The sequence below is a fragment of the Conger conger genome, chromosome 6, assembly GCF_963514075.1.
Source record: "Conger conger chromosome 6, fConCon1.1, whole genome shotgun sequence".
NCBI classification, from domain to species: Eukaryota; Metazoa; Chordata; class Actinopteri; order Anguilliformes; family Congridae; genus Conger; species Conger conger.
In genome coordinates this window covers 25,797,977-25,869,918 of record NC_083765.1, presented here as the reverse complement: position 1 = coordinate 25,869,918, position 71,942 = coordinate 25,797,977, and the positions used below count along the sequence as shown (strand labels likewise).

The 71,942-nt window shown below is 45.6% G+C and overlaps 3 protein-coding genes and 1 pseudogene across 6 annotated transcripts in view; 1 reads left to right on the top strand and 3 right to left on the bottom strand.

Moving 5' to 3' along the window:
- Positions 1-7,667, bottom strand: part of doc2d (double C2-like domains, delta) — a 28,505-nt gene extending 20,838 nt beyond the window's left edge. For all 4 annotated transcript variants that reach the window (XR_009708972.1, XM_061245846.1, XM_061245848.1 and 1 more), the window contains exons 1-4: positions 7,537-7,667; positions 6,105-6,972; positions 2,452-2,531; positions 2,119-2,193 (exon numbers count right to left, since the gene is read on the bottom strand). Coding sequence is in view for 3 of the 4 variants with exons in the window: in XM_061245846.1 (XP_061101830.1) it covers positions 2,119-2,193; positions 2,452-2,531; positions 6,105-6,483 (534 nt within the window). In the remaining variant the exon portion in view is untranslated. The remainder of the gene's footprint in view (positions 1-2,118; positions 2,194-2,451; positions 2,532-6,104; positions 6,973-7,536) is intronic.
- A 5,909-nt stretch (positions 7,668-13,576) lies between these two features.
- LOC133131518 (calcium-binding protein 2-like) lies at positions 13,577-21,692 on the top strand (annotated as a pseudogene).
- A 1,892-nt stretch (positions 21,693-23,584) lies between these two features.
- Positions 23,585-36,061, bottom strand: lonrf1 (LON peptidase N-terminal domain and ring finger 1). Its single transcript, XM_061245383.1, has 12 exons — positions 35,312-36,061; positions 33,635-33,753; positions 32,069-32,191; positions 30,089-30,223; positions 29,292-29,529; positions 28,866-28,968; positions 28,507-28,621; positions 28,099-28,220; positions 27,495-27,653; positions 26,840-27,002; positions 25,895-26,047; positions 23,585-25,020 (listed from the first exon to the last, which is right to left on the bottom strand). Exons 1-12 carry the CDS (start codon positions 35,922-35,924, stop codon positions 24,859-24,861), a joined length of 2,205 nt encoding a protein of 734 aa, XP_061101367.1. The 5' UTR covers positions 35,925-36,061; the 3' UTR covers positions 23,585-24,858.
- A 6,491-nt stretch (positions 36,062-42,552) lies between these two features.
- LOC133130547 (rho GTPase-activating protein 7-like) lies at positions 42,553-68,814 on the bottom strand. Its single transcript, XM_061245202.1, has 14 exons — positions 68,510-68,814; positions 60,802-60,873; positions 59,416-59,497; positions 58,359-58,422; positions 54,354-55,621; positions 53,000-53,149; positions 52,100-52,259; positions 50,722-50,923; positions 49,691-49,904; positions 47,588-47,702; positions 46,752-46,970; positions 44,823-45,040; positions 44,409-44,582; positions 42,553-44,139 (listed from the first exon to the last, which is right to left on the bottom strand). Exons 1-14 carry the CDS (start codon positions 68,520-68,522, stop codon positions 44,040-44,042), a joined length of 3,051 nt encoding a protein of 1,016 aa, XP_061101186.1. The 5' UTR covers positions 68,523-68,814; the 3' UTR covers positions 42,553-44,039.
- Between the last annotated feature and the right edge of the window lie 3,128 nt (positions 68,815-71,942).

Here is a 71,942-nt window from a genome sequence, read left to right as displayed (position 1 = left end):
TCCTCGCAAGGGCACCGTGATCCTTGTTTCGTTCTGTTCTTCTTGCCTTATTTTGTTTTTGCTCAGTTCTCATGCTGCTTTATTTGTGCTGGGAGCTTTAGTATCTTCAACTTTAGCGGTGTGTTTAGTGGGGTATCATCAACCCCTCACCCCACCACCATTCTGTCCCCCACTTCCTGCACCAAACGTCAAACAAATTGTTGTGTATTTAATCATTTGAAATTACCAAGTTTTCTAGAATGTAGTTCAAAACAGTAATAACTATGTGAAAGGTACATTCTACAATATTCATGGAGTTGACCAAAAAACATGGCAAATGCTTGAATATGTTTTCAGAATTTCTCTGTTGTCGGTGTGTTAGCCTCCCTCCCTGTGCTTGGTTGCCTCTCTGATACAGTATTTTCACTGCTTCTGCATGCGAATGCCTTTGACCTTTGTGCGACAGCTCGCTGCTGTTGGTGGAATGGCACATTCTGCCCTGCAGCTTTTCACAGCGATGAGCAGAAGTCACACCCGAGGCGCGATCTCCACGCCTCCGAGCGCCACCTCCCTGCGCTCACGTTTCTGCTCCTCTGGCGCTAATTGCATCGACCGATCTGCCACTCCGACATCTCCGCGCATCTCCCCCTCTTTCTCCTCCTCTGCCCGACTCCCCCTTTCCTTCCTTCTGTGCCACAGGGCATGTATCCATTTTTCCCCAAAGCTTCACTTCCTCCCATCTCCTTCCACGCTGTCCCTGCTTTCCATAAATATTTCACCCCCCTCCCCATTCCCCGTTGCTCGTCCCCGGGCTCCTCTACCAGCTCAATCCTGTTTCCTTTCACACTTGCTTCCCTTACTCGGAGAGCTAAACACCCAAGTAAGGCTCTGAGTCAGAGATCACACTGCCGTGACGGCGAGCAGACAGGCAACATCCCCCATGACTGCCTGGCCAGAATGCCAATGCATCGTAGCCCTGATGCGCCCCTGGAATTCAGGCAGTAAGAGGTAGCCATTATGGGTAATGACGAGCTCCTTTTCCTGACTGTAGTGAGGAACTCTGCTCTGTCCCTCAGGCTAAATTTAGCGGGGGGTTTAAGGTGGTTGTCTGCGCGTTATGAAAGCTCAAGAGCACTGCTGTGCTGTGGTTTTAGTTTTTTTTTGGGACCCTACATAGGGTGTCAGGAGCAGGTGTTCTTATGTTGTTTTTCATGGCTGGTTACAGGTCAGTGTTTACCATCCCCGGTGGCGATGAGTCAAGGTGATTTAGCACTCCGTCAGACGGTCAGCGTAACCTATTTGTCGATATTTACGCTCCCTATCGCCCTCTCTCTCTCTCCCTCTTTCTTTCTCTCTCTCTTCTCCACTCTGCCGTTGACGTGCTTTGTATAACAATCCTTCCTGTTTCCATGACAACCACCTGCTGCTGTCATCCCCTCGTCTGTCTCCCTCTCTCTTTCTATCCCTCTGTTCCTCTCTCCCCCTCTCTTTCTCTCTCTCCATCCCTACTTCACACCCTCCTCCTTTCTATCTCTACCTCCGCTCAACAGTGTGTGGGTATCTCAAGGTCAATGCAGGTCAGGCAGAGATGGAGAGATAGTGACAGAAGGAGAGGGAGGGAGAGAAACACAGGGAAGAACAATGAGCGTCAGATGGACAAATAGCCTGAGAGGTAACAGACCACCTTGGTCCCAGCTCCATCTACACAGATGATGTCATTGGCCACCCGTGCCAAAGCCACTGGATTCTCTCTCTCTTTCTCTCTCTCTTTCTTTATCCCCCTCACTCTCTCTCTCCTTCTGTTCACAGAGTCTACTTTCTCTCACTCAAACAGCTGTAATACAAAATCTTGTTGGCACCAGCATATTCTGCTATCAGACAGAACAGACAGAGCACTGGGGGGTTCTTTTAGGCACAAAATCCAAGATTATGTGCATCAGACAGTGTACCCTCTGAAAGCGTTACATTGAGGCTGAGTTAAAAATTGGAAGGCAGTATTGGGGGGGGGGGTTCCAAGGCTTCCAGCCAAAAAAGGGTGGAACTATAATGTGTTTTCAGTGACAGTCCGGAACCACTTTGCCAGGTAATCTTAATTACAAAGGAAAATTCAATCTTAAGAAAATGTTATGTTATTATTACCTTGCTAGCCCCTGGGAGGAGATGTAGTTTGACATAGGGGTCGGCAAGACCATTGGAGTCCATGGCCTTCAGGCCCTAAAATTAAAATTGTGACCGCATCAGATAATCAAACCAAATATTGCAAAAAATATTTTTTTTACATTCACATTACTTTCCAAGGACAGAGCTCACTGCGGTTAGATTGATTCTGGGCCTTGGTGCATATAATCAGAACATTACTGTACAATACCATAAATATACTCTTGGTACAGTGCAGGGAAGTAAAAAGCATACATCAGGATGACTTGGGCAAAAAGCTAAAATAGATAGATCAGAGTGTTCTTTATTACCTACCTTTGCTTTGACTATAGTGCAGTGCAGACAGTTACTCTCTTGATCAAACAGCAAGGTGAACTCCAAAGTACCCAAATACGCTGAAACACAAAATGAAGTCAGAAGAATGAGTATTATCTGTTTCAGCCTCAATAACAACTGCAGAGCCCTCATCTCAACTGATTTTTAAAGAAAATATATAGCTAAATATATATTTATCTGATGTAGAATTGCCCTGCCTTTCCATCCTCACCCATGAACTCCCACAAATGGACTCTTCTGATGCGTTAGCCTCCCTTCAACACTCAACAGGAGATTAAGGCCTGTTCCACAAAGCAGGATTACTGAGTTAGCCAGATAACTGCACTGAGTAAAACCCAGAACCCCCAAAATTTTGAAGATGAACTGAATTAAAATGAGCCGCTCTGGGATTTAACTGTGCAGCTATACAGCTAACTCAGCAACACTGCTTTCTGATGAAAGCTCCAGAAGCAGAGGCATGTCTCAGACTGATAGCACTGGGGATCCAGGGCATGCCTGACGTGTCGCTGGGAGGAGCTACCGCACCTGCATCCCTGGCTGACTTAAACCCGTGAGTGCAGGTGATAATTTATCAAGTGCAATAAAAAAAACATTTACACTTTCATAATATAGCTCAAAATGTCCATGTGTGTGGAATATTTAAAGTGTTCTGACACAGGAACACAAAGGACTCGTCTCCTGCCTAAATAAGGTGTGCTGTTGTGTGCTGAGTGAAGTCAGCCTGAGCACAAGATCAGCCAAGACTGTGTGCTGAAGTGAAATCAACCTGAGCACGAGATCAGCCAAGGCTGTGTGCTGAAGTGAAATCAGCCTGAGCATGAGATCAGCCAAGGCTGTGTGCTGAAGTGAAATCAGCCTGGGCACGAGATCAGCCAAGGCTGTGTGCTGAAGTGAAATCAGCCTGAGCACGAGATCAGCCAAGGCTGTGTGCTGAAGTGAAATCAGCCTGAGCATGAGATCAGCCAAGGCTGTGTGCTGAAGTGAAATCAGCCTGGGCACGAGATCAGCCAAGGCTGTGTGCTGAAGTGAAATCAGCCTGAGCACGAGATCAGCCAAGGCTGTGTGCTGAAGTGAAATCAGCCTGGGCGTGAGATCAACCAAGGCTGTGTGCTGAAGTGAAATCAGCCTGAGCATGAGATCAGCCAAGGCTGTGTGCTGAAGTGAAATCAGCCTGGGCACGAGATCAGCCAAGGCTGTGTGCTGAAGTGAAATCAGCCTGGGCACGAGATCAGCCAAGGCTGTGTGCTGAAGTGAAATCAGCCTGAGCACAAGATCAGCCAAGGCTGTGTGCTGAAGTGAAATCAGCCTGGGCACGAGATCAGCCAAGGCTGTGTGCTGAAGTGAAATCAGCCTGGGCACGAGATCAGTCAAGGCTGTGTGCTGAGTGAAATCAGCCTGAGCACGAGATCAGCCAAGGCTGTGTGCTGAGTGAAATCAGCCTGGGCGTGAGATCAACCAAGGCTGTGTGCTGAAGTGAAATCAGCCTGAGCATGAGATCAGCCAAGGCTGTGTGCTGAGTGAAATCAGCCTGAGCAAGAGATCAGCCAAAGCTGTGTGCTGAAGTGAAATCAGCCTGAGCACGAGATCAGCCAAAGCTGTGTGCTGAGTTAAATCAGCCTGAGCACAAGATCAGCCAAGGCTGTGTGCTGAAGTGAAATCAGCCTGGGCACGAGATCAGTCAAGGCTGTGTGCTGAAGTGAAATCAGCCTGGGCACGAGATCAGTCAAGGCTGTGTGCTGAGTGAAATCAGCCTGAGCACGAGATCAGCCAAGGCTGTGTGCTGAGTGAAATCAGCCTGAGCGTGAGATCAACCAAGGCTGTGTGCTGAAGTGAAATCAGCCTGAGCATGAGATCAGCCAAGGCTGTGTGCTGAGTGAAATCAGCCTGAGCAAGAGATCAGCCAAGGCTGTGTGCTGAGTGAAATCAGCCTGAGCACGAGATCAGCCAAAGCTGTGTGCTGAGTGAAATCAGCCTGAGCACGAGATCAGCCAAAGCTGTGTGCTGAGTTAAATCAGCCTGAGCACAAGATCAGCCAAGGCTGTGTGCTGAAGTGAAATCAGCCTGAGCATGAGATCAGCCAAGGCTCTGTGCTGAGTGAAATCAGCCTGGGCACGAGATCAGCCAAGGCTCTGTGCTGAGTGAAATCAGCCTGAACACGAGATCAGCCAAGGCTGTGTGCTGAGTGAAATCAGCCTGAGCATGAGATCAGCCAAAGCTGTGTGCTGAGTGAAATCAGTCTGAGCATGAGATCAGCCAAGGCTGTGTGCTGAGAGAAATCAGCCTCAGTGTGAGATCAGCCAAGTCTGTGTGCTGAAGTGAAATCAGCCTCAGCGTGAAATCAGCCAAGGCTGTATGCTGAATAAGGCCATGCTTCACCTGAGCAGAGCAGGAGATTGAATATCAGCTAATCCTATTCAAGTACAGGTAACACATCAATAGACTCTTCCGCCACTGGAAAATATGATTTCTCATTGTAAACGAACAAAGAAAACATATTAACAAACACTACTGTGCTTATGTATGTGTTAATGCCTGAAATCTACGCCCACATGCAAGAAAATGTAAAATGATAGAAAAGAGGAGCCTTCCTTTCTCCCCCACTCGAGGTCTTCAGCCACATGGAAGTGCTTCACTGAAGTATTGCAGTCAGCATTCAATTCAAAAAGCTTGCGTGCGTAGGCCTTTGAATTAGCCTGACGTAGTGCATTACGTAATCAGCACACAGGAATAATGGATACGGCCCACCTTCCACCCTGTGCCAGTCCTATCTGAGAGTACCGGAGATGACTGTACCTTATTCTTCCCTCTTTGAGCTCATGATTACATACTCAGACAAACAATCAGATGCAGGTGGCCATCTACAGTAATTACTCAGTATTTCTCTAAATACACACAATTGCCTAAATTCATCGAATGTGCTAATTGTGCTAATTATCTAATTATGAGTACAGATGAAACAAAAACCAGAAACATCTATGTCATCCCAGGACCAGGTGCTGGTGAATGGATGCGTGGAATTATGGTTTGTAGGTATGCAGTCCTGGTATCTGTTGCTTCTGTCCCTGTTTGTTGATGGATGGATGTGGCTGAAGTTAGTCTCGTCCTTTGAAACAGAGGGGGCAATGCCAGTGGTCTTGTGGTCAATAACATTTGAACATGTGACAGCCCCTCCAACACTCAGCAGTACAGACCTGAGCATTTGATGCTTATTTCTGTGCAATAAGGCACCAGCATGTTTAGGGTGAAATCATATCAGGGGATACAAACCTCACAAAAAAACTGTTTTTCAAAAATGGAAAAAAGATTCTATTCTGAACAAGCCAAAAAACAATAAAATGTAGCTTACATTTACACCAGCACCAGAAACACATAACACATAGAAACACACACTATATACATACAGTAGCTTCATACAGTATAGAGACCGACAAAGTTACATGTGTCAACACGTGAAGTAACAATGTTCTGATGTATGCCAGCGACAGCGCAAGTACACTGAATGCAACAGATGACAACACGCAAAACCAGTGCGAAATACACACACACACACAACACAACCACAGACAAGTGGACACGCGGAACATAAACACACAGAACCAACGGCCAGCAGCACGAACACGGAACCGACTTACTCTCTTCATCGTCGTCAGAGTCCACAACTTCCTGCGTCTCTCTCTCCTCCACCTCCTCCCTCTCTCTCTCTCCCTCCCTGTCCCTCTCTCCATCCCTCTCTCTCTCCTTCTCCGGCTGCCTCTCTCTCTGCGGCGGGGGGGTGGAGGGGAAGTCTCGGAAGCGGGGGAAGAAGTCGGAGATCTGCGGGATGGGCAGGATGGGACCAGGGCACACGTTGATGGCGAAGTGCTCCTGCATGGAGATCTTGACGGGGGACGGAGAGGGGGACGGGGACAGGGCGGGCTCGGCGGGGGGCAGCGACAGGGCCGAGGAGGGGTTGCCGGGCGGGGAGCGGGGCAGGAAGTGCGTCTGAGGGGGGTGGGGTTTGGACAAACTCATCGCCGGGCCAGAGGTGGACAGAGAGGGAGGACAGTTGGAGAGAGAGAGAGAGAGGCGGATGGGTGGATGAGGAGGGGAGGATAGAAGGGTGAAAAGGGTGGGGAGCAGAGAGGTGTGGACATCTATCTATTTCTCTCTCTCTCTCTCGCTCTCTCTTTCGCTCTCTTTCCCCCCCTCCTCTCTTGCCCTCACGTTTCCTTCAGAGCTCTGTCAGTCACTGTATCCCTACTCCTAACCCTCTCTCAGTGTGTATGTGTATGGTGAGTCACTGAATTTTCTGATGTTTTTTTTGTACCGTTGTGCCCAGTATCTATTAACTGTCTTCCAGTGCACTGCCAACGTACTGTACTGTCCAGCTACTCTGCACTGTACTGTATCGTATTAGCCCTTTCTCTCAGTGCAGTTTTAATGCACTGCTGTGCCCTCTCAGTCGCTATATCTAATATATGTCCTGTAGTATGTACATATTTTGTAAAGGGAAGATGTCACCTGAAATAGAAATAGAATAAATAATAATCATAATAATCATAATCATAATCATCATCATCTTAATGATAATAATAATAACAAAAACAATAACAATAACAATAACAATAACAATAACAATAATAATAATAATAATAATCACAGTAATAATTTAAGCAGTTTATTAATAGCAATATAATGCACTGACACACACACACACACAAATATCCCCAATATGCAAAAACATAAACATAAATAATATATCTACATACCACCTCACACTATACCTCATTGCTCATAGACACACACTTATAATAGACAGACACATACACAACACACACACATGCTCTCACACACACATATACACTAGCACGCACATGCAAAATATTCTCACTTACAAGCACACATATACAGTACACTCAAACACATACTGAAAGGCACAGACACATACTCTTTCACAGACACATTAAAATATGCCTGCTTACAAGAACACAGATACACTCAAACACATACCGTACACCAAGGCACAGACACACACAGACACAGACACACACACATGCACACATGCACACACACACACGCCCCTACCTAAAGACAGTCTTCATCTGCTCCATTGCTCCATCTTTCCTCTCGTCCTCTGTCTCTCCCACTGAAGAACAACTGCTGCTGGATTGAGTCAATATACCACCCCTCTCTCCGTCTCTCTCCCTCTCTCTCGCTCTCTCTCTCCCCCTACTCTCCCTTTTCCCTCCTTCTCTCTCCTCCCCCTCCTACAGTCATGACGTTTTCTTGCTAAATTCTCTCAGCGTGTGAGAGTGGAACTCAGAGCCCTCTTTCCTGTCAGCATAGGGCTCTGTTTCAGCTCTTACACATGGTCTCTCATAGACACCTGAGGTAGTTCTCTTGTGTTTGGTCCCACAAGATCTCTTTCCTGAAATAGCATGTAATAGCAGAGGTCCTCCTGTACAGACCTAGCCTTACTGTTTTTGCATAGTACAGATACTCCAAAATTATTGGAACAGCAAGGTCAATTCCTTTGTTTTCACTATACACTGAAGACAATTGAGTTTGACGTCAAAAGATGTACATGAGATAACAGATGCTAATTCCAGCTTTTATTTCCTGGTATTATTTTATCTATATTTTTTATCTATATTTGTTAGAACATATGACCTCTTGTATCAGACCACCCAATTTCTAGGTGAGCAAAAGTATTGGAACATATGACGGACAGGTGTTCCCCAGATGTGTCCTGTTAGATTGAATGGTTACAAAATAAATAGTTCTGAATGTCTACTCTTGGTTTTAGCCTTGGGTTTTGCCTGTGAAGACTGCATTTGTGTTAGTAAAGATAAACCAACATGAAGATCAGAAAGCTGTCTTTGAAAAAAAGTGGAAATCCATTGCACAAGCATTGGGGATAGCTTGTACAACAACTTGGAATGTCCTTTAAAAAAAAGAAACCACTGGCATACATCAAACAGGTCGACCAAGGAAAACAACAGCAGTTGATAACAGAAACATTGTGAGAGCTGTGAAGAAAACCCGCAAAACATCAGTCAGTGACATCACGAACATTCTCCACAGGGCAGGAGTGAAGGTATCTCCATCAACTGTTCGAAGAAGACTTATAGAGGAGCAATATAATCCAACTGAGCATACATTTCACCTCCTGAAGAGAAGATCGATGGGAAAACCCCCCTGAAACAAACAACAACTGAAAGGGGCTGCAGTAAAAGCCTGGAAAAGCATCACAAAAGAAGAATGCAACAGTTTGTTGATGTCAATGGAGCGTGATGCTGTTATTCCAAGCAAGGAATATGCTACCAAATATTAAGTGTTATTTACTTTCATTTACTTAAATACTCTCTGTTCCAATACTTTTGCTCACCTAAAAACTGGGTGGTCTGATACCAACGGTGCTATGTTCTAAGTAGTTTAACACATCTAGGTATGAATACCAAGAAATAAAAGCTAACTTCTGAACTTGTGTCCATCTTTTTATCTGAACCCCAAATGTATTCAATGTGTTGCAAAAACAAAGGAATTGGCCTTGCTGTTCAAATACTTTTTGAGGGGACTGTATACACCCAATGAGAATTTTATTAGGTATTTATTATACTTTTTATTTATCTTCTGCTGCTGTAGCCTATCCACTTTGAGGTTTCAGTGTTCAGAGATGCTCATCACTGTGGTAACATGTGGTTATTTGCCTTATTGTCACCTTCCTATCAGCTTTGATCATTCTGGCCCTTCTCCTCTGACGTCTGTCATTAACAAGGCATTTTTGCCCACAGAACTGCTCACTGGATGTTTTTTGTTTTGCAAACTCTAGAGACTGTTTCTGAGATACATCCTACAATATTGCAGTGTGATTTAATTTTCATAGTATGAAGAGTCTCTGAATGGAAGTGATACATTCATACAAATGTAACAGGTACAGGTAGCTTTCCACTAGTACCACAGTACAGTGCGCTAACATTCCTTAACTAGAGCAGGAAGTCAGGGTGAAATCAATTCAATTAAATTGTATTATTTGATTGTACGCCATGGTAACGGCTTGAGCTCAAGTATGGTGCTGCTTGATTGACTTGCCTTAGTAGCGCACAAGGGTACTGGATGTAGGCAGTTATTAATGACCATGGGGTGTGTCTCTTCCTCCTCCCTCTTCTTCATCCTCTCGGGCTTCCAGCAGTGGCATGGGCTCAATCAGCAGTCACTTTGCATAGTAGCTGTTCAGTAGGGCCCACTGGACCAATTTGGACCAGGAGGAAACGGGTGGGTTCCAAGAACACCTCTGGAAGTGACAGTGTTTCTCAACTCCAGTCCGCAGGACCCACTTGCCAGAAAGTTTTTGTTGTAACCAGGAACTCACATCAAACAACCAAAACATCCCTTGATTAGATGAATCAGGCCTGTGATTTCCTAGTCGCAACAAAAACCTTCTGGCAAGTGGGTCCCAAGGACTGGAGTTGAGAAACATTGTTCTATAACACCATGGACTGCGGTAGAATTGGTTTGGTTGTATTTGGTAAGGTACAGGGCGTTCTCAGCACTTCTGAGCCATGTAGTGCAGTTTGCTATGGGGTGACAGTTTGAGATCTTTCCTTTTTGCGCTGTGCTGACATTAGATTGTGCCTCCTCATGGACTATATCAAGATAGCATCACGGGAGTGCGTGTGCAGCCCAACCCAGTCCAAGCCACGGCTCAGCACCTTTCAGCAGCTGTTTTCAGCTCTTTTCTGTATGTGACCCAATTAAAGTGCTGCCCTGGCTATTATATTATAGTTACCTAACTCCCAGTTTCCTTCTTTTCTTGCATGTGTTCTAAAATGATAAAACGTATGCATTCTTTCTCGAGACAAATGACGACCCAGTGATGGATTGTGGGAACTTGTTTCCGACCTCCACCCTCCTCCCCGTGCTCCTCTCTCTCTCTCTTCCTTTCTTTCCGTCGCAGCAGTTCTGCCTGTTTCTGCACAAGCCCCTTCAGCTTCTCCCCACATGCTAAAGCCAGCGATGTGGGACAGAGGTGCTGAGCAGGGGGCCCAGCTGGGCCAAAATCTCTCATCCATGCAACTGCACAGAGAGAGAGAGAGAGGTAGAAATAGATTGAGAGAGTGAGAGAGTGTGTGTGTGAGAGAGAGAGAGAGAGAGAGAGAGAGAGAGAGAGAGAGAGGCACAGGGGTTCAGAAATAAAATGAAAGAGTGAAAGAGAGAGGGTGAGAGAGGAATAGGAATAGATTGAGAGAGACTGAAAGAGAGATGGGGCAAGGAGGGATAGAAATGGAGTGAGAGAGTGAAAGAGTGAGAGAGACACAGAGTGATAGAAATGGAGTGAGAGAGTGAAAGGGAGAGAGAGGAGGGGATAGAGAGACAGAGTGAAAGGGAGAGGGAGAGAGAACAAATGTGACTATACTGTGAACAGCACTAATAGAAAGAAACAGATAGGGAGGGAGAATAAGAGAAACAGAGGAACAGAGATGAAGCAAGGGGGAGAGAGGGATGAGAGGTGAGAAGAGAGATTATGAGATGCACTGGAGTTGAGAGGCTGAAAGACCTCCATTAGAGAGAGAGAGGAGAGGAGTAGAGGAGATGGAGGCGGATGGAGTATTTTTGACTTGCTGACGTGCTTCCGATCTTGAGTGGAGTGTCTCAATGTGCATCATCCAATCAATTTTGATTTAATTCAGTTCCCAAAATGAGCATAACCAAAGAAAGATTTGCTCTGATCAACCCGAGGAGCGGACCAGAGTCAGCAGACTGACTGCTGGAGAAATCAGATGATTGGCATGACAATGAATTATGCCTGCAACAGGCACAGAATCTAATTATGCAAAAAAAAACAAAATAAGGGATACTACCTCTGATATAACAGCACTGCATCTAAATTAATATCAATCACTTTAATTAATCTTCACTCTGCAAAAAAACGTTACATACGCTACAGAATCAATGTAGGAATATTTAAATGACACAAATAAATTATTTAAAATGACAGCTCCATTTGTGTGGCATGAAACCAAACAAGTGGAATAAAATCAACTTTGAGAGCACAGTTCCAGAACTAATTGGCATCGGCATAAGGTCGTAATTATTTCTGAGCTCCAGGAATGCTTCAAGGGAACTGATTTCAAGAAGAATATTGTAACTGTCCTCTTCAACTTGCCCTTCTGATCTTTCGAATGGTAAGGCAAGTATGAAAGGGCCCCAGATTAAGACGCAAATGTTCAAAGCACTGTCCCTCCTCTTTCCCATAGCTCAAACCCCCATTCCTCACTAAAAATTCACCAGCAATGCTTCAGCTGATAGGCTGGCACTTGGCTCACACATTTTGCTGCAATCTCTTATGGAATAGGCAGCAACATAGTGATAAGGTCCTTGACTGGATGTTTGGATGCTTGAGTTGCATCCTTGGATATCTGTATATAAAAATAACTCAGGCTATATGGTTACATTTTATAATGTATGCATTGAGCAGAGTTTTTTATTTTATATTATGGTTTCAACTCTGGGCGGCATGGATGGTGCAGTGGGTAGCACTGCCGCCTCACAGCAAGGAGGTCCTGGGTTCGAATCCCCGTCGGCCGGGGCCTCTCTGTGCGGAGTTTGCATGTTCTCCCCATGTCTGCGTGGGTTTCCTCCGGGTACTCCGGTTTCCTCCCACAGTCCAAAGACATGCACGTTAGGCTGATTGGAGAGTCTAAATTGCCCGTAGGTATGAGTGTGTGAGTGAATGGTGTGTGTGCCCTGCGATAGACTGGCGACCTGTCCAGGGTGTATTCCTGCCTTTCGCCCAATGTATGCTGGGATAGGCTCCAGCCCCCCTGCGACCCTGATCAGGATAAGCAGGTTCAGATAATGGATGGATGGATGGGTTTCAACTCTGCTTCTTCAATTAAATGCATAGTTTCTCATTTGAATGGACTGCAGTGTCTCTCCCCCTGAACACATGCTCACAGCTACACATTTAATATCATAATCAGGACATATTTAGTCATATAATCAGCTCTTACAGTCTTATGACGAAGAGAGAGCACATGCAATCATAGCTCTTCATCTAAGAGACGGAAGACAGATGCCAGGTCACAGGACGAGTGATTAAACTTCACCTCTCTGTTTCTCCCACAACCTCCACATACTGAAGGTAAGAAACTAGTTTTATGCGACTTATGAACAGTGTGTGTGTGCGTGTTTGTGAATGCACGTGTGTGTGTGTATGTGTGTGTGTGTGTTTCTGAATGCGTGTGTGTGTGTGTGTTTGTGAATGAATGTGTGTGGGTTTGTGTAGACATGTGTGTGTGTGTTTGTATATGCATGTGTGTCTGTGTGTGTGTGTGTGTGTGTTTGTGAATGCACGTGTGTGTGTGTATGTGTGTGTGTGTTTGTGTATGCGTGTGTGTGTGTGTTCGTGTATGCGTGTGTGTGTGTGTGTATACGTGTGTGTGTTTGTGTATGCGTGTGTGTGTGTGTTCATGTATGCGTGTGTGTGTGTGTGTATACGTGTGTGTGTTTGTGTGTGTGTGTGTGTGCGTGTGTGTTTGTGTGTGTGTGTGTGTGCGTGTGTGTGTGTGTGTAAATACGCGTGTGTATGCGTGTGTGTGTGTATATACGTGTGTGTGTGTGTGTGTGTGTGTATGCGTGTGTGTGTGTATATACGTGTGTGTGTGTGTGTGTGTGTGTATGCGTGTGTGTGTGTGTATACGCGTGTGTGCGTGTGTGTGTGTGTGTGTGTGTGTGTGTGTGTACGCGTGTGTGTGTGTGTGTGTGTGTATACGCGTGTGTGTGTGATTATAGGCCTGGGACTAAATGGCCTGTTCTCATCACTACAGGCGCTCATGTAAAATGCATTTATAACACTTCTGTGTGAATAACCCACTTCTGTGAAAACAGAAGAGAAAGTTGAGATTTTCTGTCAAGATGACTTTACAGAGGAGGGATGGCCCAGAGGAAGTTCCTTTGTGTCGGCGATGTTACCATGAGACACTCAAATCACTGCATCTGATTGTCTGAACATAATTAAGCAGGAGAGAGAAGTCAGTCTCGGTTCCACTGGAAAGATGCAGTCACAGAGTGATTAAGATAGACTTTGATAGAAGTTTGTTATAAAATGTTATATAGCGATAATATGAATGCAAAATTCCATCAGGGTCAGAACCAGTCCAAAATGTATTGTCTATTTACATTATATACAGTCGTATGTACACTGCATCTATAAGATCAATAAAGACTATAGACCAATCAACCAATTATTCTAAAATCAAAATAAATATTCTGAAATGCAGAAAGAAAATGTCCAATGGCATATTAGTGAAAAGCAGGTTATTTGTGAGGTTTGCCATTTCCCATTATAAAACCTCTCACAGGCATCCCATCTATCAGAAATGAACAGTTTGGCATATGGTTCCCCGTGTTTGACAGGTTTCTTGTTCATTTTTCATTATGAGTAAATATTCATTATGGTTTTAAATGAACTAACTGTATTAATGGTTGGCTGTTAACAGCGATGTTATCAGTTATTTGAATCTCCACACTACCTCCCCAAGACCCCCCCTTCCAGCAGACACCAACCCTCCAAGGCTGTACTTGCTACGGGACACTACCCAAGATCCGACCCCTCTGGACCGAGTTCAAAAGCAGCAGGTCTTGCCAGACCTTTGCTGCCATCATGGACATAGTAGGAGCCTCAGTGAAAACTCAGTTTCAACAGTTTATGCTCCCTTCCTCAATTACCTGTTCGGAGAGGTATGACACAACTAAACTCTCTACATACTGACCCTAACCTCTCCACATACTGACCCTAATCTCTCTCCATATGACTCAACTAAACTCTTTACATACTGACCCTAATCTCTCTCCATATGACTCAACTAAACTCTCCACATACTGACCCTAATCTCTCTCCATATGACTCAACTAAACTCTTTACATACTGACCCTAAACTCTCCACATACTGACCCTAATCTCTCTCCATATGACTCAACTAAACTCTTTACATACTGACCCTAAACTCTCTCCATATGACTCAACTAAACTCTCTACATACTGACCCTAAACTCTCTCCATATGACTCAACTAAACTCTCTACATACTGACCCTAAACTCTCTCCATATGACTCAGCTAAACTCTTTACATACTGACCCTAAACTCTCCACATACTGACCCTAATCTCTCTCCATATGACTCAACTAAACTCTTTACATACTGACCCTAAACTCTCTCCATATGACTCAACTAAACTCTACATACTGACCCTAAACTCTCTCCATATGACTCAACTAAACTCTCTACATACTGACCCTAAACTCTCTCCATATGACTCAGCTAAACTCTCTCAATATTACTGAACTAAACTGTCAACATATGGACCCTAAACTCTCTACATACTGACCCTAAACTCCCTACATAAGAGCATTGCAGACCTGGATCAAACACAATACTGTTTTGCAATACAGCTTGTCTGCTGTATTGCAACCATGGAAATACTCTCAACAAGTGCAAACCCCACATTCTGGTTATTTTGGTTGGTGCAATTGCACCAATCAAGATCAATTGAGCAGAGAAAACCATTTGAATTCAGTCCATTTACATATTAGACCCAGGTCTACTTCATAGTGACCCAAAAGTCTCTCCATGCGTTTCTGAGCTCTCTCTCTCTCAAAGTTGACTTTGACTCTGAACTCTCTCTCTCGGCTGGAAACTGCTGTTCCACACTGTGTCTGGCAAAAAAAACCCAGAGGCAAAAGATGATTGACTAATGTAGAGATGCATTTGACTATGTAAAAAAGAGCAGAGGGAGGGAAAACAGACTAAGAGTCTTGTGATGCAACATACTCTGCCCATGGCTTGAGAACCACACTGGATACTGTTCCTGTATAACCACACTCAACAGTTACTCCTGCTAATATAACCACACTCAACACTGTTCCTGCATATATCCACACTCAACACTGTTCCTGCTAATATAACCACACTCAAAACTGTTCTCATACAACCTCACTTAACACTTTTCCTGTCCTACACGGTAAAACGTTCAGTGTTCAATCCACTCTTACAGAATACATATGGTCCCTACTGGACTCATTTGATATGATTTGCGAAAAGCTGAATTAACACTGCACTGTGTGGCACTCCACATCCTCGGATCCTGATCGGATCACTCAGGCCACTAGGCATCTGATCTGGAGTCAGTGAGACCATGGCGCTACTGTAGCCGTGTGTGTCATGATTTCAGGCAGACAAAGGGAAGCAGAGACCCCTGCCCCCCACCCTCTTAATCCCACATTACAGGAGTATTAATAACCCGGGAGTGCAGCACACTGTCACACTTAATTATCAGAGAAGAGACTGAGGGAGGGGGGGAGTGATAGACTGGATGGAGTGGGGTGCAAGTGGGGTGGGGCGGGTTCCAGACAGACAGATTCCAGGTTTGCGTGTACACCCATGCCTGCGTGTAGAAGAGACTGTTTATGGCAGTATGTTGTTCAGAAGTGATTTCTCTGGGATGGTGCAGACACACTTCCTGTAATGGTCTTAGTGTTAAGCTGTGGAAGACTCTGTGCGGCTGTGAGGGCTGAGCCGGTGTCACGCGCGTCAGCATTCAGACGCGCGTGTGCGTGCGTCATGGGGCTGTGAGCGTGGCACAGGAAGGTTGTGTGTGCCAGCGCATGTGAACTTGGGTGTGTTTTGTGTGCACCATCTGCGCGTCTCTGTGTGCTGAGCGAATCTGTGTACACACACGTTTATGTGTACCTTGGTGTACCTTGGTGTATTTTGTGTGTGTGTGTGTGTGTGTGTGTGCCTCCGTATATTTGTGTGTGTATGTTTGCATGTGTGTATAATGCATGTGTATGTGTATATGCGTGTGTGCATGCGTGCGTGTGTGGATATGTGTGTAAGTGTATATGCATGTGTGTCTGTGTGTGTGTGTATGTTTGGATATGTATGTGTGTGTGTGTGTGGATATGTGTGTGTGTGTATGTGTGTGGATATGTGTGTGTGTGTATGTGTATGCCTGCATACAGATGCTTGTGGATGTGGATTTGCGTGTGTGTGCATGTGTGAGCATTAGTGTGTGGATATGTGTGTGGATATGTGTGTGGATGTGTATGTGTATGCCTGCATACAGATGCGTGTGGATGTGGATGTGGGTATGCGCGTGTGTGCGTGTGTGAGCAGTAGTGTGTGGCAGTGCTCATAATGACAGTGGACATGGAGGTGCCTGTGGCTTTGCTCTCCCTGCCTCAGTAAAGCCCCATCTGTAGCAGAGGGTTACAGAGACATGCCTGAGCGATGGAGTCACCTTGGACAAGGACGACAGCCCGGCACAGGCGGGAAAAAAAGTGTCAATCTGCCCCCATGTGAAAGCGCGAATATGGGTGTGTGTGTGTGAGCAGGGAGACAGCAGCCAAATGCTGTGGTGTTATCAAATTAGACAAGTGTATATCCAAATCCTGCATGCAATACAGCTACTGGAAACCTCTGATATGGTTGAATACATTGAATTAAACTTTATCCAAGCCATTACAAAACCATAATGGCGTGTAGAATGTAGTTTTATTTCATATGCTACTTTCTTGATTTTCATTCTTTTTTTTTTCCAGGAGAGAGACTTGGCACCAGCAGAGCTGGAAGGCGAGTTTATTACGATGTAATAAGCTGCACCATTACTTATAACTGCATTATAACTGGCAATTGAATTAACAAAAAATACAGCTGTGATGTGCTGATCTAGCCTCAAGGCACACTGTGGGTCTGGCTACAGGAATAGATCAAACACACTACAGCTCTAAACTCTAGGTGTAGGTATAGATTATTTATCAAGTTCAAGGGGCCCTGTTCTGGTAACACTGTTGGTTTAATCTCTGATCTTCCCTTGTTTAAATATTCAGTCACACATATGATAGAACTTGTAAGGTCTTCACAAAGCATGTATAAGGCATTTATGAATATTCCAGGAACCATATCACCCTGTAAGTCTTTGAAATTCAATTCCCTGAAGGCTGTGTGTGTATGTGCGTGTGCATGCGTGTGTGTTTCTTTGTGTGTATGTGCCAAACTTCCAAATTTCCCACCAGTACAAGAACTGGATGATCCGCCCACCTTCTCTGAGGTCCTTGCAGCAGTAAGAGGCCTCAAAAACAATAAAAGTGCTGGCCCCTATGAGCTCCCTGCCGAGTTCCTAAAGAAAGGTGGCTACTTCCTCACATCTAACCTATACAAACTCATCCGCTTGACCCAGCACATCACAAAAAACATTCTTCCTGAAACCCAATGTGGATTCAGGAAAAGCCGTAGCACTAGTGACATGATCTTCGTCGCTAGGCAGATCCAAGAGAAGGCTAGAGAGCAAAATCAAGACCTGTTCATTGCTTTCCTGGACCTAGCCAAAGCCTTCGACACAGTTGACCGGCAGGCACTCTGGAGCATCCTCACAAAGTTTGGGGTTCCACCCAAATTTTTGAGTATCCTTCAACAGCTACACTCTGGCATGCAAGCCTGTGTGTTCATCGGTGGACAAAAATCCCCACCCTTCCCCGTTCAGGTAGGGGTAAAGCAAGGTTGTGTACTTGCTCCAGTGATTTTCAACCTCTTTCTGGCAGCAGTAACTCTCCTTGAGCATAAGTCTCTCCAAGCCGATGGCGATGGGATCCAGCTTCAGTTCCGCCTTGACGGCAACCTTTTCAACCTCCGCCGTCTACAAGCCTTCACCAAGACTACAACCATCACTATACACGAGCTACAATATGCAGATGACAGTGCCCTCATCGCTCACACCCCTGCCGCAATGCAACATGCACTGGACACAATAACAGAAATTTACTGTGCTGTTGGCCTTCAAATCAACACCTAAGACGGAAATTATTGTCCAGTCTGCAGCTCCTGTACCCACCCCCCCAGTGTTCAATATCCACGGTTCACCACTAAAAGTGGTCCACCAATTCTGCTACCTCGGCAGCATCCTTGCATCAAACTGCCAAATTGACAATGACATCCAAGCACGAATCAATCGTGCTTCATCTTCCTATGGCAGACTGCGCTCTCGGGTCTTCGAGAACAACAACCTAAAGTTACCAACTAAGGTAGCAGTCTACCAAGCAGTCTGTGTTTCCACCTTACTGTATGGTGCTGATGCATGGACCCCCTACCGACGTCACATACGCCAACTGGAGGCATTCAATATAAAGTGCCTCCAGCGCATCCTAAAAGTCACATGGCAGGACCGAATACCCTATACAACCATCCTTCAACGCACCCAGACAATCAGTGTGGAAGCAGCCTTAGTACAGCGCCAACTCCGCTGGGTCGGGCATGTAATTAGGATGCCTGAACATCGCCTCCCAAAACAAACCCTGTATGGACAGCTCCTGGGAGCCAGCAGGAACCCTGGAGGACAAAAACGAAGGTTCAAAGATCATCTCAAGGACATGCTCAAGAAATGCGGAATAAAGCCAGGGGATCTTGAAGCAACTGCTATGGACCGCCATGTCTGGACTACCTCCGTGAAGTCTGGCGTCGCCCTACTAGAATCAAAACGCATATTCCAGAGAGAAGCACAACGGGCATCACCATGCGCAACAACCCCTAGCATCACTAGACTCAGCCCTCACGTGCCCCAGCTGTGGCAGGGCATGTGGATCGAGGATTGGGCTTCATAGCCATCTTCAATGGCACCGCCGTCAGCAGCGGTAGCCACAACACTCCACCGCTCACCCCAAGGAAGTGACGTCATCTTCGGCAACGATGGACAGCAGCAAGCAAGCAAGCATGCGTGTGTGTTTCTTTGTGTGTATGTGCGCGTGCATGTGCTTGTGTGCGTGCCCGTGTGCGTGTGTATACATGTGTGCATGTTTGTGTTTTTGTGTGTGTGCCTGTGTTTGCTTGCTGTGCTTCCCAGAGCTGAGTGAGGCTTTTAAGGCGTTTGACTTCGACCAGGATGGCTATCTGAACCAGAAGTACCTGGCAGAGTATGTGTGTGTCTGTGTGTTAAGCTGTGTGTGTGTGTGTGCGTGTGTGTGTGAGTGAAGAGCGAATGTGCTAACCGTGCCTGTTGATGTTGAAAGTGAGCGATACCGTTGAAGGGTGACTCATTCGTGTAATCTGGGTTACAGTGGGGGGCCGGATTGACTTTGATGATTTCTGTGCCCTGATGGGGCCCCACATGCTGGCTGAGACAGCTCACATGCCCGCAGTCAGAGAGATGAAATGTGCTTTCAAACAGGTGCGTGTGCTGCTACAAAGTAAACAGGTGGGAAGTCCAGGGGTTGCAAAGTAAAAGTCCTGCCATGTGTTTCTGCCACCCATGAACTCAGCCAGCTGATTTCACTAATTAGTTCTACCTCCTGCCTGAAGAATGAGCAGAAGCATTGTGATTGGAACAAAATACTGGAGAGGGCTTTTGCTTTCTAAACCTGGATTTTCCACCTCTGTATTTGTGTCTGGCCAAATGAAAAGAATATTGTCACATAATGGTAAGAATGAAAGTATGAAGATCACAGCCAAAAAAGTCCAGCATGGCAATATTTCATTGTGAATCTGGGAAACTCCAATAAATACATACTTTCTTGATCAATTAGAATCCAACCACAAAAAGAACAATCAGGGTAACACTTCATTTGAAGGCTCCTCCATACAAGCTACATAACGCTTATGAATGCGTATGTAGTGCTTATGAAGGAGTAATATAATTCTTGTAGGAACCTTCGAATAAAGTGTTAAGCAGCAGTGAAAATGTTCCTGCATCGACAAGAGATGTGACTCAGACAAGATGTCCAGCTCAAAGTACAAAGCTTTGTTGTGAGAAACAGACGCAGGGTAGATTTGAGGCAACCCTCAAGCTAATGTGATTCATATGACCATGGGCAGAAGTGATGGTAATGGACATGTGGCCACACTCTGCTGCAGAGCCCGTCACAGGCACTCAGCTGCGATTACTTATCAAAGAGAACATTACACAGATGTGTCTGAGACAGTGAAGGTGAGCACAGACTGTACAAACCGTCAGTGCTGATGGATGTGATTTATAGACCTGTAAGAATGATGATACATCAGCACAATTTCACACTGGTAACATTCTGCTGGATAAAAGTAAAAACTTAAACGTAGGACAATTGTTCTTCATTTGTTTGTTTTTTTCTACTTGATTGATGATCAGATCTTTGGAAAGTAGCGGATTCAGGATATGGCTTGAGAGTTGGCCAAATCTTTGTTGATTTCAGTATTCAGCAGAACCCCATATCTCTCTCTCTATCCCCCTCTCTCTCGCTGTTTCTCTCGCTCCCTCTCTCTCTCTTTCTCTCTCTCTCTCTACCCCCTCTCCCTCCCTCTCTCTCTCTACCCCGTCTCTCTCTCTCTCTCTCTCTCTCTCTCTATCCCTCACTCTTGGCGGTTCAGTTTGACTGTGATGGGGACGGACAGAGAGAGGAGGTGAAGTCGGTCCTGTGGGAGAGGCTAAAGCAGGGTGAAGTGGAGGAAATCCTCCAGGACATTAAACTCAACGGAGACGGCTCTGGTGACTTTGACGGTGTGGAAATCCCAGGAAGCACACTGATTGATCAGCCCCTCCATCAATCAGAAAATTCACATGCACACTGATATAGACATGCCGACAATTGCATGTACACTTGCACTTTAGAGCACAAGACTTGCACATGCAAAACATTACATTACAAGTACTTTGCTTACACACAGACGTACAGCACGTGCACACACATGCACGCATGCACACACACACACTCATATACTGCATATACAGTAGATATACACCTTCATATAGTTGCATGCTCCCACACAGAAAATCTCCTACAAATTTGTCACACGTAACACAACACAGATTCAACCTATTATGATGACATTATTATTGGCTTAAACCTTGACTTCAAGAAATTGGACCACTGAACCCAATCATGCATTGAGTGCTGGTCCTTTATCTTGCCGATTAGGAGCAGCTGTTCACTTTTAATAGGTTTCTGAGGTCTAGTTGTCTTAACACCAGGCATAAGTCCCTGTCAAGGTCATGGGCATTGGCCCAAAGAGAGCCACACAAAAGCCTAGCACTGAAGCCAGCAAAGGCACACCCCCTCAGTGTGCAACTGAGATCCCCAAATGCCCCTTTATACAGTGTGTATTGGACATGAAAATGGATATGGCTACTGAAAAAAAGCAAATGACTCACCAAAGACTGTAACCTTGTCTCTCTTGTGTCTGCATCCAGACTGTGTCATGGTGCTGTCCATCCCATAACTGCACTCATCAGGGATGCTGGAGATCATGGATGAACAAGAGCTCTGTTATTGCATTCCCAAAGGGAGTGCTGCAGTTCTGCAGTGTGTGACACCAGATGAACTCGCTCATTATTTCACATATTGTACATTTAATAATGTGTTACTGTTAGGAGCATATATAAATGTTGAAAATCATAGAGATAGTTAGAAATATATTTTATCTCAAAATCAATCACTTCAACCTGATATTACATTTACATTTTTTTTAAATCATTAAAAAATAAAAAACAGTGGCCATGAACAAATCTTGCCACCTAGTGGAAATGTGCTGTACTGGAGCAGGGAAGCAGCCTCGTAAAAAGACATAACTGGTAATGTAGTGCAGTCTTCAGCCTTTTATTTACTTACATTTCTTTCTTTATTTTGTCTTCCACTGTATTTTGTACATTTACCTTCATCAACATCTGTCTGTTTTTCTTCCAGGAGTGCACAGTGATAGGCTGCTCTAAAACCCCAATTTATTTTGTTGAGCTCTCATGCTCAGTTCTTTTAAGAACATAAAAATGTCAGTAAAACACAGAGCCAGGCTCTGAGCTGCCAATGTTAGTTTTCTCCTTGGAAACTCAGGTTTTTGCAGGTCAGGGTTGAGAAGAAAAAGCAAACTGATAAATGTGTTCAGGCCCCACAATATGATTCTGCTAGAAAAACTAAAATGGATCGTATCACCTAGTTTGAAAGACAGGAGAGGCGCGGGTATTCAAAAGTTGTTGAATGTGAGACGTAAAAAAGAGAAACAAAACTATTATGACATTTTAGCAATATGTTAGCATCACATTCTGAGTTAAAAACTAAGAATTTCTTACATCTCACTGAAGTGGTTTCATACAAACCTGTCAAAAATGCATTCGTATAATTCTTAATCTGGTTATTACAATACTGTGTGCATGCATACTGTGTCAGTATGGTACAGTAGTACAGTAGCACAGGGCTCTGGGTGCACCCTGCTTAGACACCTCCAGCCTCAAGTACGGTATTTAAACTGAATTAATTCCACAAAAGGTCACCCTTATGAATGTAGACTGTAAAACACTGAGATATTGGTGCCTGAGAAGGGAACAGTAATTATCTGGTTGAGCTCTTCTGAACGTTGCCTCCAGTAGGTAACCTTCTGCTAGGAACGCTTGGTCACATCTGAAATGTGACCAGGTGCCCCATAAAGCTATTTGGGCACATCGGGTTTGATTATATGCCCACAGGGCAAACTATGCACCCCTCTCGGTGACCCCTACCCCTGCAAAGTGCAAGTCTTAGATTGTGATGTCATTGTAAGTCAGGCCCTGTCACACAGAGGCCTTTCAGACAGACCGCTCAGGAAGTCTGTGTTTGAGACTGTAGCTGGGGATATCTGCTGATCAAAATCAGTTTGAAATGCAAGCCTGCAGTGTGTGTGTGTGTGTGTGTGTGTGTGTGTTTGCATCAGGGGTTCACAACTGCAAGCTGGTTTTTGTTCCAGCCAATTACCTTAATTTATTTTTCTGACATCTCTATAAATGATGTTGGTTCACTCCTGTACTTGAGCACAGTACAATCTTTAGGACACACTTGCAGTCTGCAGCTGTAGCTGGTGCACATACAAATGTCTGCTCAAGACATTATTTAGCTAATTAAATAATTAAGAGCAGAAGTTGGCACAAAATCCTTAAGCGGATCAGCCCTGGCTGTGAACCCCTGTACTATATTTCTGGCAGTTTGGCATTGACCTTTCATATAATATTGATAATATGTAAACAATATAAATGTTCTAATAAATGTTTTCTTCTGTGCAACAATAACAAAGAGATAAATACACAAATACACAAATAGTAAGCTTGAAAGGTTGTTTCCTGTTTGGAAAATGAAATCCTCACAGGCTGTTCGCAAAAACAAAGTATTTTTATTACTGAAAACTGATAACTTAAATATTATAGCAAAAAGCATAAATCTGTGAACAAAAACATGACAAATGATTCACATACAACAAAGCCATTGTGTGATGCAATTATACTGATTCTTCAAGAGGCTGACACTTGAGATGATCTGATAATTATTTGGCTGATTGTAGTGCATTAAGTAACCATGTGCATGAGGGAAAAAAAACTATCTGCGCACACGCACCAGAGAACCATAGCATAAAGACTCTCTCCAAAACATGTGCTGTTGTTGGGGCACTTTATCCAGTGAATTTTTAAGCTTTCGGTAATGAAATTGAGTTTACACGATAAACTGTAGTGCATTCAATGGGTACATCTAGCTTTTTGGAAGAAATACGATTGAGTTAGCATCACTGGCACTGCAACAAAAAAAAAGAAAATTCCACACCCAATGGGAAACCAGTTGCCGGTTGTTGAAAAGTGCTATAACTGTCTGCCTGTGCGAGACAGAACTGACGTCTGGCCATGCTGCCCTTTTTCCTTCGATGTCTGGAGAGAACATCTGCGTGAAGCTTTGTGCCTGCGTCTGTTTCTGCAGAATCATGTGCTGTCACATTGAGGCCGGGTGTTTGCACATCGACATGGAAGTAGCAGACAGGCCTTTTCCTTTTTTTCCTGGCGAGTAAAAGTTGCTCAGAGCTGCAGGGAATTGCCCCAAATTTCCAGCATTCTGGATTTAATTTCTGCTTGCAGATATCCACCCCCCCCCCCACCTCGTAGCAGAGGCCATGGGCAGACTCACTTATCTGGAAGCTACAGGCCCTACCAACAAGCCCTGCCATAGAATCTCTGCTCTATACTGTATAATACAGCTTTACATTCGTCAGCTCTCATAATCCAAAAACGCATACAGTCAATAAATACGTTCTGGTCCATTTTTTTGTGTGCCCTTGTCTTCTCCTTAATATAACCTTATTAAGGAGTAAATGCAAATGTAGCACCTAATTCAGAAATTGGGCATTTTAAATGCTTGGAAGGAGAAGTCTGCAAAGCTGAGTGTGTTTATGGACATTTTTAATCCCTAAAGCCATGGTGAACGACTTGGGAATATTATGTAACTGTTCACAGGTACAAAGGGCCTAAGAGGGAGGGGCCTGTGTATGGTTGTAGATGGGGGGGGGGGGGCTGGCGGAGCATGGGTGGCTGTGGGCGGGGGAATGGCTGTGGGGGCGGAGCATGGGTGGCTGTGGGCGGGGGAATGCCTGGCGGGGCGGGTCATGAGTCGGTTGGGGATGCTCTGCAGATGGTGAGAATGTGCTGGATCTTCAGAAGCCTTTCCCGAAGGGACGTGGAGGAGAGCACGTACAGCTGGTACCGAGGGTCAACAGGCAGGACCGCCAAGAGCCACCAGCAGCACGCTGGCCCATCTGGAGTGGCCTGAGGACAGGTGTGCACACACACACACACACGCACACACACACACACACACACACACACAAACACACGCACACGCATGCACACACGCGCACACACGCACACACACACGAACACACGCACGCGCGCACACACACACACGCGCGCACACACACACACGCACACACACACATACGAATGCACGCACACACACATAAAAAAAATGAACGCGTGCGCACACACACGCACAAACACACACAAACATGAAAGCATGCAGACACACATACAGAAAAACACACACACACACACAGGAACGCACACACACATTTCTGTTAATGCAAAATCCCTGAGTGGCAGCTTTAAAAGGCCACTGCATTAGATACTTACTCCCTTCCTTCCTATTAATAATAATAATAGTATCTGCAGCTGTCGTAGTATTTTTTTGTAATTTTACAGAAATTGGTCACTTCTCTTTCCATCGCCCCAACAGCTAAGCCTGCATACATGACTTCTCCATCTGACATGCTGTTAATTTATTGCAGTGGTCCTCACTCCTGGCCCTGGAGAGGCACAGGGTGTGCCAGCTTTTGCTAGTACTCAGCACTTAATAGATCAATTAAAGCAGTTGATTACATAGTTACACACATAGTTGATTACTCACTAAACCTGGTTCTTTGAATTTGTCTGAATTGGTTGCCGATGTTAAGGTGAAAAGAAAAACCAGCACACCCTGCAGCTCTCCAGGACCAGGAGTGAGGACCGCTGATTCATACAGTCCGAGTACCGACAGAAGCCCTTCATTTAGGTGCTAATCAGAAGCTAATGGAAGCAACTGTGCACTGTCAGAAGCAGATGTGCTGCTTCTGACAGTGCTGCACAATGGGCCCTGTTTCCCCACCTGGATGTCGGCTTCTTTCTCCGGCATGGGCCCGAAGTGCTGCAGGATCTGGCCCCGGAAGCGGTTCTTCAGGTTGTGAAACCAGGCGCGCGCCTGACCGTACACCTGGTCGTGCAGCTCCTGGAGCTTGGACAGCTCCTCCCCGTCACTCACCTGGAACCCGCACAGTAACTTAGCTCCTCACACCTTTAACATCACGCCTCACCGCTCAATAAGCGTGGGGCAGCCTGTAGCCTAGAGCCTAAGGTGCTTGACTGGGACCTGGAAGGTTGGTGGTTCAAGCCCCGATGTAGCCACAATAAGCAGTAGTGCCCTTGAGCAAGGCCCTTAACCCCACATTGCTCCAGGGATGCCCCTCAAAAACTTAAAAGTGGGTAGTCAGTGACCACTGCCTGCATATACCGCACAGGTGGTGATTGGTTGACTGGTGATGTGTAGAACGGTCGTCCGTATGATTTTAGTTAACTTCCTGCTGTACATTCTAAACAACAGATATGGACGATACTGGCATACTTTATCAATAAATAAATATTAAAAATACTTTATATTTTATGCCAGATAGGTGTTTATGCGGTGTGTATAAACATTCTTCCCGTTCTCGAGTGCCAAACACAATGCAAATGATGCAACCTATGCTGGCGACACAGTTTAAAACAGCCTTTAGTCTAATCACTGACTTTGGATAAAAGTGTCAGAAAAACAGCTAAGGTAAGCTCCATTCAGTCACTGTATTTTAGAATTATTAACTTGCTTTGTGGACTCCATACTTTAAATCAATCCAGTTTGCAATTACCTTGTGGATTGTATATATGCAATTTCCCTGCAGGAAATGTAACGGTTATAGGTTATATAGGTTATGAGCCTCGAGCCTTAGACACTTCTTACTAGGGCTTTGCTACAGTCACATATGATGGTAAATGGGCCCTTAATCAGTCTCCTGCTCACCCGCACGTCCTCCAGGTGCTGGAGGTTGGCGATGCAGTACCCATCCTTCATACCGCGCTCCAGAACACAGAACCGCTTCCCACCAACCGTGTCCACCACAGAGCGACCGTCCGGCAGGAAATGCACGCTCCGGATCAGCAGCATGCAGCCGTAATCAGCAAACCTGCAGGAAATGAGACAGCCACTTAATATACTGTAGAAACACAAACAGGAAATGAGACAGCCACTTAATGTACTGTATAAACACAAACAGGAAATGAGACAGCCACTTAATGTACTGTAGAAACACAAACAGGAAATGAGACAGCCACTTAATGTACTGTATAAACACAAACAGGAAATGAGACAGCCACTTAATGTACTGTATAAACACAAACAGGAAATGAGACAGCCACTTAATGTACTGTATAAACACAAACAGGAAATGAGACAGCCACTTAATGTACTGAATAAACACAAACAGGAAATGAGGCAGCCACTTAATGTACTGAATATACACAAACAGGAAGCAGAAGCATACCTAACACAAGAAAACCTGTGGAAAACACATCATTAACTTGTATACTCAGATACATACACTTAAGAAAGACACACACAGGCACAAAGACACACACACACACACACACACACACACACACACACACACAAAGCGCACCCTTTCCGTGGGTCATGGATGCACATCCCAAACTGCCTAGTTCCCGTCTCCATGCATCTGCGGATCATGAGCCGGTATCGGGGTTCGAAGACGTGCAGGGGGCAAGGCACGGTGGGGTACGCCATAGTGCACACGAAGATGGGGACGTTCTTCATCAGGCTGGGGGAGGCAAACATACCCAATGTCAGGGAATGAGTCCATATGCATTTCAGTACAGAAATAATGCATAGCCCACGCTAAAAGCCAACACAAGCACCCATTCATGGGGTGTGTTCCAATACTCAAAACAATGCATCTTCCTCCTCTCCATTCGTCTCCTCCTCCTACTTCTCTCTGGAAGTATGGGGCGGGGACGAGTGGGGGAAGGGAGGCGAGGAGAGAATAATAATGGGAAGCACCCAAGGGGTACTCATGTTCTTCCACAGACATCAGCCAGCAAAGCCTGCCCTCCAGTGGGTACTGGCAGAAATACACATCTGAGTTTAAATACAGTACCTAGTTCATCGTTCTCAATTAAGCTGAAGGTCAGAATGTAATTTGGTTTCCCCACACAGGGGCCTGGCCTGTCTCACACTTTTAGCCAAGCAGGCTTGAGGGGGCTTACTCTGAGAGTTCCTTTGTCTCCTCCGTCTGACTCCTCTTCCTCTCCATGTGCTCCTTGCACAAGTACTGCTTTATCACCTCCTCCAGAGCTGCAGTGATGTTGTACTTCCTAGATGCTAGGTACTGGAAAGACACACACAAACACACACACACACAAACACACACAGCCATTAAGAACCACTTTTACAGGCCCAGGTGGGCTGTGTGCTGTCCTGTATCGAGTTTATTTCATTTTAAGATGATGCTTATCACCATTCTCCTGCTGCATTGATCGCTGCCTTGAAAACACACTCTTGGACCTGGGTGAGCAACTGGGTGAGCACTTGCTGTTATAAATGGTGGTCATAAGAGGGTCAGTAAGTGGTCGCTGCACGGGAAAATGTCAAGAAACATGGCGGCTGTGGTTTACCGTTTTAAGGTTTTCTTTGCAGAGGGGACACTGGGGGGCGTGGTCAAGACAGCGCTCCAGGCAGCTTTTGCAGAAGGTGTGTCCACAGGGCGTGGTCACAGGCTCATAGAATAACCTAGAGACAGACGGAGGGAGGGAGGGAGGGGAATGAGATACTAATGGGCAGTATTAGCGAACATTCTGCTAAGCTGCTAACAAAATGTCAATGCCTTAGGTTTTCAGGATAGTCAGAATTGAATTTGGAGCCTTGGCCTCAGATAATTTGATAAGACCATATTATCCTAGTGCCAATCACAGCCATTAAGCCAACGAAGGGGCCCCGACGTGACCCTCCCTCCCACACACAGTCCTGGCCTTACCTCATGCAGAGAGAGCACTCACAGTCACTGGCCTGCAGTAACTCCAGAGGAACAGTCCTGCAGGGCATGCTGGTACAGCTGGCAGCTCCCGCAGTTTCTGTGCCTGTAGAACAGGGTCAGGGGCACCACAGGATTAGACTGCCTCTCGAGGCAGGATTCGGGGCCGAGTGGTTGCGGGCATGTATAATCTGGTACATCTCAATATTCATGAAGGGGCACAGCCGAGCGCCTACTGTGGAAATCATTTTTTTTGTGCTGTAATATAGCACTGAAAACCACAATTCCATCCCAAGAAAGAGAATGAGTTAGGAATGTAAACGAACGCATTCATTGATAAATGAACAGGAAGAGACTACACAGCTCTCCAGGGTCAGGGTTGGGGGCCGCTGATCTGATGCGTAGGTGTGTGCACGGGGCCTGGCGCACCTCCTTGCTTCTTGTGTTTGTTCCCCAGGCTGTGGATGAAGGAGGGGCCCGCCTCACACACGGAGAGCTTCCTCTTCAGCAGCGCGGACTTCTCCTGGTCCCCCAGCTGCGGGGCCGAGCTCACCCTCTTCAGCCCCTCCTCCCCCGCCGCCCCCGTGGGGCCTCTACGGGCGCGGAGCGAGTGGGCGCGGCTCAGGCTCCGCCTCCCCACGCTCTCCGATGGGCCCCCCTCGCCATTCTGACGGAACAAAGAGGGAACACTCAGCATCTACACACAGCTAACAGCTAACAACAACATACCGCTAAGAAACCAACTGTACAGCTAACATCATCCCTATGCGCAGACTTTGCTGTACAGCTAACAACAACATGCAGCTAAAGAAACAGCTGTGCAGCTAACATCATCGCTATGCGCAGACTTTGCTGCACAGCTAACAACAACATGCAGCTAAAGAAACAACTGTGCAGCTAACAACAGCATCACTATGCACAAACACTGCTGAACAGCAAACAATAGCATGCACAGACACTCCTGTATAACTACCACCACTGTAGCAAACGTAAGCAAGCCATGTGATTTTTAGGAAATAATAACTGTTCGAGATCATTTTAGATTAAATCCTGCAGTTCAGAACGACAGTTCATATCATGTTCTGGTTTTCAATAAAATGCACTGTATAATATGTTTCAAATTGATATTGTTTTTACAGCCACAACCACATAATCACCAACATCCATAGGAAAAAATACAAAAACGGACAGGTAATACGGATGCAGTGAGTGTGAAGAGGCATCACCTCTTCAGCCTGGACGTCCTCCTGCTCCTCCCCCGCCACCGTTTTACTCCACAGATGGGCGGAGGAGCTCTGGACCGTCTCCCGGAGGCCCACCTTGACATTCTCCAGGCCAGGAGACAGCAGCTGGTGAAGCCTCTGTCAGCAGAGAGAATAGCAGGGTGGGGCTAACATTAACAAATACATACAGCTTCCCTCATCCGGGTTTTAGGCAGAAGGCCTTCCTTTGGACAGAGACAGCCAACCAACTTGTGTGTTCTTATGTGTGAGCTCATTTTATTGTTTGCCATGACGACATAGGATTAGCTTCCACTTCCAAAATGGCACCACAACAACCAACCTGTACTGCATCCTTAGCGCTCGATAACTCACTCTTATATTCATGCAATAATACACAAGAAGGAATGCCTTTAAGTGAGATATTGGCCATAGTGCCAATATTGGCCATAGTGCCAATATCTCACAGTAAGGCACAACTTTGAGTGTATTATTGCAATTACTATATAACCACCACTATAGTTTGCCAACACGTTCATAAATAAAATAGAGAAACTTAACAAACCATACAGTAACTCCGATTCAAACATTTTTTATTATGCCGTTTGACAAAGCACTTCTGAAGCGTTGCTAGGTTACAAGTTTAAGATATCTCTGATACAATTAATCAACTGAACAAAAACATATGAGGTTTTGCTAAGTTAAGAGTGACTTGTTGTGAAATAATGGTACTCCCTGGAATGTCTCCCAGCCAATCACAATGTGAGGCTGGAACTAACTGTTGTATAATCGAGAAAAAAAACACCACAGAACTTACACAACCTTTGCCTAGTACATCAGTTTCTAGTTGGCTCGATGTTATTAAATCAGCCGTCACAAGAAGCAAACTATTCATATGAGAGCATATCATTTCATTATGGAAAGCCAATTTGGTATGCCACATAAATGTCTGAGGCTTGTGAACAGGAATAAATCATGCACAGAAGTGAGAATACACAATTTATGGTTTGTCAGGTTAAGGACTTTCAAACAGAGAAGCATCCGAAAAAAGACCCTAGTGTTTAAACATAAAACGATATACTTATATTTCAATACTTTACTCTCATGTTTATGAAGTAATCTAATTTTTTCTGAAAACCAAATTATTATATATATATTTATCAAGGGTGCCAATAATTCTAGAGTCTTTTCGTATTTTGTTTCAATTGGCTGGATTTGTGAAACAGCACAATTCTTCTGCTAGGAGGTGAAATCAGCTGGCTGAAACCAGCTGGCTGAGTTAATGGACAGAATAAACACATGGCAGGACTTTCACTTTCTACCAGCTTATCTGCAAAAAATCATCAGACCCTACACCCCTGCCAGACCGCTTCGTTCAGCCTCCACAGGCCGCTTGGCACCTCCCCCTCTCAGAACCTCCACCTCACGCTCACGACTACTGTCTGTTCTGGCTCCACGGTGGTGGAACGAACTCCCCGTTGAGGTCAGAACTATAGAATCTCTCCCCACCTTCAAGCGCAAGCTGAAGACACACCTCTTCAAGCAGCACCTCTCCCCATCCCTCCCTACCTCCCTGTGAACCTTAATTGTTGTCTCTGTGACTTGCTTTGTGTATCGGTATTTTTAGTTGGCTAGGTAAGCAGTGTTTGGATAGTTAACTTTGGTCACTTTTGCTCTGTTTGTTTGTTTGTTTGTTCAAAAAAAAAAAAAAATGGCCCTTGTCCTTATCTTTGTTGTACAGGTAGCAGTTGAAATTGTACTTCCCTCTAGGGTCTTTCAGCGAACTTATCCCTGGTTATGGGTATGCACTTTGTTGTACGTCGCTCTGGATAAGAGCGTCTGCCAAATGCCAATAATGTAATGTAATGTAATGTAATGTACCACCCGGGCTTTCCACCTCTGGTGACAAGAAAGAAGCAGCATTGATCTGAAGATCCTTTATGGAAGATTATTTTAGGATTATGAAAAATAATAATTCCACCACACCTTTTCCAGTTCCTTCTTTGCGAGCGTGAAGTGCTGGTCCAGTGCCAGGCAGTGCAGAAGCATGTTCAGGGACTCCTCGACCTGGCCCATCTCCTGCAGGATCATGGCCTTCCTAAAGTAACCCTGAGGGAGAGCGGCAGGAAAGGTGAGCACTCTCTGAAATTACCACACAATGTTAGACGCAACAAATTTCCCAGTTATTCACGGACCGAGAATAAAGAACTTTGGCAGACTGAGATTGATTGCAAGTCTCTTTCAAAAACATAAAAAGCTTTGCATTTGGTCAGTGAACCTTCATCAGTTTTTCCTTTGTTGCACCTGGGATAATAAACAGACCACTTTCTGATGTGTGGACGTTTCTTTTACACAGTGTTACTGAGAAAAACACTGACATGAAAATTTAGATTTTTTTAATGGAAAATGCTAATGAACTCTGCCTGGATGCCATTTGAAAAATGAACATACAAGGTGAGACATGTATGCATTACTCATAATCACATTTATAAGAAGAAAATTTACATATTCAAGAAAAACAGGGATACAAACTACTAATTTTGTAATGCAGAGCTAGCCTTATCGAATGAAAGAACTGAATATAATGAATATAATCAATCACATGAAAGACAGAAACAAGCCACCGTCCCCCTCCCCACACACACACACACACACACACACACACACACACACACGGCAAGAAGCTCAGAGCTGCAGCCCAGATAGCATCCTGTGAAAGATTAACTGCCAGGGTCAACAGCCATGAGTTTGTTTAAAGGTTATGGTTCAGTAGGAAAGTGTATTTATTTGCTGTTGAGTCTGGTGAGAGCGAGGCACACTGCTGCACCATTTCTGGGAAAAGTTTGACTCAAACATCATTATTATTGGCCATCACTCCAGACAAACTTACCTTAACTTCTTACCCCCATACAGCAGAGACACTCAAATCTGGCCCCAAAGGTTCTGACAGTTTTCTTTTCTACCTGATATTTAATTGTAGATTATATTACACAACATTAATTTAGCAGATGCATATCTAAAGTGATGGTGTTACATCTGGAGGACGGTGGGAGTCAGGTGTACTGCTGCAGCATTGACATTTTCTCAGAGGTTTGGGAAAAGTGTGATGTAAAAGTTTCCCATTATTGCCCATGACATCCACAGCAACTGCTGTCCTAGCGTCCTACGTCAGGGATACACAAATCTGGCCCTCAAGTACCGATAGTTTTCTTTCCTCCCTGATATTTAATTTCATACGATTTACATTACATTACATTACATGAATGTGTCAGATGCTCTTATCCAGAGCAACTCAACATAGGTGCATTCGCCTGACTGCACATATCAATAATATTTTATTTGCCACTTACTGGCCAAAGATCACACTAACCCTGGTGTACAAGGTCCTAATCAGTCCCTGTCCAGAGGAGAAGAGTCAAAACCAGCAGTACTACTGATCTCCAGCGCCGGATAGGAGTACACCTGCCCGACACTTCTACCTTCTACACACTAAAGGGGCCAGCGTAATTGACTTGCAGATCCACTAGGCGGCGCTGTGGTCTGGTGACCCACCTCTGCCCATTTAGCTGAGCTCAGCCACAGTGGCTCCAGGTCACCGAGTGCACGCTTGTACTGTCCCAGTCCAGCTAGGGCTTCAGCCCGGCATATCCGTGCCAAAACATCACCAGGATCTGTGTTACAGTGATGGAAGGGGTGAAATAAAGGCAGAGAAAGAGAGGCAGAGCAAAAGGAAGGAAAGGCAATCAAAGATAAACAGCAAGACTGGAGCAAAAGGCCGAGCTGAAAAACAGAAGGTGGTAAGGCCAGTGTTCAACCTACCCAAGATCAGACACAGCACCAGCACTGAAGAAAATGCAGCACTTGCACAATTTTAAAAATGTAAATATATTTATATAGGCTATACTGTATTTAAACAAATGGTGAAGTCCGTATGAAGTGTTTTTTTTGTTACAAGCATGTTGCTGTGCTATCTCAACAATCTGATAAATAGCACAGGACTGCAGTGATCTTCCTATGGCTACACTCTCAAAAACCCCTCTTTTCTCTCTCCATTCGAAAACACACAGCTTTATCTGCTAACAAAGGCGATCTTAGCTCCTTCTTAACTGTTCACTGCCTGTGTTCAGCATGTGACTGGTGCATGCGGCAATTTAAAGTAGCTTGGTGCAAGAAGCGAACATTCATTTACACTATTAATTAACACGACAAGGGCCTGACAGTGATGGGGCAGAAATCACTGAGCATTTCATATTTGGATATTTTTAAAATGGCATAAAAAATATTTTTAGAAAATAGTATTGAATTTCATGTTTGCATGAGACCAGGTCAACACTGGAGGATGACTGACATGTTATTCTCCTGAACTTGGCCCAGCGCGTTTCATAATTGCGGGAGGGTTACGTGTATGTTAAATCACAGCTCCGGAAACTGTGTAAACTCGTGGCTGGCCTGCCTTCCATTTGTTAATCTTAATAAGGCATGTTTCCACTGTCCTACCTGCCCTGGACATGCAACTTTCTAAAAGGAGCCAAATGGCAGTAGAAAACTTTCAATACACTTCCGCTCAGAATGTGTTTGAACACAAAAGCTTTTAGGCTGTAAACTGCTGGCCAAATTTGTGCATCAGATATTTCTGCTCTCAGGCAATGTAGGTTAGAGGTACATCTCCGCCAGACCTAAAGTTGCTTTTGACCTACAGCTTAGATGGACCAGGAGAAACTTTGTTATTATTTAAGGTTTAATGCAGAACAGTTGACATCCCATGTCGCTGCATGCTTTAAAATGAACAGTATTTTTGCGGGCTCGAAACACTTTCCACACATTGGATTGCTTATTTTACAAAGGGGCACAGCAATGAAATATTTACGGAAAATGCCCAGCCCAGAGCTGTCAACTCATTGATATTACAAAACGTGTGCCATGACCCCGCTTACACAATGTCCTCCTTGTGCGCATGCGTCGTTTTTTTACATAATAGGGTTAAACTTGGGGAAGTGACGTGCAATGAAGGTGTATTTAGTAACATGACCACGTCCCTGACAGTGAAATGTTGGTCAGTAGAACTTGGAGTGTTTTTTTTTTTTTTTTAAGATTATAGTTTTAGCTATCGTACATTTAAATTAGCCACCACATTTTGGTATCAATAAAGGAATTGTCAATCTGACCAAAATCTAACGTTAGTTATACAAGCAAAGCATTACAAGCACTGGCTTCAGTCAAAACCCTCACCTGATTTGACCACATTATTGGCTAGCGACACAGCCTCTTCAAATTGTTTCCTTCTCGACAGGTCTTCGATTTCGGCAATTTCTTTACACCTCTTGATCTCATTTGGAAACCACTTCTCTAATATGCTACAGAGGACCACGTTCGGTCTCAGCGCTCCGGACACATTCATAACATCCTCACCGCAAAGCTTGCATTTAGAGAACATGTGTCGTTGTAAACATCGTTTGCAACAGGAATGTCCGCAGCCAACTGTCACTGGTTCGCCAAGGAACCAGGCACAACCAGGACAACTGAACACATCAGCGGTGTTACCCACACTGTTCCTTGCAGTGACGATCGGCTGTGCAGCCAGTTCCCCTCCAACATTCTTTTTGAAGTTCCGCAGTACGCAGTCCAGTAAAGTGCTTAGTTTTTCGGGTCTGACACTTCCATATCTCAAAGCCATTGAAAACACATCAATGGCTTCTTTAAGACGATTTTCTGAAGCTAGTGCATCAGCTCTTTGCAAAAGAAGTGACTGGTGGTCTACATTGTCTTCACCCCATTCGCTTTCTATATTAGACGCGATGAAAAATCCAGCCTTTTCCTCTCCATCGGAATTTTGGATAGACATAGTTTAAGTGACACAATACAGTGTCAGATATACTGAATCAAAACTGATTAGACATTTCGATATAACGTACGTTGGCCTAGCAACATACATTCGGTTATTCAGAATGGAACTCACTAGACGGAATCTTTTAGCACCCATTTGCTATATAAAAACAGGATCACATGACATGAAGCTCTGTGTTCTGATTGGTTAAACACGTCCGATTACAAAACCTGCATGTAGAAGTTTCGTAACTATTTGAGTGGACACAGACACTGAGGGCATAGCGTACTGTCCCGAGAAATAACAATGCCCTTCTGATGTTTTTTCTTTCCTCAAGACAAGACACTGCTTACCGTTGTGCACAGAGGTTTTACAACTGAAAATTGGTTATTACACATATTATTCGTTACAAAAATGCTTACATTACCCCGCGTGCCGTAGCAATGTTGCGGTAGCTACAATCAAAAGCCTGTATTGCCATTGAACCGTATTATCAATGTTGTTGCTCTGATCTCGGAGGATATAGTGTATTTTACTATATCTATTAGGTGGCTTAACAAAAGCAGGTACGCTGTCAGCATCGCTTATATCAACAGCACCACCACCAGCACTACTACTACTACTACTACTACTACTACTTCTAGTAGTACTACTACTACGAATAACACGTTAAAGTAACCACACATAATTAATTTCATTGCCGACCTGTACATTACCAGTATTTTATGACGGAGGTGAGGTGAGGTGGGGGGGATTCAGGTGAGGTCCCCCCACGCTTGTTTTTACCAATGTGACAATTTAAGAATAATTAGCCTTTTTTCTGGTTTCTGAGTCTAGGACTACTGGTTCTCATATTTTGAAATGTCTGATGCTCGAATAGTGACCTGTAAGTTAAGTGAGTATCTTTGTGTCTATGCTTTCATGCTGTGTGCCAAATTATCTAATGTGGTGTCCCAAATTACCAAATGCAAAGGAAAAAACTGATTTTGGCTGACTCAGAAACTGAATTTACATAAAGTGTCCCAAATGACCTGAATTCATCCTATATTTCTGTAAACAATCGTTCTGTCTTAACAATTGCACCAGCCAGCAGAGGATGGACTCCCTCTCTATAGCTGGGTTCCCCCCAAGATTTTTCTTGCTGCTGTTTGAGTGTTTTTACCCCTACTGAGGATTTGTTTTTGCCCAATTTTCTTTAGTTTTTACACTGGAAATCATCTTTGTGACAGTGTCTCTGCAAGATGTGCAAAACAAATAATGTTAAATTGAATTCAGCTGAGCTGGAACTGGTGCTGGACTCAAGGCTAGTGCTACGCCCTGGGCCAATGGCAATACAGAAGAGCATGCTGCTGTGGGAGGGGCCAGATGTCTCTTACATGCCCCTCCCCTATGTCATTGCATTACGTCACCACATGATGCTGATCCTATCCAGCTCCCAACTCTCTGACCCCCAAACTCCAAACAGTAAAAAAGTTCATTCATACCAGATTAGTGTAACTGATTGTCCACTTTGAGAATGGTATATACTTTTACTTTCCTCGTTGCCCTGAATCTTGTCAATAATGGTCTGTCTTTCAATGTCACTCCTTACTTCAGGATGTCTAAATTCTCATGAAATCTTTCCTCTGCCTATGTATCCCTCCCTTTCATGATTCCTTCTGACAAGCAACAGAAGCAAGGTAAGAAAACGAGGAAACTCGTACAAACACTGTCATGGAGTATGTGAGTGCAGGTGTCATGTGCCATGCACTTCAGTTATAATTTTCATAGGTTACATTCAGTATAAACCAGGCCTTAGTCACAGATCACTTGTGTTTAATCATTATGTTTGAAATAATAGTAGGAAAACTGTTGTTTAGCAACAGCTTTTTTCTCCCAACAGTCATGCATAAGAGTTCTAGCTCACATTCTAACACCCCGCTAAATGGGCCACTGAATAGTGATTTTCTGCCATACCACTATTCAACAGATGATGGCATTCCTGCACTAGAACTAGAAGCTGAAGACACACTGTATTCAGGTCAGAGGGGGGAGGGTGGGTAGACTAGATTCGGAGGGACAGGGAAATTGTGTTCAAAAGAAGCAGAGAGCAGCCATAGATATGAATACACATTTATCGGATTTCCGAGTACATTGTCAGTTTAAAAGGACAAAGTAGTATCACTCAAGATAAATGAAATGGAGGCAATGAAAATGTCTTTATCATCAGGAGGCGGAGGAGCAGTATATGTCTGCGGGCAGTGCGCTAGTACATCTCATTATGTCTGCTTGCCCCTCCGTCTCTGTGTCATTTAAATTCACTTCTTGTTTGCGATATTCTTTCCCCGCTGTTCTGTATTTATTAAAATTCTGCTACCTTGTTCTCCCTTCCTGATACAGTGCTGTTAAAAAAAGAGTCTGATATGCCTGAACACAGGACGCTTATTACCAGGGTCCATCCTGGGCAGTCACAAACAACAGCTGTATCATAATAACAGCACCTGCTCTGCGATGTGAGGACAACAAAATACACCTCAATATAACTCAGTATATCCTCACATCCTCAAAGACACAGAGCTTCACAGACCCCCACAGAGTTCATTTTCATTTCGCCATTGTGACTTCAACAGATGTTTCCGTACATAAAACCCCTGAGTCATGAAGTATTCCAGATTGCTTTCTTTGGTCAAATGGAGATCTCACTGGATCATATGGGCAATGCAAGGGATGTGAGATTAGGTGAATTTGCTGCAACCTGGAGCTGGAATGCTGCAGTACTACTTGATAAAGGCCTTTGTCTCTTCAATGCTGAAGCTCGAGGACCCTGAGGTCGGTAGCCCAGAAACAATAAATAATGTTTACAGTACCCAGAGACCACCTGCAACACAGTCTGAGAGAAAAAAACACCCACTCAAGCTCCAACACAAGACCTGTTTTTGGCAAGGGGAGAATTAAAACTACTGGGTGACTTCCAAGATCAATATATCCTGTTTTTCCAGGATGTTAGTATCTTTACTTGACGACTTGCTTTTAGTACACCTTCTACATTACTTATCTCGTTAGGAGATGGTGTTAGGATGATGTTGACAGCAGTTGTTTACAGACAAAACAAACTTAAACACACGTATGCACAGACACACGAACACACACACACACACACACACATGCACACCAAAACACATATAGAGATACAGGAACCGGTTGAGAGGAGTTAACTGTGTATTCCGCTGCTTTAATTGGACAAAAAAGTGTCTGCTAATAAGAAAAACCAGTAGAGCCTGAAGTTCTCTGGGAGCAGGACTGCAGACAACTGAACAGCTTATGCTCACTAGGGAGGAAAATGCTTAGGCTTGAAACATCTATCCTGGCAAAAAATAGCTTTGTACAATTATTACGTTCTTCTTTTTTTAAACAATGTTCAAGCTCTTTTCCATATTTTCAACTGAAACTATTTTTATACAACATTTATATTATTATAGGTTATCCAAGGTGAGCAACCATGAATCATGAAAATGAAAGTCCTAGCGCATGCCACAATATATCATATAGGTAGCTGCACTACACCGCATGCATAAACGGCTGTGAAATTGTTCAGGGAGATATGGAGTTCACAGCATGCAGCTCTTGTGTGAAACAGGTGTCTGCTTGGTGTCCAGTGATCTCGCAGTTGGCGACTCAAACGCTTTGCTGTGGAGTTGTTTTATGTGGCATCGTAAAGGGGAGAAGCACGTGTTCTTATCCATCCAGGGCAGAGCTGCGGGTCTTATGGGATTCTTATCAATGTTGTTCCTCGCTCTATGCTTCACCAGGAAAGATGGTGTGAAAAAAAAGAAAAGTGAAAATGTAATTCCTGTTTACAGGACATTGTGGATTACATTCAGGCTACACTGCTCTCGATGGCCACTTTCGCCAGTTGGAAGTCATAAGCTGTGGAAGACCGGGGGCCTTGTTTGGAGCTTGGTTGGCATTCATAAAGGCCACTGGGTGGCAGTGTTGTACTGTTTTCGCTTTGCACAGTACCGTCTGTAGCTCACTGTGGAGACAGCCCACGTGTTCCACTGATGTGACGATAGCGATGATGAATATGACAAGCTACATATGGTCTGTTTTGCCATCCTATCCATTTATATAAAGAAATGAAAATAAACAGTCGAATGGATAGGAATTATTTGATCATAAATATTTTTCCCAACAATACTTTTAATCTATCTGAACCCTCTTTACCCTGACCCTACTCTTTCTATAAATCTCCCTAATCTGCAATTCCAGCACTAGGAATCAACCCACAAGCCCGTTAGTCAGACCACACACTAAATGGAAAACTATGTACAGGAGCGGCATGTTCATAGGCTGTAATGATACTTTTGGGTATGAAGATTCAAGGTGTTTACAGTTTTATAGTGAGCAAACCAATAACATCCTTTCCTACTGCTGTTTTTGATTAATCTCAATTTACTGTACTGCCATAATGATAACACTGTCATGTTGCAATCAAACCAGTCTAGACAGATTTATTATGACTTTAAAATTCCCACCATCATCGCCCCCACAGGTTGGCCTATAGTAACCGGGATTCCCAGTAATGGAAAAACATTCCCCCTCAAGGCATGTTGAATGGCATGCCTGTGAAAACAAGCCACTCAGCTCACTTAATCCCAGTAGAAATCTCAGAGAAACAGCAACCGTTGAGCTGAACAGTGTTAGAAGATTCCTTTTCCATTGTGTCTGCCCTGCTCAGTACACAAAATACAGCATGAGCCACCCCATCACCCACCATTTCCCCCATCCCTAAATAGGAACAGAAAACAGCATCCCGTCTGGACATTCTATCACCCCCACCATCTAGGGGTATCAATATGCGAAACACGTTCTGTATTCCATTCCCAACCTGTTTACAAGCATAATTATAATTATAAACAAAGTTATTATATTAGTTTGTTTATGCTGTTTTGATTGTCTGGGCCCTGCCTATTGGTGGGGAGGTCACAAACACCGTTGCGTTAACTAATCAGCCCCAGTTCTTAAAGTGTGCTCGTACGTAGCTGAGACCAGGAGATCACTCCTGAGCTCAGAAGTTGGCACTTGGGTTTACGTTCGTTTGCCTTTTCTATTTTAGGTTGTTGTGTTTATTTATTATTTTTGCCTGGAACCTGTGAGGGGTAAGGGTGAATCCTTTTTATTATTTATTTTGTGTTGGTGTTGGCATTCTCTCTCGATGCGGCAAACAACGCCGAAAATCCTGGAAGTGCCACTTCTCCCTTCCAGGGGAGTCACATGGTGTGTGACATTTTTGGTGGTTCAGTTGGTAGAGCTTTTCCAGCCCTTCCACAACCGTGCCTTCTCTAGTCAGTCAGGGCACCTGCACCACGCCAGCACCAGCCATAATGCATAAAACATTTAAATCTCTCACTCTCTCTCCTTTCATTCATCGAAGGAGATATTTAATTTAGAATCACTTATACAATTCTACACCTCAGCAACTTCATAAAACCGACACAGCGGAACTCAGTGTTAATACATTGAATAGGTGCGTAGCTCGTGTTTCTACAGGGCCAGAGCCATTACGGATGATCGGGGATGCTGTCATTGAGTTTGACGGCTCGTTGGCTCCACAGGAATGGTGTGTTGAGCACCTTCTGGTGGAGAGCTGGTGAGCTGAAGTGATGAAAAGCAGGCTTTAAATAGTAATAGACTGTGCTTTTATTTTAGCCCTGTGGGTTATAATCAGAGATGCGTGGTGATCTAGCAAATTCAATAGCTACATTCAGAAAAGAGCTGAACTCAGCATGTTTGGTTGAAAGACTCAAACCTTTTGCCATGTTGCCTTGAACAGTTTTTGGATCGTAAATATAAAGAATTATTGCTGAATGACACAGAGGCTTAGATTTTAGTTTTAAGAGCCTGTGGATCCAGTGTGCCGATTTTACTAGTCATTTATTTTGCTGGTGTGGTAAAATTTTAGCCGGTTTTAGGGGATAGAGGCAATTCCAGTTTATTTTAGCAGTACTTTGACAGTGAGGTGCAGATGCAGCTGTAGTAGTGTCCCTCTCAAAGAATGTACCCCTAAGTACCCCTCTTTCACCATTGGTGAGAAAATTGTCACATGGTCTCAGTACCTGTTCTTTCTGCCTTGAGCTGTCCTTCCTATATTCATGCCACAAAACCAACAATCCTCTCCTTACATGTTTTAAGAATAATGGATTCCCCAAAATAAGAATAAACTGGGAGGATACCAGCACTGTTGCCTCACAGCTAGAAGGTCCTGTGTTCAAATCCTGGCCTGTGGAGTTTGTATGTTCTCCCCATGCCCCCCTGGGTTTCCTCCCACACTCAAAGACATGCAGATTAGGTTAATTTGAGAGTCTAGATTGCCCCGATGTATGAGTGGGTGAATGAATGGTATGTGTGCCCTGTGATGAATTGGCGACCTCTCCAGTATGTGTTCCTGCCTTAGTCTCACCGAACACATGCTGGGATAGGCTCCAGCAAGCCCCGCGACACTTGGCCAGGAATAAGCAGGTTAGATAATGGTTGGAAGCTGGATGGGAGGATACCATAATGATTTAAGGGTAGTACAGACTGAAAAATATGCACAATATTTGAGAACTAACTAAAAAAATAAGGACAAATAATGCATACACTTCCACGATAAAAACACAGGGGAGACTAAGTTGAATACATTTAATAGTGCATGGAATGTTGATAAACTGTACAGCGATAATAAAAAAGATAAAACATTTTATTTCTGTATCTTTAACATTATAGAAACATTTACAATAAAATAACACAAAATAAAAAAGTATATTTGAGGTATAAATACATGAATACTTTAAATTAATTTTCATTGTCATGCATCCTTATTTGGCAGTACACGCTTAAAGCATACATGTTGGCAATATGGCAGTATGCACTTGAAATTAGCAGTAAAGTAGCAGTAACTAAACAATAAAATATGTTCAGGTCACTTCAGAATGCATGTGTGGAAATAAGCTTATTTTTCAAACTCGTATAGACTTCATATTAAGTAACACTGACAGAGGCAGGTTAAGAAAAAGCTCACAAGCAGTAATTTCCTTCTTTAAAAATGCTCGACCATCTGAGCGTTTGCCAATGCATTCCTGATCTCATCTCTTCTGTCTGATACAGTACAACCTGTACAAAGCCTCTCCCCTTCCTTTATAAAAGGTCACACCGTTATCTCGTAATCACATTTAAATTGACAGAACTTCCTCAGTCTGTGCTCCTGATCCATATAACGGATTTTAATACCAGATGATGTCCTGGAAAGCAGCATGCACGGGAAAACTGTGGAACAAAACGATGACCCTGTTCCCACACTCCCTGCTTCCTGCTCCCCACGGACACCGTTTTGCCATACCCCTCTTCTCGTCTGTTGACTGCCCTGGTCTCTCAGGTTTTTACCAGGCCACCACACACATGCATGTCATCATCCCTCTATCCGTCCGTCTGTTCATCCCTCTATCTATCATCACCATCGTTATCATCATTATCAATCAGTCAATAACTTTTACCCATCTCCGTCTGTCCATCTGTCTATGGCTATCTTTTTATTTAATTTTTATACTTACGCATTTGCTTTTAAGAACACCAGATAAAGCAAATGGCAAATAGTGCTCTCTCTCTCTGTCTCTCTCTCTCTGTCACTCACACACACACACACAAACACGCGCCCACAAACACGCGCACACACACACAGAAACACACAAACATTGAAGATGCTGCTTGTTACATAGTCATCTTGTGACAGAAAAATAGAAAGGCCAGGATGCTTTGCCAGCACACAGTAAATCCACAACAGTCCTCTTGCTTCCCAGAAGCAGCAGCAGCCAGTGATGTCACACCTATGGTGACACAATAGCGGAGAGCATCTGATGGCTCACATTGGAAGGGAGGGCGGGGCAGTCAGTGCACCATTATAATGAGGCAGGTTAAGTGAACTTGAATGCGGGGTTACCAGAGGGAACACAATGGATATGCTCTGTATGCAAAACTGTGACACGCGTCACCCCACACGTGTCACCCCACTCCTCTGTCACAGGGGGACCTGTGGTCTTCCTCCAGCTCCTCCCGGGCCAGGGCTGAGCCCACAGACACTATAAACCTGGGCGCCGTGTGCTTTCAGCCGGCTCAATCTCATTTGTTTTTCTGGCCGGTGAAGGAGTCCCGTATCCGCGCCACCTCGGCTGCGCACAAGTGTCCAAACGTCTTGTTGTACCACTCCGGGCAGCGCCCCCTGCAGGCCGCACGGAGAAAAGGGGAGGGGGGAGAATGAGCACGACTCTGCCTTTACATTCCACAGAAGAGTGACGTAAAATCTAGCAGCTGACACCCTTTACAGGGACTGACATTGGTGGCCACTGCACACAGTATCATGGGCCAACTTTAGCCTGGCAGTACTATGGTAACTCAACAGGGGGCAGGACAGGGAAGAAGTCCCTGTGGGACTGAGCCCCTCCTCATGTGGGATCCCTGCCCTGCTGAGAAAAGGGGGCAGCAGCTCACCTGCAGTCCACTCTGGAGATGTGGGTGAGCCGGGACTTCACGGGCCCGCAGGCCTCCATGTAGTAGCATGAGGTCAGCACGTTGGCCCGAACACCCAAGGGCTTGGCCCCTGCGTGGGCCACTGAGCTGCTGACCAGTGCACAGGCTCCTTTGGGCAGATCTGTCACCCATGTCCTGTACACACACACATACACACACCTTGAGTCAACTCACAAATGTCACATACTTTTTCACCTACAAACACTGCACTGCAATAGGACAGAAAGATGCAAAAGAAAGATAAAATGGAAAGGACTAAGAAGAAAGGAGAGGACAGAGAAATAGACATGTAGGGAGTACACAGAGGATGAAAGAGGGAGATGGGAAAGAGGGAAAACAGAAGAGACACACCTCAGGAGTGTGGCGGTAGCTCACCTCAGAACCACGTGGTCTCTGGCGGGGTGGGGCTCCATGCTGCGGCGCAGGTAGCGGTACACCTCCGTCCGCTCGCCCAGCGTCTCCACCACCCGCGCCTCCAGCAGGTCCCTGTCCCACTGCTGCCGCTCCCTCACAACCCGGGTCAGAACCTCCTCCGGAGACGCAGGGACCTCCACCGTTGCCTTCCACAGCCGCAGAGCGGAGCCGTCAGGCACCTATCAGGAGAGGGAGACTGTGATGTGACCGTGCGATAACCCTGAATGAATATGCAAAAAATGAGCACTTCACTGTAAAAAAAAAAAAAAGGCCGTCTTAACACTTAACAACTGCTTCAAATCTTATTTTGTTCTGTCAAGTCGAAAATATTAGCTTGTTTAAAGTTACTGTCTGCTTGACAAGTGAGATTTTTTTACCCTGTCGGCAAATATTGAAATTAGTCTTGAAACGGTCTCACCTCATCTCACCGCAATATTTTCTCTTATTTAGCCAAAAAAGTTATATATAATATTTGAAGTCTATATATAAGAGTAAAATACTCATTTTTGGGCGTTTTTGCAGTGTTCCCGGAAGCAAGTCATTACAAAAAATTGACAATTTGTTCAAAATTCTCTGGGTGTGCATTGAAGTAGCTGCAATTTTCTGCAACGTCATTCACCTTGATGTGCCGGCCAGGCTGGCACAGACATGAGACTGGCACAGACTAATTATGCATAACCCTGTGAGACCTCAGTCAGCACTGGCACAGTCTGCACGCTGGATACTGTACTGACCATGGGGAATAAAACTCCCTCATAGCTCATAATTTTAACATTAGTCACAGATGGAGGAGAGATGTGAGATCATAGAGAGAGAGGGAGAGTGGGGAGAGCAAGCGAGGGAGAGAGAGAGAGAGAGAGAGGAATATGACCGCAATCTCTAAATGTAGTAGAGTCAGGATAGAGTAAATACACTAGGAAACACAAGGGACTGATGGGCAGGATTAGCGACCACACTGCTAAGCTGCTAATGGCTTTGTGTTCGCATCTCAGCGCGGCTTTATCTCGACCCAGGGGCTGGAGATGGTGCGCTTCACACCCGAAGTCGGCCTTTCTGCGCGTTCTTCAGATTTCCTCGACAGCTCTTCCCAAATCCCACCCGCCCGCCCCAAAACACAGCCTGCCTGATCCCACCTGGTGCACTACAAAGGGCATTAATCCCCCCCAGAAAAACAGCCTCCTCCAGACATTCCCCTGCCAGCTGCAGATTCCTGCCTCACCGCCCCAAAAAGGAGAAGAAACAATAACAAACTCACACATGCAGATGTGAAGCAGGAATGACTGGTTTAGTATCAGGGGCCAATCCCTTGCTAAGTCGCAGCTTAACACCGCCTCTCTTCCTGGCTCCCAGCACTGGTGGCTGGGCCCCCAGCTCAGCGTTAGGCCGACGCCGAGCTCTAGACACCCCGCCTACTCAACTTGAAGCTCCAGAGAGGAGTCTATTCAGTTTTTTTTCCTAAAACAAATTCCTCACTGGCTTAGATCATCCAATGACATAATGACTTAATCGGCCACTTATGCTGACTGACGGCTGTGTATTTTTTTGAATACTTGCAAGAAACAGTCGTTGTGACTTTGCAATGTACCTATCAATTAAAAAAATAAGTAATTAAGAGCTGCTTAAATAAAAGCCACAAAAAATATGGGCAAGAGCTTGCACTATAAAAATACCAAGATATGTATATATATATATATATTTCAGCTTTTTCTTGCATGCATGCATGCTTGTGCAGACATGCAGAGTGGCCATGAAGGATACAGTGTGAGCACTGTACTTACAAGCATGTCCACTCAAATGTTTTCCCAGGGCTGATCAGAGAGAGAGGGCCCTGAGATTTGACTGCAGGCAGCGTACAGAGAGAGAGGAGGGACAAACAGAGCCATCTGGTACCTTCTTGTAAGCCAGCTCGGCGTGCTCTGGTGTGGAGCAGCTGTCATAGCCTCTGAACTTGTCTTTGGCCTCCCTAAGTAGGGCGTCCAGCTCCTCCCGTAGGTGTCCCCGGGATGTGGGGGGCCCTTCTGCGCCCCTTTGTGCCAGCTCCTCAATGTTCGGAGGATACAAGCCCTGGTCTGTGTAGGAGCCCTGGCACCTCCTCATTTCCTCAGGAATCTGGGAAGGAAGATTCGGAAATGGTCAAATGGCATAAAGCTTACAATAAGGTCTGTTGTTTTCTTTACCAACCAATCAGTTTGAAACAAAATTAGATTTAGTTTTTCTTTTTCTGTTAAACGTTTAACATAATTAACCACTGAAACAGCTCTTCCTGTTTTCACCAACAGAGTTTTGTCGAAAGTAATTGGATTTCTGTGGGCTGGATCCATTATTTGCACTGATCCAATTAAGTCATTTCCAGGCCACATTTCTGACCCTAGTCAAAAGTGGTGCAATGCCACTTCCGGCCACCAGTGAACACCCAACACGCTGGCGTGTTCCAGTTTTGAAAAGAAACCCATGCAAAACCCAGTAAGGCTGACCCAGTAATTTCATATAGCTGAGCCCTGCAGGGCTACAAGAACCATTATGAGACATCCTGGAATCCACCACGAGATTAAGAGGCTTTTGGTCTTGTTGCATAATAAAACAGACAGCTTTCTGGATCAGGTTGTTTTGCGAGACCTTGGTGTCAGGACATTTCTGAAAACCCCTTTTCTGAGCCACTTTCTTAACTTTTCACACAGTTCTGCACAGTTTTCTCAGTTGTACATTTTACTTAAGGAAGCACCAACCTGGAAGAGTCTGTTGCACTCAGTGATCATGTGGGCCAGGCCCTGGGTAGCAGCCAGGTTCTCCTGCAGGTCCCTTTGGTCTGGCTTACCCAGGCTCTGCTTCCTCTGCATCACCCTGTTAATAAGAGGCAGTGACTTTGTTAACCTCGTTAACCTAGTTACCTCAACATCCTCTGAACCTCAACAATGAGCCTAAGGACTTACCATTATAGGAGTCTGTGAGAGACTGTCTTAAAGGGTGAGGAAAGCTTAGGCTAGAAGGACCACTAGTGGTGGAATGACCTTCCCGCAGTCTGAAGACTCTTCGTGCTGTACCTTAACTTTGTGGGAGTCCCCTAATCTACTGTCACTTGTTTTTCACCTGTCTATCTTTAGCCACTTGTATTTAATACCTTAATCGAGGACTTTTGAATTTGTCATTGTCTCGGTACTGTAGTTCTTCAGGTTGTAGATGTCTTGGTACGGTAGTTACAAACTTGGCCAATCTACCTTGTGTACTGGACTTATGTGCATAGCATTACAAGCAGTCATATCAATAGTAATAGCAATAGTAGCTTATCTGACGTGTTCGGTTGTTTGTTGTATGACCTTGATATGCACTGTGTTGTACGTCACTTTGGATAAAAGCATCTGCTAAATAAAAGGTAAGGTACTCCAGCACATGACGAGACCCATCTCAAAATATGCCTGTGGTGAGTTAAAACTTAAAACACTTTAATTATACCATGAACTCACAATGCACTGATCAGTTTCAGGACTTCATATCGATTTATGCAATTACTTGATTCGCCCAATCATCTGACATCTCGTATCAGGAGCTACGGCTGAAGACGTCACTGCGTCCTCTAAGAAGATGTTTTACTGTGGATTCACTGTGATATAAGTGAAGTAGGTCTCTACAATGGGTTAGAAAACGAAGGCAGAATAATTGTCTGGTACAAAGACCAGCACATAATAGCCCCATGAGCATGGAGCTGTGGACCTACAATTCACTGCTTTCCTGGTCTACAAAAGTAGAGATTGAGGAAACTTGTCAATACAATGCGAGAAAGCATGTTGTTGGAGATGGCAGTTAAGAGAGAAACACGGTAAACCCTCTTGCATTGAAGAGGAAATTACCAGGTTCAAAAGGTAAGAAAACACAATGAGCTCTTTTTTAATCTTTAACAGAGATGATCTCCTCCTGGATGACCCTTTTCAGGAATGTCGCTGAACACTCCTACAACAATGGGTGTTGAAGAGCAATCCTCCCCTCCATTCAAAAGTTTGGAAGAGGATGCTGTTATCCTCTCGCTAAGGCTACGGCTCGCACCACTGACAAGGAGTTCAGGGCTAGAGACTGACATTGATAAAGCATGGCTCCAATTCTTCTTGCCGGCTTCATACACCATCATGCACTCCTCCCCCCTCTGCTGAAGAGATCAGCTTCCTTTCTCCCTCTCCTGTCAACCTCTCCCTTTCCTCTTCTTGTCTGTCCACCTACCTACATAATTTGATTCATACTTTTTTATTGTATTGTACCACCGCTGCAGGAGGCATTGACTGACAGGAGCAATAAGAAATAACCCTCTGTGCTGGGGGAATCATATAACTCTTACATTCCTCCAAGACCAAGAAGGCTGTTTTTTTTTTTTTTAGTTTCATTTTCATCCCCCTGTAGTTTATTGTGTATCCTACATTGTTGCTGCTACACTTGTAAATAAACACAAAATGTAATATAGAGAAACACCCCATGATGCAGAAAGTGTTCCTCTAAGTGGAAAACTTATATTCTATGGCCTCAAATGCCAAAATGCTGTTATTCTAAGGCAGGAAGGCATTGGGTGCCGTCCCATTCAAAAGCTAGCAAAAATGATGCGTTCAAAGGTGCCTTTATTTGGATGCATGCATGTATCCTTTGCCAGGAAGGATATCCCATAAATCTTTGCGATTACTTCAGGCTTCTTACTTCCATTAAAATAATAGTGGCTGAAAACAGCGACGGAGGTGGCACAGAATGGTATAAGAGCTTGTTTGCAAGTTTGAGTACGCCGCGAGCGTGATAATGAACACAGGGCTTGTGGGTGGAGCACGTTCTCATGAGTGGGTGGAGTTGTGGAGTACCTGGGCGAGGAGCTGTCTCTCTTCAGGGTGTTGAGGTGGAAGAGGGAGGGGGCCAGGCACACGGCTAGGTTGGTGCTGGTCATCTGGTTCTCGGCAACATTGGCAACGACGTCACAGAGGAAGCAGAGCAGCGTCTGCAGCGCCTCGCGGTTCTCGTCCGGCAGGAGCAGGACCGCCGCCCGGGCTGCCTGGAGCCGCTGGTCTTTGGGAACATCTGTAACCGGGAGAGGAGGGAAGCCGGGACGTTGAGACCCCTCCAGCAGCTGTCTGTCACGCTTACTGCCCGTCTGTCAACTATCTGACAGTCTGTTTATTTACTTGTGTCTGCCTATTTGCCTTGCTGTTTACTTGTCTGTCAAGTGGTTTCTGTAGCCTGTTTGCCACCATCACCATTGTATTCTACTATAAGGCAATATAATATGAAATTTCATCGCAAATATAATATTATTACAAATATTATAAATATTTTTATAAAGCACTTGGAATCCTTAATGGTGCTCTGCATATATGTGAACTGATAGTGAAAATGAAAATATTCAAGTGAGCTCTGTGTTTGAGTTTCATATGAGGCCAGGAGGAAACATTAAGTATGACATTTCCTCAGTAGTTCATACCAAAAACCAGAGTTGCACGTGACTAAGAGACTTGCAGCATGGCGCCACATAATTTCACAGGTATTTCCTGTGGTTGGCGGTTTCCATTTTTGGAAAAGACTAAATCAGTGGAATAAATGATGAATGTACAGATGCAGAGGAGGGGTGGATAAAGAGGGGGCATTCAGAACCGTGTGGTGAAGCCTCGCCCGGGCCAGGAGTCATAATATACACCCGTGTCTGGAGAGGAAGGACCAGGTGAGGTTTTTAGGAAACCTGTGAGTGAATACAGCTCCTTTCTGTAACATTCATTCCCTCTTGCTTTTTAAGACCTATGCCTGACCCATTTGGCCTGGCTTCATCAATGTCACAAGCCAGTATTTATGGGTGGAGCACTGGTGTGAGGGCAGGAAGGGGAGGAGCTGCATGGCTGCTTACACTGGTAGATCTGCAGGAAGGTGTCGGACAGCTTGCTGGTGAGCAGGGGCTCCGGAAGGTCCCGGAAATACTGCTTCAGCATGTCCGCCACGTCGTAGGCCGACTGGCCCTCGTAGCTGACCTCCCCCTCCGCGCCCGCCTCGTTCATCTGCCGAAGCGCCTGGATCCGCGACTTCACTCCCGACTTCCGGAACAGCCCCACCTGCAGGGGGCGCCAAAGGCAGAGGGGAGAGCTCAGACAAGCCACGCACAGACCAGTAAGTGAGAAACAATATAAAACCTTGATACACACACATCCACGCCGGTTTGTCAATGTCATGTCTTACACTGTGTAAATATATGCCTGTACATTGTAACATTTATATTTCAAAACTCTCACAGCTTGTGCTTACAGAAGTCAGATGGCTTAGGTGGGTTAGAGCAGACAAATGTGTCACCACAAGCTTGTTGCCATGACCACAGAATAGTGCTGTGCATATTCTTAGGTCATGTTTAATTAGGAATTATGTATACACGAAGGGTTGCAAACAACCTTCAGCACACTAACCTGCCCTACTAATCTTCCTGTGTAAACCTGAACCTGAACCCCATCAGTGTACCGGGGGGAGGCTGATTCAGGATCAGTGTGTGAGCATCTCTCTGCAATGCTGACTGGCCACATCGTTCTGCAATCTCATTGGCTCAAGCTCTTTTTTTTGCCTTTCACGGAGAGCAGATTTTCCTGATTGGCCGAGCTCTGTGACACATGCCCCGCCTTGTCCTTCACAGGGACGGGCGCTGTCCTTGGAACGGCGTGTCCAAACATACACAGGATGTATGGCATACAGGCCGAGGCTAATCCGCGGGCAAGGACAGCCCTGAACCACTGTACTGTCTGGCATGACACGTAGGGGTACGGAAAACACAAAGGGCACATCTAAAAATACATTATTTACCCGTTCCACCCGCACATCCTAAATTACACAACAGCTGCATGAGACCGACTTTGGCTGAAGGGCAACAAAAAGGCCCACAATGCATTTCCTTATTACCCATATTACACTGCTGTAAAAGGCATTTCAAGGCTCTTAATAAACAGTAATCATCACCATCATCATTATTGTCAACCTCATCATTATCAATATACTGCACGGCTGCCAAACCCTGTTCCTAGAGATCAACTGTCACGTGGTTTGAACTGATGAACATTTACAGGATGATAGATCTCCAGGAACAGGCTGGGTCCTGATATACTGTATACTGTATAATATCATGTGCATAAATCATTATGACCTCTGTAACAGTTACAGAGTTACAACATCAGTGTCAGATAGAACACTAGAGGAGCCTTTGTAAACGCACAGGGCAGTGTGTGGTAAGAGACCTTCACGCCACTGACCTGGTCCAGACCCTGGTTGCGTAAGAAGCGCATAGCCTCCTGGATGCTGGGTGGCAGGGGGTGGCCGGTGCGCTGCAGGTTCACCTGCAGGGGGACCCCAAAAACGCTCCGGTCCCTGTAGTCCCGCACCTTGGTCCTCTTCATGAACTTGGGAACCGCCCTGGAAGACAAGGCCTAATTACAAAACCAGACCGCAGGGGGAGGAGAACAGAAACCTTCCACTTTTTTTCTCCTCACCACTCTCTTCCTCAGGACTTTGATTCACAGCATGTCCCTGAGGGGACTGTTACATAACAGCCCAGCGCCGCTGTGATTAGCGCACCCAGCCCTGGATCTGTGGGTTATGGCTTTTCCCTTCAGCTACTCTCTTTACCTCAGCTCTATATATAAAGCACGGGAACAGCAGGGCCGCAGGCATCGAATGCCACTGTGGGTGGAGGCAGTGCCAAAGCAAACAAACAACAATGTAATCTTCAGCTAGCTGACATGTGTGATACATCATATCGGAGACGCCGGGAATATCATCTTAAGACCTGTCAAAACACACCGCGTACGTTTCTGCCCATGTTACAGTGGCTCTTTTGTATATGGAACTGAACGTGCAGTAAAAGTAGATTTACACAAATATGTTCTCCGCTCTGCTCCACCCCCCCAGTTTCTGCCTTGGAGAATGTCGTAATAAGCTGAGGGGGGCGAGGGGAGGGGGGGTGATTTTCAGGATGCGTACAGTGGGGCTCTGTACTGCAGGTGCCTGCTGGGAATCTGAGGCCTTTATTCCACCAGCCTGCATCAGCAAACAGCCTCTGGGGCTGACGCACCTACGTCCCTGCTTCCCACACCATGTCACGGCACCGGACCCCGGCTCCAAATGCTCCCCTCCGCCCTGAGCCTGGTACTGACCAGCTGAAGCCGTGCTTGCTGGTGGGCGCGTGCCTCTCCAGCAGGGCGGTGAGAGTGAGCAGGGAGAACTTCTGCAGCAGGTTGAGCTGCACCACGGACTGGCAGCCGATCTGCAGCGCTGAGACGGGGCTCCACCGGCTCTTCTGCGGCCTGGTTTGTAGAAACACATACAAAGGCAATGCATGATGGGACTGGCACACTCTCCATTCCCACACTGAGTAAGGGCAGGTCGTTTGAAAAGAGAAATAAAAAAAATCTGGGTCAACGGCTTGGCTGGAAATAGACAGACCTTTATAACAACAGTCTGTAAGGGCTGTAAAATAACCAAATTCCATGCGTCTAAAACTCAAATGCTTTCCTCCTCTGCAACAGAAGACCAAAAGTATGTTAAAAGGCAGTGTGGGTGCAGATTATTATCCATTATAGGATTTAAAAAAGAGCCTTGGCTTTAAAGCACCTTTTAAGACTCTGCATTAATAAAGTATTAATACAGGACATCCAGTGCCAGGTACAGGAAAGCTGTGCGTCTCAGCGATAAGGTCAGGATGCCAGATAAGATTATGGGATGGAACGTTTCCCTTTCTGGAAGGGGACCAATCGGGATGTCCGGTCGCGATGTGGTAATGCGGTATGGACTTTAGAGCGCACGTCTCCTGTGCATTCCTGACTTGGAATCTCACACATCCTGCGCATGCTGACCACTACAGGGCAGGGGCGCGTACCGCGGAGAGAACATTGCGCAATGAGGGCACCTGCTTCAGCACGCACCCCCTCCCCTCCCATAACACCCAGGGGGCAGGGCCAGGGAAGGTGAGAAAGAGATGAGCAGAAACAGATAGTGTTTTTAGGGGAGGTGTTAATGTCAGCTATTTATTTGCCACTGTAGCAACACAAGGAAATCAATTTCAGTTTGAGATAGACAAAGGGAGAGATGGAGAGAAGGACAGAGAGAAAGGTGCAACTCTCCATCCAAAACAGTTGAGTCCTTTTTCTATAATGCGAGTGGCAGAGGCGTTGGGTTTAGAGTTTAGGGATGAAAAGACAGAGAGAGAGAGATGGAGACAGAGAGAAAGGGGGGAGAGAGAGAGACTGAAAGAGAGAGAGAGACAGAGAGAGAGAGAGAGACTGAAAGAGAGAGACAGAGAGAGACTGAAAGAGAGAGACAGAGAGAGACTGAAAGAGACAGAGACAGAGACAGAGACAGAGAGAGAGAGAGAGAGAGAGAGAGAGAGAGAGAGAGAGACTGACAGAGAGAGACTGAAAGAGACAGAGACAGAGAGAGAGAGAGAGAGAGACTGAAAGAGAGACTGAAAGAGACAGAGAGAGAGAGCTTATTGACGTAATTGACACTGACCTGGTGTCCTGACTCAGGGAGGTGCCCACTCCAGAGTCGCGGCGTTGGCGGGTGGCGTGTCCGTCCTCCTGCTCGCTCAGCGGGTTCCCCGTGCTGTCCCTGTCCCTGCCTCCCTCCAGCTCCCCCAGCCGGCCCTGCAGGGGGGACGAGGGGCAGGGCGAGACCGAGTCCACGGCCGAGTCGGAGTCCCCCTCCGCCCAGCCACCCGCTCGGCGCAGGGCGCGCTCCAGCTCCTCCTCCTCCGCGGCGCGCGCCGGGACGTTGTCATAGAAACTGAGCCGGCTCTCCACGGAGCCGGCGGAGCTGCGGCGGGCGCGGCCCACGGAGCGGCGCCTGAGCCTGGGGGCGGCGCCGCGGGGCAGGCTGTTGCACAGCGCTTTGGGGAAGGTGCCCAGCTTGTGCCCCTCGGGAATGAGGAAGAAAACCAGGCCGTCCTCCTCCTCCTCGTCGTCGTAGTCCTCATCCTCCTCTTCCTCCTCCTCCTCCACGTCGGGCGTGTCCTCCGCGGTGGGGCCCCAGGCCAGGGCGGACTGCAGCGGGAGCACGCTGAAGGGGTCGAAGCCCTCCAGGTACATGCCGGCGCGCTTGCTGCTGCCTCTCTCGCCCTGGGCGCTCTGGCTCCGGCCCCTGGCCCTCGCCCGCGCCACCGGGCTGGGCGTGCTGACGGCGCTGCCCCCGCTGGCCTCCGATTGGCTGCTCCCGCCGCTGCTGCCGCCCGCGCTGCCCCCGGGCCGGGCGGGGCAGGGGTGCGAGGCGCTGCGGCTCCGCCCGTTCAGCGCGTTCAGGGCCGTCACGTCCACGCAGCGCAGCAGCCTCAGCCTGTCCTCGTCCAGCTCCCCGAGCGCCACGGGCCCGCTGATCTCCGGGCGGGCCCCCGGCCCCGGCCCCTGGCCCTGCCGGCGCTTCCGCGCGGAGCCGTACCCGCGCAGGCGGAGGCTCTCCATCCTCTTCAGGAAGCCCTTGGCCTTGGAGCGCGAGCTCTTGGCGCCCGGCCGGGCCTGGAAGACGAAGCGCTCGGGCAGCTCGGCGGGGCCCTCGGACAGGGAGTCCTCGTTGGCGGCCGACGTGCCCGAGGAGCAGTCGCTGGTGACGGAGCTGGTGCGCGTGGTGCCCCCGCCCTCCGGACGCTCGCTCAGGTCCCCCAGCGCGCTCTCCTCGGCCGGGGGGAACACATCCAGCTCGTCCAGCCTGGACCAGCGCCGGCTAGCCCGCTGGAAGGTCCAGTGGCCGCTGATGGCACACGGCTCGTCCTCGTCAGAATCCTCGCTCTGAGGGACAGACCACAAGCCCACACTTACCCCTGATGCATTCAGAGGGTCTCTATTCACACCTTTAAAGAACCGTAATGCAGGAGAGATCAACTTGTACTTAGTCTCTCCCGGACACACACAGATGCATTTTATAAAATGTGCTGCTCTAAAACTTTTAACTGCTGAACAGTTTTACTTTGCTTTAGCTACAAAGTAAATTTTATTTGAAAATAATTATAAAAATAAACTATATTTTTACAAAAATGTAAATGCCAAGCAATTGAGCAAATTTGAAAGAGCCAGGAGCAGTTTGTGCACACAGGGGCACTGACCCCAGTCCAGCCAACGCACTGCATCAGAGCAGGGATACACAATGCTAACGAAGACGTCAAAAACAGCCCCGCCAACGGGAGAGCCACTTACACTGAGCCTCTGAGCCTCAGCATTTCACCACCATTACGTTTCTCTACACTCTGAGGCAATATCACCCCTCCATTTTAGGGCAACTCTGACTGGCAGCCAACGCCATCGGCGCTGTCACCGCTGAGCCCGACTTGCACTCTGTGAAGCTCCTCCAGTATGAAATGAATTTTGCAGCTGGTTAGAGAGGCCGGGTCTCGTGGTGTGACAGCAGACTGAAGGGGCCTGTGAGTGCGGTGGGAGATAAGCGCGCAGCAGAGGCACTGAGAGGCTCCGTCATGTTAAAGCACATCTGCATGTGTCTGCGGGTTCTTTATCTGCGCCCCCAGGGAGCGGGGACATTCTAGCCCGGCGGAGAGAGGATAAACTGCAGTCAGCCCGGGTCAGGAGCCCCTCTGCGCCCCCTAAATCTGCCTGTCATATTCTCTCTCTCCTTCTGCGTCTACTTCTGTCTGTCATATGCTCTCTCCCTCTCTATCTCTCTCTGTCATATGCTCTCTCCCTCTCTACCTCTCTCTGTCTCTCTACCTCTCGCTGTTATATGCTCTCTCCCTCTCTATCTCCCTACCTCTCCCTGTCCTATTCTCTCTTCCCTCTCTATCTCTACCTCTCTGTCATTCTCTCTCCCTCTCTATCTCTACCTCTCTCTCTTTCTCTGCCCCTCTTGCTGTCTTTCTCCGTCTCTCTGTCTATCGCTCTCTTTGTCCGTCTCTCTTGCTGTCTCCATCTGCCATCCTCTCTCACTTTCTCTGTCTCTCTCTCTCAGTCAGTTGCTTTTCCTTTTAAAACTCATGTCTTTAATGTTCACACGTCTACTTTTGAAGCAACGATGCAAAGGTCCTCATGGGCCTGACAAAAAAGAAAAAAAGGATAGAACTGGGACAGGGGTCAAATGTCTACTCCTCCCTGGGGTTTGGAGAAACCACGACAGCAATCGGAGACTCAGAAGTCTCTTCACGGCAGTTAAGTAACATGGTTAAGTAACATGGCGACAAAAGTCCATAAAACTCCAGCCGTTCACTGCCCCCAGGCCCTGCCCACTCACTCTTCAAAGACAGGTATGAATGACGGGGACCTCGAGACACAGACTGTCTGCCATGCTGCCTGTTCTAAAATAAATCACTATTGGCAGATTTACGAGAGTGGCAACTTACGTTTGGCCATATTACATCAGAACTTTTATTATGTGATATGTAACATGTTCATTTATATAGTGCATTGTAGGGAAAGTAGAATGTAAATAAACACTGTCATATATTACTTATAAGAAATATTCAATGATCTAAGGAACTACAGTTTGGTGTAAATCTATCATTATTTCTTTACCCAGACGGCAGAAGTCTTTAACCTCTGTGAATCACGTCATGGCTTTGAAGATCCTTCACTGAGCATTTAAACAGCAAATCCTTACTGAGGCCGTTCGGCTGATATTCCTCACTGAAGGTCACAATGGCAAGTGCCCACAGCTTTAAATCTAGCACCTGCCATTGCAGGCCCAATTCCCTACACAGCACACTAGAGACCCCTTCCTGTTGTGAATAGCTGAGTGATGATGTCATTCTTCTTTGTTTCCTGGTTTCTGGGCCTGAAACGACTAGCTGAATTCTCAACACGAGTCTAAAAAAACACATTCAAAGAACTGTGGTAGGGTTACGTTTTTTTTGTAGTTTTTTTTTCCCATAGTGAGACAAAGACCCCTCTCGATTTTGGGTACACCCGTCTATTGTTCCCATGACTGAGAACCCTACAGGGACGTAGGGGGCTGTTCATGTGGACGGTAGGTAAGCATAGGTGGATGAACACCAAACATGCAGCTCTAACACAGCCCACGTCCTGTAAAAGAGGACAGCATGGCAACTGCAGTGGAAGAACCGGACGCAGATCCTGGTCCACCCCCTGTAAAGGCCTTCAGCTGAACTGTGTGGGCTGCTTTTGTTTTTTTTTTGTTTTTTTTTAACTCTTATCTTAGTGAGTAATTTGGATCTAAGCTATGCTTTTTTCAGTCTAAACAAACCCCGTGTGAAATATTTGAGGCAAGAAACATCACAATTCAATGTTTCCTCAACCCCCACACCCAGCTATTAAGACAAGATGTCTCCTCCTACTAGGGGACCAGCATAAAAAAAGAAAGAGAAAAAAAAACATTCAAGGCAGCATACAATTCCTTTTACAGTACACACAGATCCAAGGCTTTTTACTCAAATGGAAGAGGGGGGAAAAGGTGAGCTATATGGCTCTGTCCCTTCCAATAACCTATCATTCTGCAGGCTCACGCTTTTCAATGGGCCAATCAGAAGCTATAGCTGAAAACATGTTTTAAAAATGAGTGTCTTACCTTTTTCCTCTGTGTGGAGATTTCCAGTCTCATCACTGCACATTTGTTCAGGGTGTTCAACCGCCTGCAAAACACACACACGCGCACACACAGGAATTAAAAGGACATTCCAGCCTTGCATTGCGGTCTCTCAACAGGGCCCTGGGCCATTGTAAACAGCTTGTTGTGTGGCTCGTTAAGGAGTGAGAAACAGACCCCATTAAAAGGCAGGCCGGTCGGAGGGAGAGACTTTTTTATGAGCTCTAGGGGGACGGATGAAAAGCTCACAAGGACCAGAAAAGGAACGGATTTACATTTCGCAATTTATATCAGGTCATTTAGCAGATGTGCTAGTCCACTGTGACGGAGATAAGTGCATACAGAAAGGAGAGAGGCACTTGTGATAGTGGGAGCCATTACAAAAACCTTCAACATAATGCTAAGTGCCATAGCAGGCTCAAGTGGCGGCTTGAGGATATTGTGCTTTGGGAATGCAGTTCAAGGGAGCGACAAAAGAAGTCCCTGGGAGAACGTGAAATACCTGAGAGCTGAAATCAAGGTAATACCACATACATCCCTCATCCAGGGGAGACGTCCTCCAATCCATAAAATCAGTTGGACATCTCTAGTCCCTACAGGCCAAACCCTAGCCCCTAGAGCCTAAAGCTTTAGCCTAAGGCCTAGCCCCTAGCCCCTGAACCCTGGCTTTAGTGCCCTGGACTCGAGCCCCTAGCCCCTTCCTGAAACAGTGCCAGAGGGGAACTGTAGCGTGACAACAGGGGAAAGAACTGTGATGTGCACATCTGAAACACATCAAGATAGGGGCCAGCATGGTCATAACACAAATAGATTTCTCCACCTGGAAATGGGTTTAAAGATAAAAAAGACAAAAAAATGAAAATAAAAAAACGAAGTCTGCTTATTGGCTCCCTGACAGCCTGCCTAAGGCGGCCATTCTTTGAAGGGATCTGCTGTAGCCATCAGGTATATGGGCTCAGGGATCATTTCTGGGAGCGCAGAGATTAGAGAGGGCGAAGGCGGGCGAAGTCAAGAGCACAGGTACGCTCACGGCCCTTACCTGCACAGAGCATCGATGGCATTGTGATCCAGGAAGTCGTGCTCCCTGGTGACAGAGGAGATATCTATCGGGAAGCGGGAATCTGAGGGGGAGAGAAAGAGAGGGAGATAGAGAGAGAGAGAGAGAGAGAGAGAGGGGGGGGTGAGTCACAAGGAGAGAGACAAAACAGGCTTTTGATAGGACAGGCAGGGGGCTGATAAGGACTCCTAACCTTCCATATGAATGCAGATGGTGCATGGGTGGGGGTGGGCTTCAGCCCTCCGTGATGAGCAGGAAGGGGAAGTGAGTCTGAACACAGCTGCCTACCACTGCAACACAAGCCTTAAGAGGCTTAACAGGACTCAGCGGTTGGCATTGGGGGGGTGAGGGGGGTTCAGCACAACACCGGGCACATTTTAAACCCCACAAGGCCCCCCCTTTCTGAATGGGAATGGCATGAGGACACAGGATAGAGGCTTGCACAATGCTCTGAGGGAATGCCGCCCCACCCTAGCTGAGAATTCTGTGCTGGCAGAAGGGGGGTGGGGTGGGGCCGCCCTCCAGCCAATCACAGCGTGGGCCTGTCAGGACCTCCGTACCGCCACGCTCCATTATCAGCGGCACGGTCACTTAGCGGGCCGACAGCGTCCGTGAGATGCCGCCTTTTGCGACATCAAAGGCGCCGAAAGCTGGGCGCGGTGGCAGCCGGGCGCCTCACGGATCTCCGAGTCCTGCGCGCCAGCGGAAAGGCACGGCGTGTCACTGTCGGTGGAAACCCGAGCGCGCTTTTTACACGTCTCCCCGCGTGACAGGCCACATGCCTCCCCCCGACCTCTTTCCCACACAAAAGACTGAACACTGTGTTCCCTCCGCCGTCTCCTGCCCTGCCTATGGAGCCAGAGCGCATGCCAGCTCGCCAGCTTTGGGACGGGTCACAGGGCCCCAACGCACTCTGCTAATGCACAGCCTCAGTGACGGAGGGCAAATGCTGTGGAGGTGGCAAGCGTCTCTCCAAGTGTCCAGCGGGAGTGGAAGCATTCGGCGGGGGTTTGAGCAAACAAGTGAACTACCGAGAATATTGGCCAACGGGCTAATTTAATCGCCCTCCGTAATTACAGATCTTTGTGTTCTTCCAAGACCCTAGAGACACACCACGTGTTTAAAACAAAAATAAAACTACCACGAGAGGAAGAAACAGAGGCAATACAATTGACAGTCACTGAAAAACAAAACAAGGCCTGCAAACATATTGGGAATCAATCCCAAGGTTCTGGAAATGAGTGACGTCAGTTATCTACTCATTGTGGTGACAGTTGGTTCGGGAAGCAGGTTTGTGGGGTATGTGCGGGGCGAGTAGAGGGGGGTAAACGGTCGTAGTGTTGGGTACGGTGGGAAAGGAAACCTCACCTTCATAGAGCTGTGTGTACTGCGGGAACCCAGCCGCTCTCAGCCAATCACACGCCTCTTTGGCCTCGAGCTCTGTGTGTGAGAGAGGGAGAAACAGGGTTAGGCATTAACTACAGTAATCCGAGAAAACAACATGAAGGCTTTATAAGAATAAGAGAGAGAGGAAATGAGAATATGGAAGGAGGGAGGAGGAAGTCAGAATCCCAGATGTGCAGCTACTGCATCGAGGCTCTACAGTGCCCCCATTTTAGGACCAGTCGCACGTGAAAATCAGAAAACAAAACTAGAAAGAATAATTAAGGAGCTGGTATTTGGGATGCTAATCTTTAAAAAAATAAGTGTAGAACCCTGTGCATAAAGAAAATAGCTTAAGAAAATGGTTGGTACATTTCCACCGACACAAAATATATAAAATCAAAGAATGGTATGGACACTGGTCCAGTATGTCCTTTTAGCAAGTGAATGTGAACACTGTTGAATGATTGTTCTTCTCGGGTCAATGTCTAAATCAGACTCAATCTAAATCACTGTGCTGTGTTTGTGTCCACCCTACAAAAAAACACTATCATCGTTATTGTTATTAACACCTGCTATTCCCAGATATAATCCATCAGTCAGTCCATTATTCCATACAATTTTAACAAAGAAACATACACAGAGCACTTCAGAGAACATACTTCACATATTTCACAGAAACGAGTTCTCAGAGGACATAGTGTACCAGTGAAATCAGCACAGTGTTCAAACTGACCCTCACATACCAACGGAAAGCGTCCGGTCACAGCACATCCAGCATAGCGTCAGGCTGCATCCCGAAAGGGTGAAGAATCACCAATGTGCCCTGCGTAGGCAGCCACTGTACCGAATACATACTATAGCAGTGCATTTTCCCTCCATCCCATAACAGCGAGCAAAACGTTAACGGGAAGGAATGTCAGAGAGAACATTCCGAGAGGTCGCATGATGGTCGCCTAGGCAATGCCCCAGCCCCTACGTGAGCTGGGCCTGGGGTTAAAGGTCACTCTGGTTGTTGTGTGAAGGAATGTGCTGGGCAGCGGTTGGCCGTTCTGTTTCGCAGTCTTCTTCACTGACTGAGCCCGGGTGGCTCGTTTAAGCAGCAATTAACGCAACTGCACTCGCTTGTCAGTTTCAGAATCAATACACTTATCCCCTGGCCTTCGCCGTTAATGACAAAAAGGGCCAAGGGACCCCCTCTGGTAATTGCCATTTGCCCCCTCGTGAAACACAATTCTGCTAATTGCTGGCATCGCCAAACAGCGGAAAACAGACAAAAAAAGCTTTAATCCTGTAAAACCTCATTTTATCCACCATTACCTTACAATGGGGAAGTGTTTTGGGGTGGGGTGGGGGGATGGTGGTGACTGGAAAAACAAACAGGGATTGGCTGAAGGAGGGGCGGGTGGGATTTGGCGCGGACGGAGCAGGAAACGCTGAATGCGTGAGATGGCGTTTGAGGCCCTACGTGACTTTTCCCTCGACAGAGCGAGCAGATAGCCTGCGCCCACCAGCCAGGGCCTGTTCTGGAGGGGGGGGGGGGGGGGGGGTTTACATACCAACCTGCCCGGAATGAGACCTTGTATGCCCCATACTCAACTGCAACACTCTAATCAATACAAAAGGGGCAAGGAAACACACAGAGAATGCATAAACACACACACACACACACACACACACACACACACACACACAACAAAGCCTCAGGTAAAATCCATTTATTGAAAAAGTCCACAAAATACAGCTTGTGCAGGAGGAATTCAGATTTTAGATTGCAAGTATTCACTGCCGATATTACAATTTGTAAGTTGTTAACTTTTTACATTTGTATGCACATAATACTGTGTATGTCTGCACTGCACAAACGTATGCGTGGTATTGCCTACAGTAGCTTGTTTAGAGCAGAGTCTTTCATTTTCTGTACTTTCTGCATGACAAAGCCCTTGCATTACCACCTATTAGTGGTGATACACCTCCCCCCCTCACTTTCTTCAAAACTGCAGCTACAGGCAAACACATGTAGAGCTAGAAGAAGTTCAGTCCATCCACTGGCACAGTTACAGAACACCCCATCGCTCAAGAGTCCAGAGCAGAGACAAAATCCTCTGCAATTCAAGAGATGCTGCATTGCCTAGCCACATTCAACTAATGAATGAATACCCAACTAATCCCTGGATTTTCCCATTTTACCTACTGGCAAAATGCTACCACAAACACTGCCAAGACACCTCAGAGAAAATGAAAACACCACTGCCAAACACTCATCTTGGAGAATCACTTTCCCTTGCGCTAATTTGTACTTCCCAGATATGCATTTTTTATGTTTAGTGTTACGAACCAAAATGTAACACGAAATATAAAAAAGTAAGCAGAAAGAAAAACATATAAAATAAGTATGTCTTGTAATAAATGTTTTATTGTTATACTGCAGGAATTTAGATGGTGTCTAAAGGGTTAAAGTGTTTTCGACGCAGATCTGCCATTTCCTGAGAACAACCAGTACATTCATTATATGGTCAACTTCTTACATAAAAAACTAAGCTAAACAAAAACATCTTTTCTGCAGAGCCATCCCTCATCCTCTTCCTAAGTACAAACTTCTGAACAATAAGGCCTTAAATAAGGCCTTTAACAACAGAATCCCTGGAAGTCGGCAGGTAGCCTGGTGATATCCTGAACAAAGGGCCACCAGCATGGAGATGACAAAGTGCTAAGACTTCCTCCTTTAGACATGGGAGGATGACACTGGCACACACACCAGGGATCCTCCCCAAACTCACTCCACTTTCTTCAAGCGCATTGTGACGCGCAGTAAACCTCACTGTCTTTCTCAGAGAAAACACAGTTCATTACAGCATGGGCCTGTTACTTACATGACAAAACAATGTAAGCCCAGCATTTACACTATTAAAGGGGCCCCGGTTAAAGACTTCCTCTTGTTAACCTCTTTTCCTGTATCCGTTTTGCCCTTCAATGGGATGTCACGTAGGACAGAGCTGGACCACTGGGTTTTTCCATCAGAAAAAGCACACATAGACAAAGTCATTCCTCTACTGGGAATTATCTTCATAAGACTACAGCAGACACATGACTGGACCTTGCCTTGAATATCGGCACCTTTGCAACCTTTTAAAAAGCACCTCAGACTCTTAAGAGCAAGAACAACCCAGTGACCGTATTTGGTTGGACATACGAATTTCGAAATCAGCTTTGCAAGGGCCAGGAACTTCATGTTCTGTACATCCAGCAAAATAAAACAGGGGATCACTTTATAATATTTAAAAATGTTGATTTAATGCTGCAAATAAGATGTTTGGGTTAAATGATAAGCATGTGGCAAAAAATAGGCCCATGTTCCCTTTTGATAAGTCAACAGGAACAAACAACTTTACAAGACAAAAAGATAACCAACACAAGCACCTACGTGTTCCCACAATCTCCCTCATGAAAAATGCTTATTGAAGAGCGATAGCAATGTGGCTAATAAATGGTTTTCCCAGTGTTATCAGAATGTAGCTGGTTACAGAGTCAGGCTTCCTCCAGCTCCCCAGCATATCAGCCATGTTGTCACGGACAGATCCCTGAAAGAATGCAAACAGTTCCAGAGGCCTGTTCTGAATATGCAGGTCTCCTACATGAGAGCCCAGAGCTCGGACAGTCTGATCTTCTCAGACCTGATGACTGTGATCATGATCCAGGATTGCCCCCATGACTTATTTTTGGGAGTACGATAAAAATGTAGTTATTTGCTTGAAGGAACCACCCTCAATCATACGTCAGACCCCCTTCCCCCCGGCCTTTGTTCAAGGCCGGATACTGGAGCTGCCACTTCCAACACAAACTCCAGCCCCATTGTGTCAGACTCAAGCTGAAGACCAGAAAGAAAGAGGCAATCAAAATGATGGTGGCTTGATTCACTAAAAGATCACACATTTAAACCAAGACAAAAACTGTAAATGGTCACCTCAGTCCATCTCCTGAAAGTCTTAACACATGATCTGACTATTACCATAACAGGACAACATCTAAGTGGGCCCTAATATTGCGATTATCTTTCTTAGGGTGCAATGCACACATACACAGTATTGTTCAAATCACACACCAAGAAGATTTCCCTTTACAAGACTTTCAGCAAATGCTTATAAGAATTGTCCATGCAAGCCTTCTAGATACCATTTAAGATAAAAATCTATATTTTAATTAATAATAATAAAAATAATGATTATGATGATGATGATGTGGAGGATGATAATAATTACAATAACAACAATAACAATAATCATGATCATCATCATTTCAGCTGGTCTTCCTCCCCATGTTCATTGGGTGAGGAACTGACCTGCTAGATCCCAGCTGATCTGACAGTCATCACCCCTGAAGCTAACGCCCTTCTTTTTCTCGAGATAGAGCGAACCACAACTCACCACACATATCTCTCAGAGCCCCACCCACTCATACAGACCCAATCCCAACAAACCCCAGAGCGGCCGCGACTCTCATCTCAACCAATCATGAGTCCCATGCTCTGGACATCAAAGGATTTTTCATTTCGTTCCGGTCAGCCAACCAATTGGCAGCACATGCTGGCCTGCACCCATGACAGACTTCACCAAGGCAATTCTCCCTCCCTCCCATCTCCAGCTGAGTGACAGGCTACACTCTTCTATCAATGGCACTCTTGTATGATTATAATTATGGCCTTTTTAAGTCCCTCAGAGCACGGCCTCTCATGGGCGGCGTGGCCAGCTCATGCCAAGAAAATCTCTGTCCTCCCCATAAGGCCTGCGCTTGAATCTTTCCTGTGTTATTCACGCACATTTCCAGCCTGCAGGAACTCGAGCGCCAGCCTGCCTCCGGTGCGACTGTGACAAAGTTGAGTTCTCCCATTCAATCCCAGCAGCAGAGGCGTCTAAAATTACCCCCTTCCCCCAGCCCTCCGACCACCGCCCTCCCCCCTTTTCCTGTCAGAGGAAGTTCTCACAACCACTGGCCAATATTTACTGGAGACCGGGGACAAGAATATTGTTTGTTGCACGGGCTGTTGCCTTGCCCTCAATGAAATGCAGTTTGTGGCTGATCACTGCGCTTTGAATTTCAAAGGCCTATGTAGCTATGAATATGAATAAATTGAGGGTGGGTGGATGAGGTGGAGTTGGGGGGTGGGGAGAGGTTACATGGACGATAATTTGTGAAAAGAAATGTGACTGCAAAACAAATCTGTTCCCAAACTGAAGTTTTCCTGTAGCAATGTCTGCCCATGCTAGTAGAAAGCATCTTCAGGGTTGGTCTGTATGTTGGGTCAGGAATGCTGGATGTAGTCTTGGAGTTGGAGTTCTGCCAGGAGAGTACAATTTGCCATAGAACAGTGAGAGAGCCATGGAAGCAGCAAGACAAAACAGGAGATTAATTTTTCTAAATCATAATTATTATGCCCTTGTGCTTGTTCGGGGGTGGGGGTGGGGGTAGATATTCCTTGCATTCTCCCACCAGTGCCAAAATCCCACACAACCATTTGAGCATCCTGTGATCCCCTGTTCCACAGTGCCTGTCAGTCAGGCATGGCCATGGCGTAAGCAGCCGAAGCTACCGGCAAAAGCCAGCGCCAATCCCCGCCAGAAACAGGCTGGCAGCCAGATGGAGATGCTGAATGCAAGTCTCCATTGCTCTTTTCTCACCACGGACAGATTTACACTCCTGCACACAATTCAACCCCCTACCCACCCCTCATGCACTGACCCGGGATCAGCTGACCCCAACCCCCAGTCCTACCCTCCCCATCTTGTACCAAATATTAGAACTGATCCCAGAAAAACCGCCCAAGGGCCCCTGATACCAGCCCGCAAAACCAGGGCGGTCTGCTGCCAGGGTTGTTTGGGGAAAAGACATGGAAGGGCAAAGGCAGGGAAACACAAGCTGAAACCATCTGGACACTTCATTCTCTGGGAGGGGGGAGCAGGGAGGTCATAAAAATGTTCCAGATAAATCTGAGAGGAAAGCACTGAGGTTCCCACCTCCAGGACCCAAAATCTCTGCCTGAAGGCACCTTCTGCTCCTTCCTGCTTCTTACTGATCACTCGGCTATGCACTACAGGAGAAAGCCAGCAAAGCCCCTCTTTAGTATTTCCACTCATAAAGGTACCTTTGTGTGTTTAGTATCATATGCTGCTTTTAAATGTGTGACACCTAAATAGATGCAAGTTTGATGCAAAGAGAAGTTACATGTGCACCAGAATATGGAGAGATCTAATCACACCTAAACCCATTTACCTTCCATACTCATACTGTATTACAGTCCTGGATTCCAAACGGTCACGTACAACATTCCGTTCTTAAGCATTAGTCATTTATATAGCTGATTTACTTAAGCTACTCCCATGAAATGATTCAGTGTACAAACTGTACGATGGAGCAATACCGCTAGGACTCCAGCCCGAAGTCCTGTGGAGGCTAGTTCCCTAAATGCCACGCCACACTTCCTCCCCGGCTTGCTGCTCCTGTCACCGCAGCTCAGACAACCAGCAGGAGGTGTCTCAGGGAGATCAAAGCTCTGAGCCAGGTGATGTCACAGGACAGGAGACACCATGGGGCCTGGGTTCCCTCCAGGGTCTATCACACTAATTAAGAGCCACCAAAGACCAGACAACTGTAAAGGCTGGACACCGTTTACAGGACACTGTGGAGCAAATGGGAAACTTTTCCACACTTGCGAGAAGGGGACCTTTATGCCACGACTGTGTCAGTTATTGAGGGAAAAATGCACTGAAACACAGGGGGAAAATGTGGTTCAACTCAAACAGTCATTTGTTTTATGTACTTTAGTCATTATTCAAAACATTGCTGTGATTTCAAAAATGTAAGGAAGAACTGTGCAAATATTTGAAGCAACCGTTCATGATTCAACGAAGGATGGATTCGCAATTATACCTCGGGTTCAATATTTTCTAACATGATAGACAAATAATGTAGATCTTTAACAGATCAGTTAGAGCTCAGAAAACATTGATATGGACAATAGTTTTACAAACTATTTTAATGTTTCCAATAGTTTGTAAAACATTGATATGGACAATAGTTTTACAAACTATTTTAATGTTTCCAATAGTTTCTGAAACTATGTGGTTTACAATTGTGTGTCCAATGTAGAACATTCGACACAAAACAAATCTTAACTGCTTGGATAGAATATAACCATATATTGAACAATGCGACCAACCAACCAATCAATCGATCAATAAAACAGACAACATAGGTATGAGCAGTAACCAGATAAGAACATCTTGGTCAAGGCAGAGTAGAAAGATACATCTCACAAATGCAACAGTTCTTGCCATCCTGCACATGCAATCATTTACTACACCCCTGTACCAACATGGGCCCTCACACCGCACACATCAACATAAATGTGATAAATGCAAGTTGGGGACATTCTTGTTCGCAGGCGCGCCCCCCTAAACTTTCACTGACAAGTTAATTTGTTTGCCTTAGGTTTACAAAAGTTTAAAGTGTTAACGACAGTTTTAATTCTCTCCAACATAAATCAATAATAAAAACGACACATAAAAAGTTTATCACAATTAGGTAGTTATAGCCTAGCCTATCAATCTATTGAAAAATAAAACCGCATTAAAAAATTATAAGAAAAACTAATTATAAATGTGGCAATAATGTAGTTGATGATACACAGGCTACTTACGAGTAAGGATCATTTTTGGAATTTTAAACGCGCGGGTTTTCTGTGAAGACCAACTCCAGTTTGCAGTAAAATATGCTAGTCCACTGGGCTTTATTCCATTCAAGTGAACCGTTCCTCCGGCATATCTGGACAGTTTGCGGATATAAAAGTTGCATGAAATTAAATGACACAAGAAATAAATAAAATGCACATCAGTCTACGAGTCCATCGGGTCCGCGGATTTTCATGCCATTCGGTAAATCCATGACATTAGGTCGTACACAAGAACCTCGGCCACACAAGCGAACTACTCGTGCGCCCATGCCAATTTCTTAGAAAGGAATGTGTACGGAGGCGACTGACTCAAGGGTTAGGGATCGACCTAAGCTCCACCTCCTGCCTTCGGCTAAACCAACAACCCACCTGGAGGGAGACAGCGACCTCCTCCTGCTCGCTCCAGTGCGTCCGTCAATGTACAGTAATAACAGCAATTGCAACCATGGGCTACTTATGCCATGTAGCTGATAAATATATAATGCATCAAACAAACGAAATATTCCTAAAACAAAAATGCATGTTCCTTCATATGAGCAGAGAGTGATTGAAATTTTCACTCTATGTTTAACATTAACGGTTTTTTTCCTCCTTTAAATGCAACATTTAAATACTGCTACATTTATATAATCCATTTGCGTTATTGATACAACCTAAAAATAATTACAGCCTAATTACTGGAGAGGATTTCTATTTTTAAATAAATGCTACCTGATCATCCAATCTACAAAAGTGAAAGTTGATCAATTGTTCTCACCTCAACGCCGTTGGGCCAGTTGTGCTACTTTGGATAGCAATTAAGTTAAGGCAGGCTGTTGCCATATCATTAGAAAGCAATTAATAAGGGCGCAACTAAGGCGCGTCCAACGGGACTCGACGTTCTGAATAGCCTACTACGCAAAGAGCAGCCATCGTAATGAACAGAACAAACTTTAGCGAGCTCCTACACGTAGCGCACGAATGTCGTCTTTACCATAGGCTATCTATAGGCTACTTTCTTCTGAGGCATTTTTACACACTTGCAGGACTTTTAGTGTAGCATGGTATGGTGCATCTGAATGAAAGGGGAGTTAAACAAATTCCCGTTAACAAGTATTTTCTGCTAAAATTATTCATTTCATTTTTATAATCCGTTCGCAAATGCCAATAATTTAAATAGGACATGAAAGTCCCCCCAACCTGCCATCAGCATCACCACCAAAACTATCAGTGTTAAATTAACTCGAAACATTATTTATTTATTATACATATTATTTATTTTAGTTCAATATCTAAGGGCCAAATGTAGGCTACAGAACTGCAGTTCAAATCTGAGATTTTGTTGAATTTGGATGGCAAATGCCTACGTGCTATATAATCATATATCTGATGCCGAAATATTTAAGTGCATCTAAACATTTATAGGCTACCATAACCAGCACTACTCTTGTCCTGTTTTCTTTTTCTTAATCTGTCGCTGTCGGTTGTCTCTTTGCCAATATAGGCCAAGCAGCATTGAGAGCATTGAGATTTTTAAGATGGCTCAGTGCTAGCTCCGAAGTGAGAAATAATTATACAGTAATTCATGTTCTATTAAGTTGTTTTTTTTAATTCTCTGAGCGCCACTCTCGCCGAAATTCTACATTAAATCAGACTTTTCTGTAGAAAATATGACGGCCATGACCTGGCAAAAGACCTCATTGTTAAAGTTTAAATATCTCATACGGATCAGTTATCCTGTGCAATGGTTTACAACTGCGCGTTTAGACCAGAGGACGCAACAGTGTTACAATTTAAAATGTCCGCTATGAACAGCGCATTGTTTAATCACTCTCGTCGAATACAAATCCACAGATTCCTCAAAGTACCAGTACCAGACCCTCACTCGGACGCAATACCTGCGCGACCATCTCATTTTCTTATTTGAAGAGCGCGCTGTAAAATCGGTTGTGTTTTCACCTAGAGCCTGTCGGGCAGCAGTGTTGCTGATGGCGGGGCGCCTGGAGTGCTACTAAAGGTTTTCACAGGGTCCAGTAACTTGCAACACTTGTATCAGCTTATATGGGTGCCACTGCCCAAAAGTAAGCAGGTATGCTATAGCAACGTACGTTTCAATTAATACGTGTTCTGAAATGAAAAGTCAAGACTATGCTGTTAATAATTATGAAATTATATATTGAGCAAATAAATCCCAAAATGTAAACACTAACTGAATCGTATTTAATATCCCACAGTGCTCAAATTCAAAATGCTGTGTTGGCATTAAGATTCAGCTTATGGTAACATCGCAGTGGTGACCCGGTCATGCAGATTCATTCTATCGCATTGTCGATATATTCCATTGTCAGATCAATCAAATAGGCCCAATTCCTTGTCTTTCTTGTAGCCTTAGCACTTGAAATTGTAATTCCCTCTAGGGACTTTCAGTGCATCTGTCCCTGGTTATGAGTATGTACTTTGCACTTTTTTGTACATGGATTGGTGTCTGCCAAATGCCAGTAATGTAATGTAAATGTTGCCAAAGCACAGAAAAGAACACCACATACACCATTGAATCCCCCACCCTCTTTCTCTCTCTCGCTCTCTCTCTCTCCTTCCCCCCTCTCTCTCTCTCCCTCTCCTTCCCCTCTCTCTCTCTCTCCTTCCCCCTCCCTCTCTATCTCTGGCTAACCCCCCACCCGTCTTCCTTTACAGTGTTTATCTGGCAATCGCACAGTGAAAGAGGAGGGAAAAGCCTTGTGTTATCAGCTTGATCTGGCCTAGCAGGCTGCCCAGCAAGGACAACAAATAACAATGAGCAGCTATGAAGATAAGAAGCAGTGCAATAAATAACCATTTATATAGAGCCCCAACCAGCTTTTTGGATAGCACCAGATGGGAATCCTTGATATGTTATTGGTTTAGCACAATGAGGTAATGTTGTGTAATTTATGGTTTGTTGCAACTTTATTCAAGAGGTTTTCATAGAGAATATTTAAAAAGTTTTATTAGCCAGCAGTTTGAACATAACAGACAGAACCTCATGCTTAAAGTCAACCCATTTTTGTTGTGCAGGTTGAAGAGTACTTCCTGCCAACAAAGAAGAGGAAAAGCCAGAGTAACTCACAGAACATATCTGTCAGTTATGTCCACTGATGACCTGCAGTATGGGCCCTGCTGACTTAGTGAAGTGGCAGATTCATCACATAATCTCACTGGAATATTCAAAAGGACCTCCAGGACATTATCAGAAGGACGATTATAGAGAAAGTAAGGAATATAAACGAGCACGGCGAATATCAGAAGGTGCGCCATAATGTTCAACACTGTGAGTAACAGGGTGGGTGGGGACCGAGTTAGACTCTATGCATTAGCTTCCATTTCAGTTACCGAGCAGCCGTGGGCTAAACCCCAGGGCGTAATGCTCTGGTCATGTGAGAGT

Coding starts and splice junctions, on each gene's coding strand:
- LOC133130547 (XM_061245202.1), bottom strand. Junction 59,498..60,801: donor GTACACACAGCTCTATGAAG/GTGAGGTTTCCT, acceptor TCTCCCCCTCAG/ATTCCCGCTTCCCGATAGAT. Junction 45,041..46,751: donor CCGAGCTGGCTTACAAGAAG/GTACCAGATGGC, acceptor CTCTCCTGATAG/GTGCCTGACGGCTCCGCTCT.
- lonrf1 (XM_061245383.1), bottom strand. CDS start 35,924: ATGTCTATCCAAAATTCCGATGGAGAGGAAAAGGCTGGATTTTTCATC. Junction 28,969..29,291: donor CAAACACAAGAAGCAAGGAG/GTGCGCCAGGCC, acceptor CCTGTTCTACAG/GCACAGAAACTGCGGGAGCT. Junction 26,048..26,839: donor AGCACCTGGAGGACGTGCGG/GTGAGCAGGAGA, acceptor TGCGGGTTCCAG/GTGAGTGACGGGGAGGAGCT.